General features: G+C 50.2%; 3 protein-coding genes across 3 annotated transcripts; all 3 read left to right on the top strand.

The window, feature by feature from the left end:
• The first annotated feature begins 2,757 nt into the window (after positions 1 to 2,757).
• MYL3 (myosin light chain 3) lies at positions 2,758 to 8,220 on the top strand. Its single transcript, XM_055343905.1, has 7 exons — positions 2,758 to 2,961; positions 5,207 to 5,234; positions 5,387 to 5,536; positions 6,321 to 6,494; positions 7,576 to 7,653; positions 7,768 to 7,810; positions 8,004 to 8,220. Exons 1-6 carry the CDS (start codon positions 2,821 to 2,823, stop codon positions 7,794 to 7,796), a joined length of 600 nt encoding a protein of 199 aa, XP_055199880.1. The 5' UTR covers positions 2,758 to 2,820; the 3' UTR covers positions 7,797 to 7,810; positions 8,004 to 8,220.
• A 7,570-nt stretch (positions 8,221 to 15,790) lies between these two features.
• On the top strand, positions 15,791 to 36,092 carry LOC129522140 (serine protease 42-like). Its single transcript, XM_055344292.1, has 8 exons — positions 15,791 to 15,852; positions 18,148 to 18,265; positions 19,138 to 19,512; positions 19,568 to 19,772; positions 31,615 to 31,771; positions 32,278 to 32,540; positions 33,449 to 33,609; positions 35,028 to 36,092. The coding sequence occupies exons 1-8, from the start codon at positions 15,791 to 15,793 to the stop codon at positions 35,262 to 35,264; spliced, it is 1,578 nt and encodes a 525-aa protein (XP_055200267.1). The 3' UTR covers positions 35,265 to 36,092.
• Positions 36,093 to 52,028: 15,936 nt separating this feature from the next.
• LOC129522141 (serine protease 44-like) lies at positions 52,029 to 57,214 on the top strand. The gene is made up of 5 exons (XM_055344293.1): positions 52,029 to 52,323; positions 53,755 to 53,911; positions 54,494 to 54,759; positions 55,514 to 55,677; positions 56,279 to 57,214. Exons 1-5 carry the CDS (start codon positions 52,029 to 52,031, stop codon positions 56,510 to 56,512), a joined length of 1,116 nt encoding a protein of 371 aa, XP_055200268.1. The 3' UTR covers positions 56,513 to 57,214.
• The last annotated feature ends 11,390 nt before the right edge of the window (positions 57,215 to 68,604 follow it).

Below are 68,604 nucleotides of genomic sequence, written 5' to 3' on the forward strand. Positions count from 1 at the left end.
GGTATTGGGGCTGGAAATAACCTAGAGGGAGGCTAGTGTGGCCCGGAGTCTTCTGCTTCTATCCATGGGCACCTCAGAAGTCAGGGCTCACATCTTCCCCAGCATCCCCCTTGGCTGGAGAGAGAGGGGGCTCTGGAATGTAGTACTTGTGAGTCTGCATTAGATGGGGTCACACTCAGACAGTGGAGCTGGAGGAACCAAAGGGGTAGGATCCAGACCCCCCAGGCCCTGCCTGGATCTTGCCTGTGGCTGTCATTCCTGGGGGGCACAGAGTTCAGGCCGGGACCCGGGAGAGGGAGAGAGCCACGCCTTACTGTGGCCGGACCTTACCGCCCACTGCCTGCCCACCTGCCCACCCCCGCCTTGCTTCTGGCCTCAACAGCCTGTCCTGTTGGCAGGAGAGGCGGCCGGTCTCTGCAGAGCCCCTGCTGGGGGCCGGGCTTTAGTTCTAGGTTGAGAGTGGTCCCACAGGGTGAGCCCTGGGGCCCTGTTGCTGCCAGGAGCCATTGCTCAGCCTCCATCTGAGCCCTGGGGAAGGGGTAGAGGGTGGCTCTGTGCACAGTGTCCCCGCTGCAGGACCACATCTCCCCCGTGCATGAGGGAAGGGGACTGAGGTGCCCCCGCCCCGCTCCCCCAGACAGAGGAGGTGGCGCGGTGTGCTCCCACGGGCTGCCTAAGCCTGGCCACCCTGTAGCACGGACCTGGCGGCTGAGGCTCCGGAGGCCCATGTCCCTCACCTACCCCTGTTCAAGATGGTGATGGGTGGTTGCTGAGGCACGGCAGTTATGTGTGCATGAAAGAAATGAGATCGGGAGTCTGGGTGCCAGAGTGTGGCCTCTGCCCTGGGCCTCGGTTTCACCCGTGATGGATGAAGGGGATTGGGTAGTGTCTTGGCTGGAGGGTGGCTGGAGTCCCCATGGGACATCCAGAGTCAGTTGTCCTGAGGGCCAGTGGGCCTGGGCGACGGGGCTGCCTGGAGGCCTCCCTCACTCTGTGTGTCCCCCTCTGGCTGTGTTCTCTTGTGGTATTTCTGGCTCGTCTCTGCGGACCCTCCCCCCACCCCTTTTTTCCCTCAATACTCTTGCCAAACATCTGGAAGGAAAGTGAAAAACTTGCCTCCCCCCTCCCCACCCCAGCACCGGATGTTGTCAGATTTCCAGATGTGGGGTGATCTGCCCTCCAGATGAGGGGAGGAATGTCCTGTGCTCCAGTTAGGAGGGGGCCAGGCCCCATCCCTCCACCGTGTCCCCCTCTCCAGGAGGATGAGTGATAGGGCTCAGCTGCAAGACTGCTAGGGGGCTCCAGGTAGAGGCCCCCCAGTCCTGCCCTCAGGCTGAGGCCCCAGGCCCTCTCCACACCCAGGAATCCCCCTCCCTCCGGGCCTGGAGGGGGGAGGGGCATTGCCTCTGAAGTTTCTATCAAAGGCTCCAGGCACTTAAAAATAACAAGGAGCACCTCCTTCCCACCCCCGGCACAGAGGAAGGGAGCCCAATGTGCTCACAAGATGTCCTTACTCTCAGGGTTCTGCGCCCAGAGGGGCCTCATGCCACCTCAGCCCTCCCACCTCTCCCACTTAGCCGAACAGTGGCCCAGCCTGGCCACCCTCAGGCCCGGGCCTGCCGTCTGTCTGCTGAGGGCTGGGCCTGGGGGGTGAGCACCAGGGGGCAAACCTGGCTTAGCTTCCCGAGGCCCCTCAGAGATGCAGACCTGCTCCCAGGGCCCCCACCCAAGGGTCAGCCCAGGGAAGTATGGGGCGGTGGTGGCAAGAGGTGGGGGGGTGGGGGGGCACAGACAAGGATCCTCCTGGGAGAGGGGGTGGTGGCCCGGAGTGCGCCAAGTGGAGGAAGGGCGCGCTGCAGAGGGTGCAGTGGGTCCCAGGGTTTGGTGAGGAACAGCCCTGAGCTCTGTGGCTAAAGTGGGCCACAGGCCAGTGGGGGGAAGAGGGGATGGGAAGTGGGGTGAACAGAGAAGCAAGCCACTGGGCCAGCTGGGTGCTGGTGAAGGGGGCCGCGGAGACCACTGGGCTGCTGGACTGGGGCTGAGTGGCTGCCCTCGGGGGTGGGGTGGGGGAGTGGCACCCATGCTATTGCCACTTGAGGTGTTCCTGGGGACCCTCCGGATGGGGCTGCAGCTGCCTGCGAACCATGACCAGACACTCACACACGGATATATATAAACACCAGACACAAACACACGGAAGCAACACTCACAGACACACTCACGCAGATACACACAGACACGTGCACACGTATAAACACCCAGAGGCAGACCCACTGAGCCAACATGGATTCAGGCACAGGCCGTCACCCACAGAGACACACAGACTCCCCCCCCCCCCCAACACACACGTGGGAATTGGATGCACAGCTGGGAAGTTTAACTCAAGAGGTGCCCCTAGGTAATCATGGTCCTGCCCCCACCACAACACACACTTGGGCCGGCCTCGTGGTCCTGTTCAATTTGTTGACCTGCTGAGGGTTGTCGTGCCCATGTGTGCGTGTGCATTCGAGGGTGAGTGTGTGGTGAGCAGTGGCCTCTGTCCTCTGCTCCCCCTCCCTCTCCCTAACAGGTGATTGGGAGGAATGGAGAGCCCTCCCTCTCCTCTACCCATTCCTGAGCCTGAACAATGCCCTCCCCAGGCCCCAAAATAGCCCCTGAGCTTAGCCAATGTCCTTTTATGGCTCTGTCCCTATTGTGCACGGCGGGGGTGGGGCTGGGGTCAGGAGGTGTCCAGACAGGATAAAGGCCAGGCCCAGGAGCCTCACCTACCCTGCTCTCTGCTTCCTTCTCTCCACGTCCCTCTTTGTATTTACAGCTTCCATGGCCCCCAAGAAGCCAGACCCCAAGAAGGACGAGGCCAAGGCAGGCCAGAAGGCAGCTCCTGCTCCTGCTCCAGCGCCTGCCCCTGCACCCGAACCCGAGCGCCCCAAGGAAGCAGAGTTTGATGCCTCCAAAATCAAGGTGGGTATGGGAGCTGGGTTTTGGCAGGAGGGACAGGGCAGGTAAGTGGATCCCAGAGTGGACCTACCCAGTGGCAGGCCAGACTCCAAAAAGTGGGCACTGAGCTAAAGCTGGAAGCTTCTGTGCCGAGGTCAGACAAGCCCCGAGGCGCTTTAGGCATCAGGATGGCTGTAGTGAGAGGGATGGTGGTCAGACATCAGGCAGGACTCCCCCAGTGCTGCTGAAGGGACATTTTGGGTGGTTTTGGAAACTGCCCCTTGCCCTCGTCCGTGGACCTCACTACCCGTGGGGAATCCTGGAGCTGCCCAGACCCCAACCCCGGCAGCCAGCTGGATCCTCCTTGTTCAGCCGGGGTGTCATGTCCATGCCAAGTCCCCCAGGGTGGCCAGAGTGCAGAGCATGGGGAAGTGAGGTCCCTGCCCAGCCTGGGTCATGCTCACCCCTACCAGGGTGGCCTAACCTCAGAGCTGGGTGGGCCTCAGTTTTTAGGTGGGGAAACTGAGGCAAAGGCTGGGTAGGTCACTCGGGAAATTGGTCTTGGGGCTGTGACCAGTGCACCCAGAGCCCTTCCCCAGTTAGGAAGTCTTTCTCAGAGTCTAAACTGGGAGGAAGAGCCATGACTCCCACCGATGGCATTTGCATAGTGGCACGCACCCCGTGTCCTGCCTGTTCCCTGTTCTTGGCTGGCCACCGGTCACGGCTGCCCTGGCTACTGGCTGAGGGGCCTGCCCGGCTCCGCGCGGCTCCTCGTGTCCAGCCAGCCCTGCAGCCCGACTGCACAGAACTATTTTCCGTTTGTGATCCCTTCCTGGGGTGCCTACATTGTCCCTCAAGACATGGGTTCAGATCCCAGCCTGGCTCCATCCTGTTCACTGCTCTGAGGCATGGCTTCCTCAGATGTGACAAGGGACAATAAGCCCTCCTCGAAGGTTATTGGGAACTGTTCCTGGAAAGTGCCTCCTGGAGCTGGCTCCCTGAGCGCCAACCACCCCCAAGGGCTAAGCTTGTGTCCCGCAGGCAGTCTGACTACCCCGAGCCGTGGTGGCATGGTCTGGTCTCACGGCATCTGAGGCTGGCACAGACTCCCCTCTGGGAGGAGGGCATAGAGAAGCCCCTGTGTGTCCGCCTGGCTCTCCCCCCACACCCGGGCTGGCCAGGAAAGGGCAGGGGCTTTGCCAGGATGCTCAGGAGCCTAACTTCAACAGGCTTCCTGGTGGGCCGGGAACAGCTGAGTTGAGTCAGAGGGCTGGAAGGGACAAGCACGGGCGAGGTGGCAGAGGTGTGCCATGGAGGTGGGTGGGGCTCCCAGGGAGGTGCCAGCCATGCCCCCTCCCCCAAGCTCCCTCCTGTGACCTTGACCTTGAGGCGAGTGACTCAGTGATAAAAATAGATCTGGTATCCGATGAGGAGGGGGAAACCGGGTCCCCGGAGGCTTCCTGACCTCAGGTGGCTCTCTGATGTGGCCTCCGAAACACTCAACACCGCCACCATGCCCCCATGCTGTGCTGCGGTGGGGGCTGCCCCGGGTGGACAGGGTGGACGCATGGGCTGCGGAAGGCCCAGGTGTAGGCGGGGCTGTGAGTGGCAGCACCCAGCCTTGAGGTCTCTGTGAGGGGCACTTGCAGACACACACAGGTGTGAATGCACACACGTACATCACACACATACATGCACGCACTCCTGTGGATATGCTCTCATGCTGAAAGAAACCCTCTGGCCTGTACCCTCACCCTTGTTCCTCCTGCCACCCCCCTCCCACTGACGATGAGATGAGCCATATGAGCCATCATATGAGCCTCATATGAGGGGTTCTCACTCATATGAACAGTCCTGCCCACTGAGCCCCAGACCTGCTGGGGGGCGGCAAAGCCAGTCTGGTTGGATCATCTGGCTTCAGACACACCCGTCCAGGGCCAGGGGCATCAGGTAAGGCCTACCCTGGGCTGAGGACTCAGGGCACCAGGCCAGCCTTCTCACCCTCTCCCGGATGCAGCCCACCAGCCATCAGGGTCTGGGCACCTGCGGACCTGAGGCCCTCCAGCTCAAACAGGTCAGGAGGAGTGAGGAGGCAGGAAGGTGCTAAGGTAGACAGCAGGAGCTCGTGGGTGGCAGAAGCTGGAATAAGGACAGGCTGGGGCAGCCAAGAGGTTGAGGCCTGGGCTGTGCCTGAGGAGTACTCGAGTGGGCAAAGGCCTGGCCCCACCCTCTGAGCCAGGCACTCAGAATCTTTGGGGTCTCCTTTCAGATCGAGTTTACACCGGAGCAGATTGAAGGTAAGCAAAGGTCTTGAGCCCAGGGGCTATAGGGCTGGACCTGGGGTCCCCAGTCTGAGAGCCCTGCCAGTGTGGGGTGAGTCCTGCCACTGTGGGGTGTGTAGGGTGGGCTGACTTTGGGAGGACCCATGGTTCGCACCCTCTCCCGGCAGAGTTCAAGGAAGCCTTCATGCTGTTTGACCGCACGCCCAAGTGTGAGATGAAGATCACGTACGGGCAGTGCGGGGATGTTCTGCGGGCGCTGGGCCAGAACCCTACACAGGCCGAGGTGCTCCGTGTCCTAGGGAGACCAAAGCAGGAAGGTTGGTATGCATTCGTGCCAGGCCCCTGGGAGACGACTGGGGTTGCCCTCTGGATGGCACAGTTACCTCCCTGCTCTGTGCTCTCCTGGCATCTTCCTTCCCATCATCTGGATGAGGAACCGAGGAATGGCTCAGGCGATGCTGAAAAGTAACAAGCAATGAGGTTGCTGGGCCATCCTGCCCCATGCTACTGGTCACAGGAAACTGATAGTGCAGAGTAGCCTCAGTGTTGGTGTGAGGGCGGTCAGGGGCCCCCAGCCTCGGCTGCCCTACGTCCAGTGGCCCCTCCTCGTTTCCACGGCATCTCCCTGGGCCTCAGGGCCAGATTCCCTCACCACTCCTGCCAGAGAGGGCTGCCTGCTTTGCCTCACAGAGGAGTGAGGCCCAAGCACCCTCTGCAGATTCCAAAGTCCCAGAGAAGGTCTCGGGTGGGGCCCATGGCTCCTGACCAAGCACAAGGAGTGTGTGTGTTGGGGAGGGCGCCTATAAGAAAATGACACTATCTCGGATAGTTTCCCAAAAGGAGAGCAGAGGTGCTAGACAGGGCCCGGGGGGTGCCACTGCAGCAAACTGTCCCTGTGGACAGCAAAGGATTCTGTGAACAGTGCACTTCTGGGCTGGCTATAAAGTGCCTAGTGATGGCGAAGTGACTTGTAAATGGCTAACTGGAGCAGAGTGCTCTGGGACTGACTGTGTGAGGGCGACAGCTCTTTGCTACATGGCCCAGGGGAAGGGGGTGCCCACCCTGCCCCTCAGAGCATGGGACTCGCCCATGTCTCCACAGAGCTTAACACCAAGATGATGGACTTCGACACCTTCCTGCCCATGCTCCAGCACATCTCCAAGAACAAGGACACAGGCACCTATGAGGACTTCGTGGAGGGGCTGCGGGTCTTCGACAAGGAAGGCAATGGCACCGTCATGGGCGCCGAGCTCCGCCACGTGCTGGCCACTCTGGGTGAGGGCCGCCTCCTCTGCACTCCCACCCCTCCTCTGGGGGGCATCCCTGGGGAAAACCAATCCATCACCAGCCCAGCCTGTGTCTCACCTGTGAAATGGAGAGAATGACACAGTCAAGGTGCCTCCGTGCCAGGCGACAGAAATGTGGAGGATCTAGAAATCTAGGGAGGGTAAAGGAAGGTGTGTGGGTACAGCCCACGGAACCGAAAGGGGTTGAGGACAGCTCTGGGGACAGGGTCGGGGCAGGGGGCAGTGTAGGGCATTCCACAGGACCAATCCAGTCATGGGGTCCAACTGTCTCAAGGTCAGTTTGCAGGGACACAGCAACTAAGAGGCGCAGTAGGTAAGGTGCCTGCCTCTCGGACATCCTGACCCCCATCGTCTGGCTGGCAGGGGCACCTCCTTCTCAAAGAAGCTTTTTGTACAGAAAATGTTTATAAAGCACTTGCTCAGTATGTCTGCTCAAAGTATGTTTCCCTGCATCAGATATTTACTGAACTCCTACTGTGTGCTTGGCCCTGGGCTGGTCTCTGGGGTTGTGTGTGTGGCTGGGGGTAGGAGGTTACCCCCCATCCCAGTGTGGGGAGCAGCACAGCACACAAAACCCAGGAGCAGGAAAGTGGCAGACTTGTCTGGAGAGCAGAGATGCTGTCTCCTTGTCTCCTCCACCCAGTCCCCCAGGGCCCTCAGCTCCACCCCATGGGCCCTTCTTCTAGCCTCAAAAGGGACAGCTTCCAGGGATCTGATGGGGGGAGCAGCCTCCTCTTGGTGGAAGGAGCCCCCAGCAGCCTGTTGAAAAGACTGTGTGTGCTGGTGACTTGAACACCAGGCTGGCCATGTTATGGGCAGAGCCCAGGCTTGGAGGGTGCACCAGCACTCTAGGTCCCTCCTGCTGTTTTGACTTGTCACTGATATTCCTGGTCTCGGAAACAGGGGTGATGGCTAAGACCTTGTGAGCCAGGACGGTTGTGCCAAAGTGGGGATACTGGGGAAGCAGACCCACCATCCAGAGGGGCTCCGTGGGCCCTCCATGCCTCGCACCTTTCAGGGGTGCTTACTCAGCCTCCCTCCCTGGCCAGGTGAGAGGCTAACGGAAGATGAGGTGGAGAAACTGATGGCGGGGCAGGAAGACTCCAATGGCTGCATCAACTATGAAGGTGTGCTCAGCAGGAGGGGGTCTGGTGGTGGTGGTGAGGGCACTGGGACCCTAGGCTCCTGCCCGAGGCCACCCAGCGCTCAACCCCTGCCACTCGCTCTGCCCTTCTTTGCAGCATTTGTGAAGCACATCATGGCCAGTTGAACCCCTCATCCCAGGTGAGACCTCCACTCCTTTCCAAACCTGCTGCCACCCCTGCCCCCCTCTGCCCATCTCAGCATGGTTGTCCTCTCCCATCTCAGCATCCAAATCCCATGTTGCCACCTCCCCATCTCTAACTCTGGCTCTCAGGTGACACCTGGCTGCCTCGCTCCGCCCCTTCCGCTGTAACCTGTGACCCTTTACTCTCAGGGAGCCCAGGAGGTCATGCTGGGGACAGCTCATCTCCCACTCATGGTGCGAACACCAGTGACCTGGGATTCGGGGAGAAGGGGAGCACATCCAGAATGCTACGGCAGCCCCTCTGCCGGCCCTGCAGACCTGTGTGCCTGGCATCTCTCCCTACCAGCTGTGCATCTCTGTCCTCACCCCATGGGCCTCATGAATAAATGACATCTTTCCTTCCTTTTTCCTTCTTTCTTTCGTTCCTTCCTTCCTTTCTTCCTCCTCTCTCTCTCCTTCCTTCTTTCCTGTCTGTGGCCTTTGATTGACTTCTATAAAATCTATGAGTCCCACATGGTGAGCCCTGGACAAAATGAGGGGAGTCACGCTGAAATCCTGCCTCCTTGCTCCCCTTCAAAAATATCCTACCTGCTGTGCCCAACCCTCAGAGCTTGCCTACCAGGACACTGGGGCAGGAGCAGGGCTGAGCTGGAAGAGGCCTGGGTGCCCCTCCCTCACTCTTGTCCTCCCCTTCTCTCTTTAAGAAGTGGCAGCTCTGTTGTGGCCCCTCACGCAGGGGCGCCAGTGGGATATCTGAATTGTCTCACACCACCACCAGCAATCAGGGAACCGTGGGGCATTGGCCCAGGGCTGCCCATGTCACAGATGGAGAAACTGAGACCCGGAACAGCGCATGACCTTAACCTGAGTCACCCTGGGAATGAATGGCCGGGCAGGAGCTAACTTTGTCCCCAGGCTGTCAGAATTGAAGGGGCCTCAGATCCCTGACTGCATCAGATGGAGAGACCAAGGAACTCTGCCTGTGGTGTGGTGGTAGGCCAGAGGAGGAGTCCTTACTGGGGTAGTATCTGGGGTCCCCATTGGGTTCCCTAGCCCTGGGCTTCTCAGCAGAAGATAAGTATGCAGTCCCTGCAATGACAGGAGGAGGTACAGACACCTGCTGCAAACCTAGACCCCATTATCTACACCCTGCTCAGGAGCCAGGGCCCCTCCCCTCCCCTTGGAGCCCAGCAGGGAGAGTGAGAGGAAGCTTCCCGGAGCAGGTGATCTACTGATCAGGACTGAGAGCAATGCCCTGCAGAGAGCCTGGGGGCCCTTGGAACAGGGGGTATGGGGGAGATTGAGGGCTTAGAGTGGGGAGTGGGCCACACAGGGTAGGGAACAGTCCATCAGCCAGGAGGATCCAGGAGGTCAGGGCAGCTCCATCAGGGTGCATTTCAGTGTCTCTTGTGCACGCCAGTGTGTCTGCATAGAGGTGAGCCTGTGCATGTGTGAGCGAGTCTGAAGATGAGCACAGATTAGGCTGCCTGTAGGCATTGGTGTGATGTGGGGACATTCCTGCAAGTATGTCGGGATTGTGAGCGTGAGAGTGTGTGGGGGGAGTGTGCCAGCAGTGTACGTGAGACCATGAGTGAGGGGTGTGAGTGTCTATGCAGGAGTCTGTCTCATCTTCATTCTCTCAGAGTTTATAGAGCACCGACTGTTCCCAGGCTCCGTCCTAGGCCCTGGGAACACGGTAGGGGAGAAAGCAGTCAAAACCTCTGCCCTCATGGAGCTCACAAAGACCTGACAAATCACCACCCATAAAATGTGTCAACAGGCGATAAAGGCTGAGAAGGGACCCAAAGTCGGGTAGAGGCTGTGAGTGTGTGTGTATGTGCCTGTGTGTGTAAGAGCTGAGAGGGGGTTGACATGTTAAGTCGTGAGGCCAGTGATGATCAGAGAAGGTAATGGTTGGGCGAAAAAGAGAAGATAATACCCAGAATATATAAAGGACTCCTACAAGTCAACAGCAAAATAATAGACAACCCAATTTGAAAATGGGCAAAAGACTCGAATAGACATTTCTTCAAAGAGGATCTACAAATGGCCGATTAGCATGTGAATAGATGTTCATGTGAATAGATGTTCAACACCACTAATTAGGAAAATGCAAATCCAAACCACCATGAGATACCACTTCACACCCAATTAGGATGGCTCTTGTCCAAGAACCAAGAAACAGAGCATAACAAGTATTGTGAGAATGTGGAGAAATTGGAGCCCGCCAGTGGGAACGTAAATGGTGCAGCCGCTCTGGAAAACGCTATGGAGGGTGGTCACTAAAATAAAAACATATTCCCATAGGATCCAGCAATTCCATTTCTTTTTTTTTTTTTCAGCAATTCCATTTCTAAGCACCTACCCAAAAGAGTTGAAAGAAAGGACAGAGAGATACTCATACCCTCATGTTCATAGAGACATTATTCATAGGAACCCAATAGGTAGAAACAGCTCATCGACAGGTGCGTGGATAAACAAAATGTGGTATAGCTACGTGATGGCTCGGTATTCAGCCCTGAAAAAGGAAGGACGGGGTGCCACTTGCTACACCATGGATGAATTTTGAGGATACTAAGCTAAGTGAAATAGGCCAGGCCCAAACAATACTATGTGATTCCACTTAAATGAGAAAACTTGAGCCATCGAATTCAAAGAGGGAGAAAGTAGAATGGTGATTGTAGGGGACTGGGCGGGAAGGGGACAGTGGGGAGTTGTCAAAGCAGAGAAGCAATCAAGAGAGGAGAGGAGTATCTTAGCTGCGCTTCCCCAGAAGCAGAGCTGAGATGAGAACAGGAATGCAGGTCGGCTCCCCAGGAGGTGACCCCCGGGGGCATGGGAGAGCAGCTGGAAGGGAAGGAAGTCTCTCCAGGGTGCACGGGAGTGGAGTGTACTGTGGACAGTGAGGGCCCAGCCTCCAAGAGACGGCCCAGACTCTCCAGTTACTCCTGTCCACACTGGCTAGGGCAGGATCTCCGAGGCAGGCTGGAACATTTGTGTGGGGCACTTGGGCATCGGCTCCAGGCTGCCCCGTGGGCCTCGAGGGAAGCCGTTTCTGCAGAGAGCACGAGTGCCCTGAGATGAGAGCAGACAGCGCCATGCGGACGTGGTGGTGGTGGTGGGGGGGGGGGCGAGGCAGAGAGGTGACCAAGGGTCTGCACAGGCTTTGGTGTGTGCTCCAGGTGGGGGATGGGGGTGATGCTTTATCAGCATCACTCTGACTGCCAGCAGAGGCAGGGTGACAAGGTATGAGGGTCTGGGAGAGAGAAGCAGATGCACACTTGGCCCAGTGGAGATGAAAAGCGATCAGAGCCACTTTGAAACCAGTCTCAGCAACATCTTAGGCAGATTTTGAGGCTTTCTGGTTCCTTTTCTTGTCTCGGCACAATGCACTCCAGCCCCAGATCCCGTTCCGGGGGGCAGGTGAGGGATGGTGGTCGGCTCTTTCATGGTGCAGAGTCTGGCTGGCTGGTGGGGCCAGGAATGGAGGCACATGTGGCCTTGCTGCGGTGGCCTCTGTTACTGGGGGTGTCTCCTGTGTACGTGTGGACTTGCTGGACTCTGGTTGGCCTCCCTGGACAACTGGTGGCTGGGGACCCCACAGGAAAGCAGGGCCTCTCTTTGGTCCCAATCAGGGCTCCGGGTGGGGAGCTACGTGACTGAGGCTGATGCCCTTCTGGGCGGCCCCCAGCTCCTGCCTGCCCCGGCCACTTCATTCCTGCACAGCAAGCCCAGGAATTGCTGAGCCACCTTTCAAAAGTCTCCAGAGGACCCGGGATCGAATCCCACATCGGGCTCCCGGTGCATGGAGCCTGCTTCTCCCTCTGCCTGTGTCTCTGCCTCTCTCTCTCACTGTGTGCCTATCATAAATTAAAAAAAAAAAAAAAGTCTCCAGAGGCCACCAAGGACTGGGAGATCCCAGCCTTTTCTTTCTGGGGATGCCCACCCTGGGCTGGAGTCCAGCAGGCAGGGAATCGCACCTGTTCTGTCATCCCCAGGCACGGCGATATGTACTCTCAAGAATGCCTGTCCCTTCTCTGGTTTTCGGGATGGTCCTGCAGTGCTCGCATGCTCCCTTGGCTCCCAGGAGGTACCACCCTCCTCAGCTTGGTGTGGCAGCAGAAGGGAGCATCCCACACATCTCCCCAAGACACTCTGCAGCCCAGACCCATCAGTCTTCCTGTGTGGATGAGGAGGGATAGGCTGGTTGGAGGTGGCTGGTAGGGGGTACAGTGGGGGCTGTTGTGGCTGACAAGCTGGGGCTGGGGTGGTTTGATCCTAGTTATTGGGGCTCCACTCTGCTTGGAATGTGTCTCTGTCCCAGCCATGGTCACATTGCCACTCTGGGGCCTTTTGCCTGTTGTACGTGGCTGTGCTGATCACAGGTGGGCTGTCATTCCTGGGCTCAGCTCACTGGCTGTAGGTACAAGTGTCAGAGTGGATGGGTGGAGGGACCTAGAGGGTGCCACTCAGCTGCGGGGGGTGCGGGGTGAGAATTTTCCTCACTCGGCTTCCCTCCTCCCCACCTTAGTTGGAATGTTTATTTCTGTCTGTCCCACTGTGATTGTGTGTGCATGTGCCCACCCGCATGCCCGTGTGTCTGTGTCTGTACCTGTGGGTGCCTGAGATGCCCATGTGTACACCTGTATATGTGTGTGATGTTTGTGCATATGCACACCTGTGTGTGCCTCTGTGCATGTGCACGTCTGCCTGTTTGCATGCATGTCTAAGCGTGTACGTGCTGGGGGGCTCTGCTGAGTCAGTGCTGGTGCTGGGCAGGCAGCACTGCCAGCCAGGCTGTGGCCTGCCCACAGTTGCATAAACACTGTCCCCGCTCCCCCCTCAAGCAGGGTGGTCCAGCCTGTGGCCCTGCGGCCGGTGGAAAGGGATCAGAGGGCGCAGAGACTTTGTCCCCCTGTTAGCCTAGTCCCCTCCATGCCTCAAGTGCCAGGTCCCATGTTCTGTGAGATGGGGTCTAATCTGGGGTCTCTATATGCCTCACTTCCCCCATTTGGCTTGAGGCCTTATCTCTGAGGTCTTTCTAAGGTGGCAGGAATATTCACCTCTGGTTTCAGTCCTGGTTCAGGCTGATCCAGGGGATCGGTGGAGCAGCCTGAGGAGACTGGGGGCCAGGGGCAGACAGAGTTCAGCCTCAGGACCCCAGAACCACCGTCCTTCTGCTCTGACATTCCCACATGGCTGCTTCTGGCTTTCAGCAGCCTGCTACACCCTGCAGCTTCTTTCTAGACTCCGTCCTTGGGGTTCCAGGGGTCACCACTGGGACATGGAATACATAGCACTAAGTAGGGGGCCTAGAAGGCCAGAACTCAGGCCGAGGTAGAATGGAGTCAGGCAGGGTATTGGAGGAAAATCTTACCAGGTCACGAGAAGGCAGGAAAGCATATGGCAGGTATGAGGAACTGGACACTAGGGCCCAAAGCGCTTTGCACCAGAGGGGCCGACAGAAAGCTGATGACCTTAAGAGAAATCGAGGGTGGATTGTATGAAGTCAGAGGCAGGCTGGGGCGGCCTGCGGAGGACGTGGGAGGAGAGGCAAAAGAAATCAGGCCGCGGCAGATGTCAAGGCAGCCCCTGTGCTGTGGACGTGGGTGCTTGGGGGACGCCTGGCCGGAGCGCTGCCCTGTTGGTCCTGAGGGCCTGGGTGGTGGGAAGGGTGGAGGGGAGGGGGCCCGGATGAGCCTGGCTGGGTGCAGGGCCACCCTCACTCCAGGACTGCTGACCCTGTGGCCTCAGAGGACAGCAGGAAAACCCCAGACCTTGAACCCAGTGACCTGGCACAGAAGTGGCTCCCTGGGAGTCCTCTCAGGTCCCTTCTGCCCAGCCCCAGGCCTGCCCTCACCCAAGTTTGGGGGTTATTTGTTCCCGCTTTCCCAAAGCCACACAATCCTGGTTTGCCTAAACGCTGACAGAGCACAGCTGGAATGTGGAGTGTGTGTGAGTGTGTGTACGCGAGGCTCCCCAGGGCCGACCGCCCAAAGTGCCCCCTCTGGTCTCAGCAGCCAGGGCCCAGGGCCCCTTGGAGAGGGGAGGGCCTTGAAGGTCAAGGCTGGGAAGGGCCCCAGCCTGCCCCCTCCTCCCCGGACTGCCTACGGATGCCTGCAGCCTGTGTTCCCTTCTCTGGCCTATGGCTCTGGGTACTTACCTATCCAGTGGGGGCTCAGAGAGAATGAGGACACCAGAGCCTTTCTGGAGGGCCAGGGCATGGAGTGAGGCAGCTGGAAGACTCTGGAACTCCAGAGACGAGGAGACAGTGCCCTTTGGGAAGTCTCAAGTCTTGGCCAACTTTCTGTTTTTTTTTTTAATATTTTGGTCCAGCTGAATATGAGCTCCCCTTTCCCCCCACCATTCCCATGCCCTGGGTCTGGAAGTTGCTGTATTCCCTCCTCCCCTGGGCACCTCTTCCATCTCACTTGCCATGTGGTCCCTTCCCTCCCTCCCACAGTAGGCTTGGAAGCCACTTAGAGGTGCTCCAGAATGACATCCCCCAGCTCTGGAGCTAACTGGGAGAGGTAGTGAGCACCTTGTCCCAAGAGGTGTGCAGGCAGAGGAACACCGATTCTAGTCAGGAAGGCTACAAAAAGGGTTCTGGTCCTGGTAGAGCTTGGAAGCATATGGATGTCCCCAAGCCCCAGGGCCCAGTTTTGTGACAATATCCAAGAAAGTTTTCACGAGAGAAAGTAAGGCCCATGTTGGTGGCCCACGGTGTCTCTATGAAGCTTATGCATTTTCAAGGTCTGCCTGTCTTTCTTCCAAGATCCCATGAGGCTGGCTTTTTTTTTTTTTGTCTTGAGACTGTCCTTTATTTACAAAACAATGGCAATGGTAGCTGGTGGCTGTTGTTTTCATGTCTTTGGTTGGCAAAATAAGATCTTACAAGTCAATTTTTTTTTATTTTGTTTTTATTTTTTTTTTTATTTTATTTTTTTTTTTACAAGTCAATTTTTAAGTTTTGAGAAAATCTCACAGTTTGTTGCAATCAACATCTTCCCAAGCCCCTGGATAGAGACCCCTGAATGGGGCCCATCCTTTTCAGGCCCGAGGCTCATTTGAACTGACTCATTCATTCATTCACTCATTCATCCATGCATCCTGGAATTATCAGATGCCAGTGATGACAGAGGCCTGGCCCTGCCAGCTGGGAAGGAGCGGGGAGTGGAGACTGGGGAGGGCCAATGCAGATGAGCCTTTGAGAGAGGCGGGCACTGATGAGGTCAGGGTTGGGGGGGGGTTGGAGGGGTGATCCTCCTCTTCCTTCATGGCAGTATCTGGGATCCTGTGATTCCAAGTGTCTCTAAGCCTCTGGGTGCCTATACCTGTTCCCATCTGCCGCCAGAGGTGCGAAGCCAGTGGCAGTAGCTGCTTGTGTCTAGCTGCAGCACAGCGGTGGGGTGGCGGCTGGCGAGGCAGGAAAGGCATAAATACTTAATGATTTCTAGCCCCGGGAGGAGAAACAGTGCTCAGGGCTGAGGGATGGTTAAAGGTGGAAGCTGGGCACAGCCCAGGAGCTTCAGCAGCTCCCTCTGTATGGCCTGGTCTGAGTGAAGGAGCCCAGGGCTGGGAACCCCCAAGAGACAGACATACCCAGATTCCACAGCTCTGGACCTACTGGCACCTGCTTCCTCCCTCAGGAGCTTGGGCTCTGGGCAGCCCATTCCCCAGACGGTAACACTTCAGGCCACATGACGGAGTGACTCCTACCCTCTTGGGCACCTGAGGATCCAGCCATCAAGCCCCACACACAGGGTAGACCTGCTTGGCTGTAGGGTCTTCAGGGGCAAAATGATATCAGGAGTGACTCCAAACTCAGTCCTCAGCTCTCTCAGCTTGCCTGCCCCACCTGGGCTCCCATCCCAGCTCCCCCTGTGCTCAGAGTGCCTCCTGGAGGCGGAGGCCCGGATCTCTGCGGGCTCTGGGAGGAGGGCCTGGTCAGACCCCATTTCATTCATTGGTACACGATGGTGGAGTATCTGCTGCGTGCCCAGCTTTTCCCCAGGCCCCAGGACACTGTAGTGAGCAGGTGGGTCCTGCTCGAGCTTTGCTCCGGCTCCCAGGTCTCCTGTTGCTTCCAGACCTGCCTTGCCATCCCCAAATGAGTGAGAAGGGACCCCTAATTCCATTCATCTAGAGTGGGGACCTTCTCTGCTAGCCCCAGATTCTGACCTCAAAGTTGGGTGGGAAGGGGCCCCAGACATCTGGGCCAAACTCTTCTCCAGGGCAAGTCTGATGAGCTGTTATTTGCTTGACCATCCCAGCAACAGGGAGCTCATCTCCTGTTGAGGCAGCTCTGCCAGGTGGGCAGCTCTCTGATGTGAGGCAAACATTTGTCCACGGCCTCCTTAGTTCTCCAAAACTGGGTCCTTAGAACTGTTGCTCCCGGTCTAGCTTCTAGGTGACTGTCTCGGCTGACCCCAGCCCTGCCGTCCTCTGGATTGATCCCTTGATCCAGGAAGGGCCTTGCCCTCTGTCAGGCTGCTGACCCAGCCAGAGCTCATTCTGTTAAGGCCCTGAACAGGGCAGGGACCCTGAGAACTGTCCTAGCAGCACCTGCTCCAGGTGGGGGACACCGGGGCTGGCTCTGCAATGGAGAGGGGGCCCCTGAGGTCACCAGTGTGAAAAGTGGTCCAGAGCCAGTGAATAGAGGCAGGGAACACAATGTTACAGGATGGTGGCAGGGCAGTGGGGGTAGGGATCACCTAGGAGGATCCAAGCTTGGGGGTAGGTAAGTTCAGGTGCAGGCTGTTGGGGGAGGTCCCTTCAGGTTGCCCTGGGGGTCTACCTCTGAGCCACAGTTTCTCTCCTGTGCTGGGCTGGAGGTGTGGAAGCCTCTGCTGTTCAGAGCCCTGGAGAGGCCCCTTCTGGACTCTGAGCTTCGGGCTGGGGGCGGTTGGGGGAGGCGACAGCTGCTTTGAAATGTGGAGAATAATAAAGCAAGGAATGTCTGAGCTCAGGGGAAAAAAATAACCCCCGCCCTGCTGGGCCTCCCACCCTGCCCAGTGTAATGAATTAAGTACAGGGAGGCACGTTTCGTGTGGGGGCTCAGGCTGGGGGAGGCTAGAAGGCCCCTAATGAGAAACAGGGTCCTGGGTGAGGCCACCTGACCTGAACTCTGGGAGTGCCCTCACTCCCCAAAAGCTTCCTGGTCAATCTCCCTCTACCTGAACTTGTGTTGGGAGGGGGGCAACATCCTGGCCCATCCTGGTGCTGACCTCTGACCCCAGGCTTCACCCTAGTGCTGGCTTTTAAAGTCAGAGACCCTGAGGGATCATCTCACTCACACTCTTCCTGAAGCGTTTACTGGCTAGGACCCCGAGGGTGCATCAGTAGCCCAGGATGATGGGGTCAACGCTGCCCCCTGCTGGACCAACCAAACCTGCAGCCGGGCCCAGCAGCCTCTGCCCAGCAGCCTCTGCCCAGCAAGGCCCAGGTCCCCCGCTCCAGGTTCCCTCCTGCTTCCAGTTCCCACATGCCTTCCCTTTCTTCTGCAAATCCCTCTCTCTGCCCAAGGTAGCCTTACCCTCCCTTCCACCCCTATATCCGTGGCCCCAGCTCGACCCCCTCCCCTTACTTAGCTCCCTGGGGCTTGGACCTCCGCATCTCCTGGTCCAGCTCTACCCTTCCAGTCCACCGGTCTGGGGAATCTGGATTTTTCAGGGTCACCTTCCTCCACCTCTGCTCTCTCTTTCCCCAGTGAACTTAATATTCTCTTCAAATAAGGCCCACACTCTTGCGTCTTCACTCATGCTGTCCCCGGTCTCTTATCTGGTGCCCCTTACCTGCAAAACTGCTTTCTAAAAGACCATCCCTTCCCAGGGAGCCCAGGGAACAGTTGGGTAAATGAGTAATGAGACTGTCAGCAAAAGGGTGAATTCTCAGCGAGGGAAGTGGAGAGCTGTGGAGGCAGGTAGGGCTGTGCTTAGGGCTTCCCAAGGAGCCTGCCTGGCCTCCCAGTTTCTGCTGGCTTGGGGCAAAGCTCCCATTTTATTTTTAAGAAATCTGGCCCGGACTTGGAGCTCCTTGAAATATTCTCCCCCATGTCCCTTCTCTCCCCCACCCACTTTAATTAAAACCATTGTTTTGCAAGCACATGTTAATTAAAAAGCAAACATGTTTTGCTAAGTAATTTGGAAGCTCTGGTTCTACAAACCAGAGTCATTCCGGTTAAAAAAAAAAAAACAACAAAACCCTCACCCAGCTTGTTCCAGTGTCTTGGGAGCCGAGGACCCTGTGGCTGCCATAGACGCATATCCCTTTAGATGCAGAGCCACCTCCTGTGGAGGCCTACCCAGGACAGGGTTTCCTTTCTGTCCCACAGGTGGGGGGATGTGGAGGCAACTCAGAGGCCTAGAGCTCTGGGCCAGCCCTCTGCAAAAGTGTGCTTTGAGCACTATCTGGTGAGGAAGGGTGAAGGGCTCATGTGCCCTGTCCTGCAGGTAGGGTCCTTATCTCAGAGCCACTGCCCAGCTAGCTATTGGGCCAAGCGAGGAGGATAAGGGGGCATGACAGAGCCGCAAGCCCAGCCAGGAAGGCTGGCAAGCACTGGGTAGCCAGTGCCAGCTCCCTGAGGTCTCTAGCACAGCTGAGGCTACAGTTACCCAGGGCTGGGACAGTTGATCCCTTAAGTGAGGGCCCGAGGCAAGAACCAGCCTGATGGGTCAGGGGAGCCCTGGATGCTCAGAGGCATTTGTCAAGCCCCAGCTCCCCACTATGTCTGGTGATGGGCACAGTGCCATGTCCCCACCCTGCCTCCTGGCCCTGGGAGTCCTGGGGCCTCTGAGGCCCTTCATACCCTGTGCAGTAACCTCAGAGCCCATTGCGGGGGGGGGGGTGTGTCAAAGGACCTTAGAGGTGGGATTCAGTGACCACCAGCCCCTTTGGCTCCCCACCCCTGGCAGCGATGGGCCTATCTCACCAAGGGGCCTCTCCAAGACTTGCCACCACCTTGCAACCTGCCTGTTGGTTCTCCCAGCCTGCTGATAGGAAGGTGTTTCTTATAGGAATGTTGGGTGTGTGTCGCCCCGTGTGGTCTCTGCCACGGTTAGCCATGACCCTGGAGCAAAGGGGTATCTCCTTCCCTCCTGAAGGAGGGGCGTGCAGGGGGAGGGGGCAAGACCAGGAAGAGTCTGTCTGTGTCTGGGCAGTGGGCAGAGGGGAGGTGGGCCACGGTGTGCGCGCGCGCGTGTGTGGGTATGCGCGTGCACAGGCACAGGGACACGGGCTCAGGGCCAGGAACCGGGAGCCCCAGCTTCGTGCAGCCCCGTGCACTTGGTAGAACGGGAGTATGCGCTGGGAGGTGTGTAACTAGCGAGCACACGCGCGCGCACACGCACCCCGTCGCCAGCCCCGACACGCGGTGACACCCGCTCCGCTGGCGGCCGGCCCCGGGGCTCGGCCCTCCCTCGGCGGCGCGCCAGCCACACACACGCCGCCGCCGCCGCCGCGCTCGCGGCCACATTCCGGGCGGAGTCACGCTCCCGCCGCGCGGCCCCGAGCGGCCCCGAGCGGCCCCGAGCGGCCCGCGGCGCTTCTGCTCCGTTCGCTTCCAGCGCCGGGACCGCAGCGGGCGGGCCGGGATGAGCTCAGCCGCCGCCGCCCGCCGGCCTCCGCGCCTAACTCGCTCCAGATGCCCGGGCCCGGCCTGCAGCGCGACCCGCGGGCGCCCCCTGCAGGAGGCGGGCGGGCGGGCGGGGGCGCGGGGCGGGGGCGCCAGGGAGGGGAGGGCCTCGCGCCCCCAGCCCGCCGGCCCCGCGGCCCTGCTCCTGTGTGGGGCCCCCCGCCTGCCCCCCCACCCCGCGTGCTTTCCGGGTCGCCGGCCCACGCCCCCTCCTCCTGGTCGGCCCCGCTTTCCTGCGCCCGCCTGCCCGCCTGCCCTTGCTCAGACCTCGGGTGAGCCCCTCCCCCCGCTCCCCGGTGCCCCCCGGGGCGCCGACCCTCCGCCAGGTAGGTGCTGCGGCTCAGGCATTCCGCCCGCGTCCCTGGCCAGGCCCTGCCCACTCTTGTTCCTCTCGGAACAAACACCCCGGTTTCTACTGGGAAAGCAGCAGGGGCCTGACCACCGCCTGGTTTCAATAAGGAGCTGGTATTTCCCCGAAATCGCGGGCCGGTGGCTGACCTCACGGGGATGACGGCTGGCGCGGGGCCAGGGGGCGGGAGCGGCTCCCGGGTGAGCCCCTGACGCCCGGCCTGGCGGAGAAGTTGGGCGGAGAGGAGGGGCCCCGGAGTCCCAGCTCAGCTGCGGCTCACCCAAAAATCTGTCCATCTTTCTGCCTGCTGCCGTGTACCCTGGGCCAGTCCTGCCAAAACCCCTGCCCGGCGCCCCGCTTCCCCCTGCCTCCTCCAGCGACCTGGCAAAGTGCGCAGCCCCTCACCTGGCATTTCCTCCAGTGTAGGATGCGGCTGCTGTGGGCTTGGGCGGGCGACCCGCGGGGGAGGGCCGGGTGGACCCCAGCAACTAGGAATTTTCAGAGGGCAGGGGCAGGGGGCTCTCGGAAGCCGGTGGGGGGCGGTCAGGGATCAGGCCTGAGCTTCCTGGAGGTAGGGGTAGGGCCTGGGGGAATCTTCAGTCTGGGGTACCTAGGGATGGCTCAGGTGTCCTGCAGAATGATAGTGCTCAGTGAGGGGTCAGCCTAGGGGCCGGGGGAGGGTGTTAGGGAAGGCTTTCCAGAGCAGAGACACCTGAGCTGAGATGCAGTTAGTCAGGTGGAGACATGGGGGGGGGCAGGATCTTTAGGCACTGAGGGGGTGCCGTGCGTGGGGGCAGAATGGAGGAGGGCAGAGCTAAGGCATCTCACATGGTGGTGCTGAGGCCTCTGCCTGAGGCCCTGCACCAGGGAGGAGCCCTGGGAGCTGGTCCTGAAGACTCATCTGTAAATGAGGGACAAAGACTGAGAGAGGCAGAGGGGGACACACAGTCCAGTGAGGGGGCGTGGTGGGCAGAGACCAGGAGCGACAGGGGGAGCAGAGAGACAGAGGAGATTCAGCAGGCAGGTCCGAGGAGGTGAAGGTGTCTGGTGGCTGGAAGATTTTGTTTGCTCTGGGGCCTGCACTTTCCAGAAGCAGGGCCCCTCCTAAAATAACGGTGACTAATACTTAAGCACAGCATGTGCGGGCCACTGCTCTAAGCACGTGGGGTATCAACACATCCTCGCTTCACTATGATTCTGTTCGTTCATTTATTCAGCAGATGTTTATCGAGTGACTACCATGTGCCAGACATGTTGCAGGTACTCGGAATACAGCAGCGGCAGGACAAACTCTGCCTACGTAAAGTTTACAGATGGAAGGGAAGGACAGTAAATGGATATGTGAGCAAAATAATAGTGCAGCGTAGATCAGAGGAGAAGAGGGAAGATCGGAGGGGGTGGGGTGGGGGCGCAATCTTTTTTTTTTAAGATTTTTTTATTCATTTGCAAGAGAGAGAATGAGTGTGTGTGTGGGGGTGGGAGGACAGAGAGAGAAGGAGACTCCCCACTGAGCAGGGTGCCCAACGTGGGACTCCATTCAAAGACCCCAGGATCATGACCTGAGCCGAGGCAGATGCTTAACCATTTGAGCCACCCAGATGCCTCGGGGTACAACTTTTAAAAGAGTGTCCTGGGAAAGCCTCACCGAGGGGGTGACGTTTGAGTACAGATCAAATCTGGCCCATCACATCTTTGCTGAGAAGGGTTCTTACAGAAGAGCATTTGCAATCTGTTCCATGCTTGGAAATGCTTGACTTTGACAGTATCCCCCTAAAAGAATTCCATTTTTCGGGATCCCTGGGTGGCGCAGCGGTTTGGCGCCTGCCTTTGGCCCAGGGCGCGATCTGGAGACTCCGGATCGAAGCCCACGTCAGGCTCCCGGTGCATGGAGCCTGCTTCTCCCTCTGCCTATGTCTCTGCCCCCCCCCCCCTCTCTCTCTGTGTGACTGTCATAAAAAAAAAAAATAAAAAAAAAAGAATTCCATTTTTCTCCTTCGTAAACGTCTATTACCAAAAAGTAAAAACAAAAAACCAGGACTCAGGTGTCATTATATTTTGAATTTCATCAATAAGTATTTTTGTGGAAGTTTGTCTTCTCTGTTTCTCTGTAAGTATATGCTTAATATTCTTGATTTTGTCTCTTGGCCCACAATGTCTAAGATATTTATTATCTGGCCCTTTATTGAAAAAGTTTGCAAGCCCTGGTATAGACCCAGGAGGGGAGGAAATGAACTATCCGGATGTCTGGGGGCAGAGGGAACAGCCAGTATGGCACATCCAGGAGGCCTGTGTGGCTGGAGCCCCATTAGTGGGGAGGGAGGGCTGAAAAAGGGTCAGAGGAGCCTGGGCCAATGGTGAAACTGCCAATTCTTAGGTATTTTTAAAAGTATGTGTTGCTATAATTAATGGAATATCTTATTTTATGTTTTTTAATTCTTTATTGCTGCAGGATAGAAAGGTATTGATTTTTTATATTGATTTTTCCCCCCAGCCCTCTTAGTCTATATTTTCTTACAGTTTTATTAATTTTTCTGCTGGTTCATTTGGGTTTTTTTTTTCACATTTCTGTCTTCCACAAGGTATGCATTTTGTATCTTCCTATGTATATATAACTCACTTTCTTATTTTCTTTGCCTCCCTCCACCTCCCTTCTCCTGGCCTCTTATGTTCTCATCTGTTTAATTTTTTTTTAAAGATTCCACCTATTTATTCATGAGAGACACACAGAGAAAGGCAGAGACATAGGCAGAGGGAGAAGCAGGATCCCCATGGAGGGAGCCCGATGCAGGACCTGATCTCAGGACCCCAGGATCATGCCCTGAGCTGAAGGCAGATGCTCAACCACTGAGCCACCCAGGAGTCCCTCTCATCTCTTTCCTTTCCCTCTTACCTTTCCTCCTCTCTGCTCCTCTCCCTACTCTTCCCTTCTAGTTTCCTCCTACCCCTGTGGCTTCTTTCCCCCGCCACTTTCCCACCCTCCCCTCATAAAAATGAGAATTTAAATTTTCAAAAAAGCCTCCATGAGAGGTATCTCCATCAGGTACTTCTGATGGCCTCCCCGGGGTCGCGGCAGAAGGCTTTGTCTCCCCACTGGGCCTGGATGTGGACATGGGGACCAGGAGGGTCATCCACAGACTCCAAAAGGGGAAGTCAAGTGAATGCCTCTGCCAATCACAAGATGCTCTGTGGTAAGGAACACAACACTGATGTCAAGTGGCTCTGAGTATAGAGGAGATTAGTGGATGGCTATTCCTCAGGAGTCCAGAGGGAGGTGGCTTCAGTGGGCACACCCAGGAAATGTATTTCACTCTTCTGTGCTGTGCCATCCTCAGGATCAGAAAATGTGAGTCTTTCAACTTTGTTCTCTGTTTCAAGATTGTTTTGGCTATTTGGGGTTCTTGAGATTCCATATGAATTTTAGAAAGGGTTTCTGCAAAAAAAGTCATTGAGATTTTGATAGGGATTTCATTAAATCTGCAGATTGCTTTGCATAATATTATCATTTAAAAAATATTTTCTTTATTTATTCCTGAGGGACACAGAGAGAGAGAGGAGAGACACAGGCAGAGGGAAAAGCAGGCTCCCTGCAGGGAGCCCAGTATGGGACTCCATCCCAGGACCCTGAGATTATGAGCTGAGCCAAAGGCAGATGCTCCACCACTGAGCCACCCAGGCACCCCTATTATTTTTTAAATAAAGATTTTATTTATTTGAGAGAGACCGAGAGAGAGAGAGAGAGAGAGAGAGAGAGAGAGAACGCAAGCTGAGGTGGGGGAGGGGCTGTGGGAGAGGGAGAAGCAGAGTCTCCACTGAGCAGGGAGCCAGATGCAGGGCTCAATGTGGGGCTGATGCAGGGCTCAACCCCAGGATCCTAGGATCATGACCTGAGCCAAAGGCAGACACTTAACTAACCGAGCCGCCCAGGCATCCCGGATAATATCATTTTAACAAGAGTGCATAAGTCCTCCAATCCATGAATATAGGATGTCTTTCTTTTTACTTAAAGTCTTTAATTTCCTTAAGCAATATTTTATAGTTTCAGTGTACAGTTTTTTCACCTCCTTGCTTAAGTTTATTTATTCCTAAGTATTTTATTCTTTTTGATGCTATTGTAAATAGGATTGTTTTTCTCATTTCCTTTTTGATCGTTCAGTGTCGGTGTATATACTAGATAATGCAATACATATTTGTGTGTTGATTTTGTATCCTGCATCTTTTCTGACTTTATCATTGCTGACAGATTTTTATTTTTTGTGAAATCTTTGTGGTTTTCTCTATAACAGATCATGTCATCGAGACGCCTGGGTAGCCGGCTCAGTGGTTGAGTGTCTGCCTTTGGCTCAGGTTGTGATCCCAGGATCCTGGAATCGAGTCCCGCATCAGGCTCCCTGCAGGGAGTCTGCTTCTCCCTCTGCCTATGTCTCTGCCTCTCTTGGTGTCTCTCATGAATAAATACATAAAATCTTAAAAAAAAAGATCATGTCATCTGTGAACAGAGATAAGTTTACTTCTTTCTTTAATTTGGGTACCTTTATTTCTTTTTCTTACCTAACTGCTGTGGCTAGGACTTTCAGTATTACATTGAGTAGTGGTGAAAGTGGGCATCTTTGTCTTGTTCCTGATCTTAGGGAAAAACTTTTGGTCTTTTACCATTAGTATGATGTTCACTCTGGGGCTTTCATATATGGCCTTTATCACATTGAGGAAGTTTCTCTGTTCCTAGTTTACTGAATGTTTTTTATCATGAAAAGTGTTGCATTTTGCTTTCTTGCATCAATTGAAATAGAAGACTGTCCCCTTAAGGAGAGGGTTTTTTTTTGTTTTTGTTTTTGTTTTTTATTCATGAGAGATACAGAGAGAGGCAGAGACATAGGCAGAGGAAGAAGCAGGCTCCCTGCAAGAGGGTCTGATGTAGGACTCGATCCTGGGACCCCAAGATCACAACCTGAGCAGAAGGCAGATGCTCAACCACTGAGCCACGCAGGTGCCCCAAGGAGAGTTTTTTTTTATTATCCGCCACTTTTCCTATGTATTTCTTGTTTCTTTGCACGTCCTGCAATGTTGTCATTGAAAGGCAGACAACACGTAATATACTGTAGCAAATCTGGACACTGGATCTGTGTCCCCCTACCCCACCCTGGACGCATGGTGGTGGTGTTTATTTGGCCATTTGTTTATTTGCTTAGTGACTTGGGTAAGATGATTCTGTGAAGTCTACTTCCCTCTGATATCCCTCCTCAGATTCCCCCCCCCCTTATTTCCCTGGATCAGCATAAGCCACTCAATAGTAAATGGTTGTGTGTAAGCTCCTTTGGTCAGTTTTATTTTCACTATTTACCGTTGGATATGTGTGTGTATCTTGGAGACGGCTTTCACAGCTTAGGGAATTTACTTTTCCCCTACATGTTCAGCCAGGGACTAGTAGCTTGGAAGTTCCTTATCCATTCACTCCTGAGAATGCAGTCTTGTGCACAGTCTTTTTGGCTCTCCCTTTCACTAGTTTTCTCTATTAGACTTCCAGACATTTTTGCCACTAGTATTATGGAGCTATCAACTCTCTCTTAATTGCTCATCAGGAAGATCTCCTTTTTAAAACCAACTCCCTTAGGGATGAATTTCTCTACCGTCTGTTCCAAATAAATTCAGCTATTTCAGGCAGAGCTGCAGAGCACACTCCTTTCAGGCTGCTTCTCCTCCTGAGCAGAATGTTTGTATTGCTGCACCAGAGCTGAGGATGGGGATTGCAGCACGCTTCTCCTGGAGTGAAAGTGCTGTTCTCTGAGAGGGCACTGGGGAGAGGGAACACTTGCCCTTCCCAAGGTGGAACCTCTGCTCTGTGAGTGAACTGGGATGGGGCAAATGAAGCTCCAGAATTCTCAGTCGGCTGTGCCTGGGGTAGAGCTTCTGCCCTAAGAATGGGAGCAAAGTGTGGGAAGGGAGCTCTATCCTGTGCTCTTGGGCATGTCTGTTGGAACAGGGCTTCTGCAGAGGGACTTGGGAGAATGAGTGACACCAGCTACCTTCTTCTTCTGAGGTGAAGTCTTAGCTAGGAGAGAAGGAGATCCCATTGTCTTGGCCACTTGCCCAGAGTAGAGTTCCATAATATGGAGCCAAGGAGGGGGGATGAGAGCTGGTCATGGCTCAAATGCCACAGATTCTTGCTGTTCTTACCAAGTTTGTAGATTTTCTTGTATAAATATTTCTCAATGTTTTGTATGCCCATAGGACAATTTCCAGAGACCTGGAATAGTTGTGTTTTTTAAAAAAATAATGTTCACCAGTTGAACAGCTTTTGCTCTAGGGAGAGAATCAACCAAATTCCTCACAAAGCCATTCTGGAAGTCCAAAATCAAAATTAAAAAAAAAATTTTTTAACTCTCTCTTGATCCCTCTGTCTCAAATAAATAAAAATAAAAAAAAATAGAGGGTGCATGGGTGGCTCAGTTGGTTAAATGTCTGCATTTGGCTCATAATCCCAGTACCTGGGATTGAGCCCCAAGTTGGGCTCTCTGCTCAGCAGAGAGTCTGCTTCTCCCTCTCCCCTGTGTGCTCTCTCTCTCAAATAAATAAAATCTTTTAAAAATAAATAAAAAATTTTGAAAAATTTGATAATTTTCAAGATTTAAGAAAAAAAGATTTTATTTATTTATTCATGAGAGACACACAGAGAGAGGCAGAGACATAGGCAGAGTCAGAAACAGGCTCCCTCCTGGGAGCCTGACGTGGGACTAGATTCCAGGACCGCGGGATCATGACCTGAGCCAAAGGCAGATGCTCAACTGCTAAGCCACCTGGCATTCCCTTTTCTTTCTTTTTTTTTTTTTTTGGTGGGCTGTCCACACTGGTCTTGAATTTACAACCCTGAGATCAAGACATGAGCTGAGATCAAGAGTCAGATGCTTAACTGACTGAGCCTCTCAGGTGGCCCTCAAGATATTTTTGTTATTGGTTTCTAATCTCTGTTATGATCTGAGAATAAATTTTGTAGTTTCAGTTCTTTAAATTTATTACCATTTGTTTAAGGGCCCATAATATGCTCATTCTTGGGATGAACATATTTGAATACAGCGTATTCTGCTGTTGCTAGGATAGATTATTCTATAAATGTCCATTAAGTCTAATTTATGGATAGCGTTTTGCAGATCTTATGTACACTTACTAGTTCTCTGTGTACTTGTTCTATCAATTATTAAGAAAGACATATTGAAGTTCCAAATTCTAATTTTGGTTGGATTGTCTTTTTTCTCGCTGCTCTATAAATTTTGAAGCTCTATTGTTAGATGTATTTAAGTGCATACACATTTAAAATTTTATCATTCTGTAATTAATGTCTCTGTTTATCCCTGATAATATTCTTTTTCCTGAGGTTGGCTTTGCCTGATAGTAATACAACCGCTCCTTCTTCTAGTTAGTGTTTGCATTGTATATCATATTCCATCCCATATAACCTATTTATGTTTTGATATTTAAGGTGGGCATATAGATGAGTTGTGTTTTTAAAAAAATCCAGTCTGACAATCTATTTTAATTCATGTAATAGAAGCTTTAATTCATTTAATAGAACATTTACCTTTAATATAAGTATTGATATTGTTGGATTAAAATCTACCCCCATGCCAATTGCTCTCTATTTGTACCATCCTTTTTTTTCCTGTTTCTGCTTTCTTTGAAATTGATGGAGTAATTTTTATGGTTCTATTTTATCTTTGCTATTTTCTTATTTATAGTTAACATTTCCCCTTGGTTTCCCTTGCATTACAGTGTTTATCTTTAATCAATCTTAATCAATTGACCTCTTCTTTCTAGTAATAGTATCTGCTTTTTTTTAAATTTTTTTTTTTAATTTACTTATGATAGTCACAGAGAGAGAGAGAGAGAGGCAGAGACACAGGCAGAGGGAGAAGCAGGCTCCATGCACCGGGAGCCCGACGTGGGACTCGATCCCGGGTCTCCAGGATCGCACCCTGGGCCAAAGGCAGGCACCAAACCGCTGCGCCACCCAGGGATCCCTGCTTTTTTAAATAGTGCAAGGACCTATAACAGTATCCTCTCTATTCTTTTTTCTCATCCTGTATTAGTTTTCCATTGCTTTTTACACTATAGTAAAATCATTTTGATGATAGGCAAGGTTTTTTGAATCAGAAGTTATGTCAAGCTGTTTTAAACAGTTCTTGTGCTGTCAAAAGTTAAAACAAGCAAAATATGCATTCCAACCAAAATTTGCAGTAAATATATTTCCTGAGCTTTCTGCCACAACTCCAGAAGCAGTTTTTGGAATTGTGTAAGCACTGCAAAGGAAATTTACATATTTCAAAATCTGTCTAACTGCAGTTGAGGAGCTTCCACTTAAACTTCAGTGAAGTGATTAATTTGCAATGTAATGACACAATAAAAGGCAAATATCAAGAGAAAAACCTAAAATAACTCAGTAAATGCCTTCCAAGTGAAGAATATGCTCAAAGCTATATGATTACAGATTAATATCAGCATTTGGCAGCACTTAACTGCATGAAAAGACATTTTAAAAGATTAAATGCATAAAATATCATTATAGATCACCATTATCAGAAAATTTGCAATTGATTTTGATGATGGAGAACACTAATTTTGAATCCAATTAAGCAAAATGTTATTCTCCCAAAAAAGAATTCCATTCATCTCATTAGTAGATTTGTATTACAAAATATTATATCCAGTTACTATTATTATTATATTTTGGTGGAAATTTTTCCTTCTTTTTTGTATGGAAACTTAAACATAATACTCTCACTTGTACCTCAAAATCCTAAAATATTGCTGTCTGGCCTTTCACAGAAAACATTTACTGATGTCTGAACTAGAGCCTTCAAATATGTTCATCATAATATTTATTTATTTATTTATTTATTTATTCATTCATTCATTCATTCATTCATTCTAGGCAAAGAACTTTATTAACCTTGTTTCAACCTTTATTTACAGGCCTCTTCAGTTTAATTAGCTGCAAAGAATGAATTGCGTCTAAGCAAAAACCAAAAAGAGCTGCAGTGTCCAACAGGCTCAGGCTTGAGAATAGTGTAGAGACCTAGGTTTTGTCAGGTCCATGAACAAAATTTTAAAAAGCAGTAATTATAACTATCAAATAGCAACTCCTGGTAACTTCTTCAAGTTTTATCTTCTTTAGAAGCTAAATTTTAGAACCAAAACTCTTTACAAGATCTGAAACTTCAGGGTGCCCAGGTGGCTCAGTGGTTGACCATCTGCCTTTGGCTCAGGGTGTGATCCTGGGGTCCTGGGATTGAGTCCTGCTTCTGACTCTGCCTATGTCTCTGCCTCTCTCTGTGTGTCTCTCATGAATTAATGAATAAAATCTTAAAAAAAAAAAAAGATCTGAAACTTCATCATCATCATCTTCATCAGTAGCAAGTGATACTTTTCCATCCACAGATTGGGTGGGCAGGGCTTTAGCCTATCTTCTTAAACTAGCCAGACTGTCCGCACCAGGTTGGTTTAAGATCCCAAGTAGTGTCTGGGAAATGAACAAAGTGTAGTGGAAAGGGAGGTGGGTGGGGGGTTGGGGTGACTGGGTGATGGGAACTGAGGAGGATGAGCAGGGATGATATGCTGACGGGATGAGCAGTGGGTGATATGGTATATGTTGGCAAATTGAACTCCAATTAAAAAAAAAAAAATCCCGGGTAGCATTTCTGTCGGCTGCTTTGCCTCAGCACAGCCTGTGATGGTGAAAGTGTTTGCTGCCGAGGATGCCTGCACTTTAAGGGTTGTTAAGTTGGATCACTGTTCCTTGGTTTGTGAACATAGTCACTTCTTCAATACCAGAGATATTGTTACCCCTAACTTCATTAAGGAGAACTGAAGTTTTTTTATCAACTGCTGTAGCTGTTCTATGAAGCACCTTCTTCTTTCAGTGACTGTAAGAATTTGCTCATCTACATTGGAAAAAATCAGAGGTGTATGATAGGATTGGATTCTGAGAACTCTTGCTTGGTTGGGGAGGCCTGGGGCCACATTTATCAGGATTACACTTACCAGAAATTCTAAATTCAGTTTGCTGGTTCAGGCAGGGTGAGCATGATTCTACATGTTGTAGATTCTACATACTGGCTGTTTTCCACTCAATGGTGGACCACACTAAAGGAACTTGATATGCCAGAAATTCCTTGGTTTAACATAGAGAAAGGAATGCAAAGAGTTAGAGAGTGAAGAATATTAGAATGGATTCATGATGTATGACCTACTCCCTTACTTCTCTGACCTCCAAGAAGGCCTTAGAGAATAATCCCTTCACCAGGATGTTGACAAATAAATTGCGAGGGGAGTATCCACAATCCTGAAAAACACTGTGACTGGCTGTCCTGTTTTTGGCCAGGGAAAAGTGGGAAGTGCTGCAATTCAGAAGCTAGGATTGCTGTTTTCTCCTCGACCTCAACAGGGATGCTGAAGCCCAGAGAGGAAGAGGCCTAGCAGAAGGCGTTCAGGCCACAAAGACCAAGGAGGCGCCACCAGGACGAATGCCAGGGACCAAGTACTAAGAAGAATGGACTGACTTGTGGGTATCTTTGGTGGTGGCTAATATATTAAGGTGCCACTGCCACTGAGAACAGCAGCCTACTCCTTTGTCTCAACTACTTAATCTGTATAGCACCCCCCACCCCAAAACCTTGGTCTGGTGAATGAAGCCCATAGCTGATGAACCATCATGGAGAATTAAGGCTCCTTGCGGGGTGCGGTAGGGGTGGGGGGTATGGGGGCCATATATTTGTGTGTGTGTGTGTGTGTGTGTTTTTCACAAGTCTTTAATTTAAAAACCCAAAAATATATAATCAAGCATTTTACGTAATGCATACATTCTTAATATTTGCAGGTAAGATAAACAACAGAAGGCGAGGGCGGACGTACTGTATTGCTTCTCTTTGGCAAAGGGGTCCCTGGAACTGGAAGGTCCCTATCAAGGGCGGTTGTCCTCAGAAGCACCCCGACCCCTCCGGCCCGCGCGGAGTTCGGTGGGACTCGCGGTGGAGACGGACCCAGGGGGAAGCCGGGGCTCGGGGTTTCGCACTCGGGCCCGGGGGCGGGGAGCGCGCCGTTTCCACCGCTCACGCGCCTGCGCGGATCGTGGGGCTGCGGCGGCGAGGGGCGGGCAGAGGCGAGGCGCGGGCGGCCCATGGCGTCCCCGGGCGGCCGCTCGCTGGGCCTCCTGCTCTGGCTGCTGCTCCTCCCGCCTCCGCTCGGGGCGTCCTCCCCGCCGTCCTCCCCGCCGTCCGCCCCGCCGTCCTCCCCGCCGTCCGCCCAGCCGTCCTCCCCGCCGTCCTCCCCGCCGTCCGCCCCGCCGTCCTCCCCGCCGTCCGCCCCGCCGTCCGCCCCGCCGTCCTCCCCGCCGTCCTCCCCGTCGTCCCCGGGGGGGGGGGGGGGCGGCCCTGAGGGCCCGGGCGCCAGCGTGTGGAGGGCTGCGGGGCCGCCGGCGACCTCCAGGCCGCGCGAGGCTGCCATACTGTCCCAGCTGGTGGAGTTGGTCCCAGGTGACTTGGCGTTGGGAGCCCGGAGCGGGGCTGAGGCCGGGGAGACTGGGGGAGCCAGGGGCCCTCTCCCGCCCGCCCCGTCCTGCCCCCCGCCCCGGGGCTCTGAGGAACGGGTCCACGCGGCCTTCGGGGTCTGCGGGTACAGGGCCTGGGGACTTGGCAGCGCTGCCCCGGAGTCTGAGAGGCCGTGGCCTTCCCGGCTGCCCGAGGAGCAGCTGGTGCTTTCCCGGGGGAGCCCGGGCTCTCGGGAGCAGGCCCTGTTTCTTTGAGGTCCTTCCTCCCATGCTGTTCTCACCCCAGGGTGTGGCCAAGTCACTGCGAAAATCTTGGGAGGAGAGGCGGCCGAAGAAGGGAAGTGGCCCTGGCAGGTGAGCCTAAGGATCAACCAGAAACACGTGTGTGGAGGCTCCCTCATCACACAGCAGTGGGTGCTGACTGCCGGCCACTGTATTTTAAGGTGAGGGTGATGAGTGGATACAGAGTTCTGAAGCCAGCTCTGCTCTCCTCAAATACCCATTAGGTTCTGTTGCCCTGGCAACTTGATAAAACCCAAACCCAGCCCAACCCAACCCAACCCAACCAACTAACTAACCCAGCCTAATCCAACCCCACCTAACCCAACCAACTCAGCCCAATCCAACCCCAACTAACCCAACCCAACCCAATCTACCCAACCAACCAACCAACCAACCTAGTCCAGCCAAAGCCCACACACTAAAAAACAGGAGTTTGCACTGGTGGTCTCCTTACTAGGAATACTAATTTGGTGAACCAAACCAATTGTATGGGTGAGCGAACAAGTTTAGTTTTGAGAGGTGTGAAGCAAGGATTTTTGGAGATGGGGTGGTAGAAAGAGAGATGAGGGAGGTCAGGGCCAGATTGGTAAGCATCTGCAATGTGTGTAAAAAGGCATGAGGGTTGCTTCTCAAGGTCTCCATGAAGGGCATGTCTTCTCTCCCACAGCCATTTTAGCTACACTGTCAAGATGGGAGACCGAAGTATCTATGAAGAAAACACAAGTGTGGTGGTCCCTATCCGAAACGTCATTGTCCACCCTCAGCTCTCAGTAATTGGATCCATTCAGAAGGACCTTGCCCTTCTGCAGCTCCTCTACCCTGTAAACTTCAGCATGACCATACAGCCTATATGCATTCCTCAGAAGACTTTCCAGGTGGAAGCTGGGACCACATGCTGGGTGACTGGATGGGGCAGACAAGAAGAATATGGTGAGACTGTGAGGCAGGTCGCACGCTCAGGAAGTGGGAGGCAGCCCTATCCCTGAAACAAAAAGGCTAAAGAGAGGGACAGGAGGTGGATGGACTGCCTGGCAGAGGGGGAATGGGGCCACAGGTTGGTAACAGAGTAATGGCTCCTGGTTGGCGTGAGCCTAGAAATTGGTTGAGGTCTTTTGTTGTAACAGAAACATTTCACAGTAGGTGTTTAGGAAAGGCATGGGTTTCCTGGGAACTGCAATTGCTCTCGGGAGGAGAAGAAATACCTGGCTGAAAGTCTTTCTGCAGATTTGTGTGGCACCGTGCCTGGCTGGCTTAGGGATATTTTTAGGTTCCCTGGGGACAGAGCCAAAGGCTTTGGAGTTCTCTCCAAGGTGGGGTTCTGCTCAGTAAGTGACGAATTGTCTTCCAGTCAGAAGTGTTCCTCTCTGAAAGTACTGGCCTTGGTTGTCAGGGAGCTTTGTGTCCCTTTGGGTACAGGCAGAGCCAGATGATCCCTGTAGGGGATCCCTGTAGGGCCTTCTATTTCTGGGCAGAGACTGGATTGGTAACTTTGGGGCACTACCCATTCCAGAGTCTGTGGTCCTGCTCTAAAGTAAAGATAGGTTACTGACGCACGGGATCCCTGTCACTATTACTATTGATACAGGGTAACAGAGGCTTGATTATTATTTCTCAGGCTGATAAGGCCTTGCCTTCTTCCCATCTAGACTGGTTCGTCTTCATCCTGTCTTAGTTCCTACCACCTTTCCTCCCCATGTCAACTTTGGGTCTCAGTTTCCTCCAGTGTCAAATGGGGACAGTCCCCACTCCCCTGTCTTTTTCAAAGGGGATTCTAGGTGTGTAGGGGCTTCCTGTCCACTGGTGCAGAACCACCCACTGCTGAGCCTCTTTACTTGCAGGCAGCAAACTTGTTGCACATATTCTCCAAGAGGTCGATCAAGACATCATCCACCACAAGAGGTGTAACGAGATGATTCAGAAAGCCATGACAACAAATAAGAGTGTAGTACTGGAAGGCATGATTTGTGGCTATAAAGCAGCAGGCAAGGATTCTTGTCAGGTAACTTCACAGACCCCTTTCTACCTCCACATTGAGGATGTCCCCTCAAAGTCTCCTCATTCCTGAGTGCCAGGGCCTGGTTCATCTGTCACCTCCTCTCACTCGTGAGGGGAACCACTCATTGCTCCCCTGAGCTGGTCTGCCCTGTTCCTTCAAAAGAGAGCAGCCCTTGCTGCCTGGGGACACTGCCAAAGTGGGGGGAAGTCAGGGAGTGGGTAATGCTAACACTCTGAGTTCCTTTCATTGGGTTCCTCCCATGTCACACTCCCATGTGACCAGTGGGAGCGTCTGTCCCCATTAGCTCTGTTAACCCCCCAGTCATAACCCCGCCACACAGACATCATACCCGTCATACATGAGGTGAGGTCTGAAGGTGTTCGCTCAGGGTCCCCCTGTGCGTGCCTGCAGGACTCCTGCACTGAGTGCTTTCTGGAGGAGGGGGCATTTGAGCTGGGTCTCAGAGGATGAGTATTTGGATTTCTTGGAAAGAGAAGAGCCTTATAGGGAGAGGGAGCCACATGTACAGCAGCTCCGAGGTGCGAGAGAACCTGTCACGTTTAGGGCACATCTTCCAGGTCTGGAGCAGTGAGGTGGTCAACAGGGCCAGGGAAGAGGCCTGGAGTGGGAGTATGTGTGGCCTAGAGCGCTGGGCTGAGCTTCTTGATGCTGCCCAGGCAGGACTGCAGGCTAGGTGTTTGTTTCCATCGTCTAGGCAATGCTGCTGAGTTCTGAGTAGGACCTGGGGTGGTTAGGGGGTAAAGAGGGTGTACCTGAGGTTGAGTCACTGACTGCTGGGAGGGTGGGGGTGAGGGGCAGGTCAGGAGGGCTCTCTGTTTCTGTCTGAGTTGGGTGGTGCAGAGTGGGGGCACCAGAGCAGATCTGGGAGAGGACATGCAATGTTCTGCATGAGATGGGGTGTGTATGGGATGTCTGGGAGTGGAGTGTCAAATATGGAGGGAACTGGCTATATGAGTTAAGAGTTCTAGAGAAACTTTAAGCTAGATGTATGGATTTTGGGGGTTCTCATGCAGGGGTGGTATTCAAAATGTTTAACAGCCTCTATGGTTTGGGAAATGACCAGTCATTCATAATATTGTCCTGAGGATGTTAAAGTTTTCCCATTAACTTTTCTTTCTTTTTTTTTTACCATTTTATTTTTAAGTAATCTCTACACTCAGTGTTGGGCTCAAACTTACAACTTCGAGATCAGGAGTTGTATGCTCTACCTAATGAGCCATCCAGGCACCCCTGGCCATTAACTTTTCAATTCTCAGTTCTCCGTATTCACAGAAGGGTGGGCCTGGTAGGTCCCTGGGGAAGGTCCCTGTGCCTGACTGCCCAGTGCCTTACGGTGTAGTCAGCTTGCTCTCACGTGGATGGTCTTCCATTCCTGCGTTTGTTTCTTTCTCTTTCTCCAGGGAGATTCTGGGGGCCCTCTGGTCTGTAAATTTCAGGACACATGGGTCCAGGTGGGAATCGTGAGCTGGGGCTTTGGCTGTGGTCATAGAAATGTGCCTGGAGTTTATATGGACATTGCTTCCTATGCTGAGTGGATAGTTAACGTGATGAACCAGGCTGCCTCTTTGTATTCAGTGGTGTTACTCATCCCACTTCTGTGCCTGGTGCTGCCGCTGGGCATCCTGATGGCCCCGTGATCACCCTCACCCACTCCCCTGTTTCTGAGTCTCAGACCGGGCCTGGCCTCTCCTCTGACCTCCTGCTCCTACTCAAATGCCCTTTCCTGAGCCTGGGTGGATCAGTGGTTGAGCATCTGCCTTTGGCTCAGGGCATGAGCCCGGGGTCCCGGGATTGAGTCCTGCATGAGTCTCCCTGCAGGGAACCTGCTTCTCCCTCTGCCTATGTATCTGCCTCTCTCACTGTGTCTCTCATGAACAAATAAAATCTTAAAAAAAAAAAAAAGCCCCTTCCTGCAATTCTGGTTGGCATCCACTGACCCTGTAGAGGACCACACAGTAGAAGATGGCAGCAAGACTGGAGCCCAGAAAGTGCCCCAGCCTGATGCCCCAATCACCTGCCTCGGCCACACCCACACCTTGGCTGTGCTCTGCCTGCCTGGAAGGAGGGAGTGCAAGCATGCCAGCCTGAGAGCCAGCCAGCCTGCAAGGCAGACCCCGGTGCGTCCTTGCCATCTTGGAGAGCCCCGACCACAGAAGAGACCTCAGGAGCAGTGAGACAGCACCGGAGCTGGGTGTGGGCTCAGGCTGTCACCTGAGACTCTGTCAGAGCAGTCAGCTTGCTGGTGGTGCAGAGAGAGAGGTGTCACCATGTCCCTGCTGAGGTGGGAGGCCTGGGGTTTCCACATCTGCCTCGGGTGTGTCTGGGGCTGCGAGGAGTTCCCCTGTACCCAGCAAGGATCTCCCTGTGCATGGTCAGCCTGTGGCACATGGGCCCTCTGTGATGGCAGCCCCGTGATGGGGGCCCCCTTCCTCAGTAGCTAGTGGCCACATCCAGGCTCACCCCAAGTTGTGTGGAGGCAGTGATGGAGTGTGGAGATCTTAGATGCCAACTAATAAATGTTTGGATTGTCACCTGTGTGTTCTGTATCTCTCCTGACCAGGGGTGGGGGACACTGATAATTTTTCTCACATTTAACTTAGGAATGTGTTCGTGATGCTTTTTAAACTCTAGAGTGAGAGGGGAGGCCCTCATCTACTCTGATGTGAGTTGGACAGATGGTCTTAGCACTTAGATCCTGCTGCTATGCCCCCCATGGCCACCAGCATCTCTGCAGGGAGCTTTGTACCCGAGTTCCCGTTCCCCTTCGTAGACATTGCATCTGGGGAGGAGGAAGTGAGAGAGAGTGGAACGAGAGGGAGGTCAGGGCATTGCCTCCAAACTGCAAGCCTTACTTCCTGCCTGAGTTATGTGGAGCCTTGTGCGCCAGACTGCCTTGACCTGACCATGAAGAACACCAGGCTGAGGCTCAGGGAGAGGACAGGTTGAGTGCTTACCCTGTCTGTGCTGGCTCATTTCTCTCATTACCCTGTTGTCACAGAGTAGCCGTCTATTACCATGTGGAGCACTCACTTCACTGCTCCCGATTTCCTTCTCTGTTCTTGAAACTTTGAGGTTATTTTCTTTTAGGAGAGGATTAGTGCATTTTACACGTGAGAAGTAAGTGCCCATGAATATTTGGGTGAATAAAGAAATGGACTGGGGTAAAGATCTAAAACTACACTTCTGACATTTTTCATCCCTTTTCTTCTGAGCATATAGCTGATCAGAATAAAGACTGTATTTCCAAGTCCTGCACATCTAAGTATGGCACTAAGTTCTGGCCAATAAAAACTGAAATGTTGAGTGTGAATTTGGGGAAATGTCCTTAATGGAGGACAAAGTCTTCTTCAGATCTCTTTCTTCTCTCCTGGCTGAAATGTGTACACAGTGACCAGAGCTTGAGCAGCAATCTCAAGACACAAGGAACATGCTGAGGGTGCGGAGCAGGAATTTTGAAGGAACTTGGCTCCTTGGAATTTGTAGGACTGTTATCACAGCTCATTACATGCAGCAGAGAAAGAAATACTTTTTTTTTTTTTTTAAAGCCATTGTTGTATCAGGTCTCAGTTACTCATAGAAAAACCTCATTCTACCCAATGCAGTGGGTATCATGTGGAACTTTGTTTCTGGATTCTTATGAATGTAAGTTTTAAAAGTCATTTATTTAGACTAAATTTTTTTTTTCTTTTTAGAGAGGGAAGAAGTAGAGGGGCAGAGGGAGAGGGAGAGGGGGAGGGAGAGAATCTTAAGCAGATTTCCCACTGAGTATAGAAGCTGATGCTTGGCTTGATCTCTTGACCCTGAGGTAATAACCGGAGTGGAAATCAAGAGTTGGATGCTTACTGACAGCCACCCAGGCACCCCTTATTGAACCTCATATTAATGGAATATAGTAAGTGCTTTTTTGTGTCTGGCTTACCTTCTACATGTTTTAGAGGTTCATCCATGTTGCTATGTGTTATGTGTTATTAGTAGTTCGTTCCTTTAAATTTTTTTTACTATTTTATTTATTTGAGAGAGAGAGAGAATGAGAATGAGCAGGGAGATGGGCAGAGGAAGAGGGAGAAGTAGACTCCCTGCTGAGCAAGGAGCCTGATATGGGGCTTAATCCCAGGATCCTGAGATCATGACCTGAGCCAAAGGCAGGTGCTTAACTGATTGAGCCACCCAGGTGCCCCTAGTTCATTCCTTTTTATTGGTAAATAGTAATATTCTTGTATGAATATTCCAGCTGGTTTATTCTCCTATTGATGGACATTTGGGTTGTTTACAGTTTGGGGCTTCATTAGGAATGAAGCTGGTAATAAACATCTTAGTATAAGACTTCTTTGTGGGATCCCTGGGTGGTGCAGCGGTTTGGCGCCTGCCTTTGGCCCAGGGCGCGATCCTGGAGACCCGGGATCGAATCCCACGTCAGGCTCCCGGTGCATGGAGCCTGCTTCTCCCTCTGCCTGTGTCTTTGCCTCTCTCTCCCTCTCTGTGTGACTATCATAAATAAAAAAAAAAAAAAAAAAAAAGACTTCTTTGTATCTATATAGTTTCACTTCTTTTGGGAATAAACCTAGGAACAGAACTGCTGGCTCATGAAATTGACGTATGGTTAACGTTATCAGAAATTTCCAGAGTTTTCTAGATTATTTGTACTGTTTTTTGCTATTCCCAACAATAAATGAGAGTTCCAGTTGATCCACATCCTCATCAGTCCTCAGGCTTTTTTTGTCCAATTCTAATAGGTATGAAATGGTACCTCATTGGGGTTTTAATTTGTGTTTCCCTGTAACTAATGATATTGAGGACATTTTTATGTGCTATTGGTCATAAGCATATCTTCTATGAAGTATGTTTTCTGGTCTTTTGTGTATCATTAATTAGGATGCTTATTTTTTTATTGCTGACTTCTAAGTAGTCTTGTATTCTGAGTAGAATCCTAAGTTTGTGACCTACTTTATTCACTTTTTAGCTGGGGGCTATGAAAAATTTTCTTCTATTTTTTTCTCCAGAAGCTTTATAACTTTAGCTTTTACATTTAGGTCTATGGTCTGCAAATTAATTTGGGGGCATGGTATGAGATCTAGGGACCAAAGTATATTTTTCCATATCTTTAATGTTATCCAGTTCTTGGGCCATTTATTGAAAATACATTTATTTTCACATTGATTTGCATTGGTACTTCATCAAAAATTGACAGCATATTACATGCATCTATTTATGGATTCTCTGTTCAGTTCCTTATCTATTTGTCCTTTTTTCCCTAAAGATTTATTTATTTATTTGAGAGAGAGGGAGGGAGAGAGAGAGAGAGAGATAGAGAGCGTGCACTGAGTGGGGGGAGCAGCAGAGGGAGAGGGAGAAGCAGACTCCACTGAGCAGGGAGCCCGATGTGGGGCTTGATCCCAGGACCTGAGCTGAAGGCAGACACTTAAACCACTGAGCCACCCAGGCACACCAGTTTATCTGTATATTCTTATGCAAAGTTTACAGTGTTATAGTACTGTAGCTTTTATAGTTAGTCTTGAAATTCAATAACATTACACCTCCCATTTTTTTCATGTTTTTCAAGGTGGAACTTTGTGTAGAGATTGACAAGCTGATTCTAAAATGTACGCAGAAAAGCAAAGGATGTAGAATAACCAAAAGAAAGAACTACTGTACTTCAAGACTTACCATAAAAGGGTAGTAATCAATAACCTTATGGTATTGGCGTAAGGGCAGACATATAGATCAGTGGTATAAGATAAAGAGTCTAGAAATAGATCCACACATATATGGCCCATTGTTTTCAACAAAGGTGCCAAGGCAATTCAATGTAAAAAAGGATAGTCTTTTAAATAAATGATACTGGAACAATGGGATATTCTTATGCAAAATCAAACCAAGCCATACCCCTCAATCTTTGCATTATATGTAAAAATTAACTTAAAGTGGATTTTAGAACTAAATGTAAAACCTACATCTAGAAAACTCCTAGAAAAAAGGGGAAAAGTCTCTGTGACCCTTGAGTTGGCAAAGATTCTTTATATAGGACACAAACAGCATGAACTATACAAGAAAATAAATGATTGGGAGGAGAGGGGCAAGATGGCGGAAGAGCAGGGTCCCCAAATCACCTGTCCCCACCAAATTACCTAGATAACCTTCAAACCATCCTGAAAATTTACGAATTCGGCCTGAGATGTAAAGAGAGACCAGCTGGAACGCTACAGTGAGAAGAGTCCGCGCTTCTATCAAGGTAGGAAGACGGGGAAAAAGAAATAAAGAAACAAAAGGCCTCGGAGGGGGAGGGGCCCCGCGAGGAGCCGGGCTGAGGCCGGGGCGAGTGTCCCCAGGACAGGAGAGCCCCGTCCCGGAGGAGCAGGAGCTGCACCAACCTTCCCGGGCGGGCGGAAAGGGGCTCGCAGGGAGTTGGAGCAGGACCCAGGAGGGCGGGGATGCCCTCGGGCTCCCGGGGACACTAACAGACACCTGCGAGCGCAGGGGAGTGCTCCGAGCTCCCTAAGGGCTGCAGCGCGCACGGCGGGACCGACCGGAGCAGCTCGGAGGGGCTCGGGAGCGGCTCCAGGGAGGGAGCTGCGGGGCGGGAGCGCGAATCCAACAGCGCAGGCCCCGGAGCACAGGGCGCCGGGACACAGCCCAGGATCCCGCCTCCCCCTGGGACAGGCAGAGGCCGGGAGGGCCCAGGACAGCGAGGACGCTCCTGCCCCGAGCTGAGCAGATCAGCGGCCCCGCCCCGGAGCCTCCAGGCCCTGCAGACGGAGAACCGAGAGCCCCGAGCCCCGTTGTTCCTGCGGAGGCTGAATCCAGGCTTCCAGAGTTGCCATAGCAACTGCGGCTGATCCTCCCGGGGCCCCACGGGGTGAACAACCCCCGCTGAGCCCTGCAGCAGGCAGGGGCAGAGCAGCTCCCCCAAGTGCTAACACCTGAGAATCAGCACAGCAGGCCCCTCCCCCAGAAGACCAGCTAGACGGACCAGTGATACTCCCCCGTGTTCCAATACAACTTGTTTTTGGCCACTCTGCACTGAGCAAAATGACTAGAAGGAAAACCTCACCTCAAAAGAAAGAATCAGAAACAGCCCTCTCTCCCACAGAGTTACAGAATCTGGATTACACTTCAATGTCAGAAAGCCAATTCAGAAGCACCATTATACAGCTACTGGTGGCTCTAGAAAAAAGCATTAAGGCCTCACGAGACTTCATGACTGCAGAATTTAGATCCAATCAGGCAGAAATTAAAAATCAATTGAATGAGATGCAATCCAAACTAGAAGTCCTAACGACGAGGGTTAACGAGGTGGAAGAACGAGTGAGTGACATAGAAGACAAGTTGATGGCAAGGAGGGAAACTGAGGAAAAAAGAGATAAACAATTAAAGAACCATGAAGACAGATTAAGGCAAATAAATGACACTCTAAGGAGGAAAAACCTACGTTTAATTGGGGTTCCCGAGGGCGCCGAAAGGGACAGAGGGCCAGAATATGTATTTGAACAAATCCTAGCTGAAAACTTTCCCAATCTGGGAAGGGAAACTGGCATTCAGATCCAGGAAATAGAGAGATCCCCCCCTAAAATCAATAAAAACCGTTCAACACCTCGACATCTAATAGTGAAGCTTGCAAATTCCAAAGATAAAGAGAAGATCCTTAAAGCAGCAAGAGACAAGAAGTCCCTGACTTTCATGGGGAGGAATATTAGGGTAACAGCAGACCTCTCCACAGAGACCTGGCAGGCCAGAAAGGGCTGGCAGGATATATTCAGGGTCCTAAATGAGAAGAACATGCAACCAAGAATACTTTATCCAGCAAGGCTCTCATTCAAAATGGAAGGAGAGATAAAGAGCTTCCAAGACAGGCAGGAACTGAAAGAATATGTGACCTCCAAACCAGCTCTGCAAGAAATTTTAAGGGGGACTCTTAAAACTCCCCTTTAAGAAGAAGTTCAGTGGAACAATCCACAAAAACAAGGACTAAATAGATATCATGATGACACTAAACTCATATCTGTCAATAGTAACTCTGAACGTGAATGGGCTTAATGACCCCATCAAAAGGCGCAGGGTTTCAGACTGGATAAAAAAGCAGGACCCATCTATTTGCTGTCTACAAGAGACTCATTTTAGACAGAAGGACACCTACAACCTGAAAATAAAAGGTTAGAGAACCATTTACCATTCAAATGGTTCTCAAAAAATACCCTAAAAACTATAGAACACTTCTGAAAGAAATTGAGGAAGACACAAAGAGATGGAAAAATATTCCATGCTCATGGATTGGCAGAATTAATATTGTGAAAATGTCAATGTTACCCAGGGCAATTTACACGTATAATGCAATCCCTATCAAAATACCATGGACTTTCTTCAGAGACTTAGAACAAATTATTTTAAGATTTGTGTGGAATCAGAAAAAACCCCAAACAGCCAGGGGAATTTTAAAAAAGAAAACCGTATCTGGGGGCATCACAATGCCAGATTTCAGGTTGTACTACAAAGCTGTGTTCATCAAGACAGTGTGGTACTGGCACAAAAACAGACACATAGATCAATGGAACAGAATAGAGAACCCAGAAGTGGACCCTGAACTTTATGGTCAACTAATATACGATAAAGGAGGAAAGACGATCCACTGGAAGAAAGACAGTCTCTTCAATAAATGGTGCTGGGAAAATTGGACATCCACATGCAGAAGAATGAAACTGGACCACTCTCTTGCACCATACACAAAGATAAACTCAAAATAGATGAAAGATCTAAATGTGAGACAAGATTCCATCAAAATCCCAGAGGAGAACTCAGGCAACACCCTTTTTGAACTTGGCCACAGTAACCGGAGAAGGACAAACAGTGTATGTTCTCATTCATTTGGGGAATATGAATAATAGTGAAAGGGAATATAAGGGAAGGGAGAAGAAATGTGTGAGAAATATCAGAAAGGGAGACAGAACATAAAGACTTCTAACTCTGGGAAATGAACTAGGGGTGGTGGAGGGGAGGAGGGAGGGAGGGGGGTGGGGGTGAATGGGTGACGGGCACTGAGGGGGACACTTGACGGGATGAGCACTGGGTGTTATTCTGTATGTTGGTAAATTGAACACCAATAAAAATTAATTTATAAAAAAAAAAAAAGAAAATAAATGATTGGATTTCGTCAAAATGAAAATATTCTGCTCTTTTTAAGATTTTATTTATTTATTCATGGGAGATAGACACACACACACACACACACACACACACACAGGCAGTGGGAGAAGCAGGCTCCATGCAGGGAGCCATATGGGACTCCATCCCAGGACTCCAGGATCATGCCCTGAACTGAAGGCAGACACTCAACCACTGAGCTACCCAGGCATCCCTATATTCTGCTCTTTGAAAGACACTGTTAAGAAAGGGAAAATCAAAACTACAGACTGGAGGTAAATAGCAGAAGTGTCCACTCAAAGGCTTACATATGGTGTTCATGGCATCTTTATTCATAATAGCCAGAATCTGGAAACAACTCAAGTGACTGTCAACAGATAAAATGAAAATACTACTTGGCAACAAAAAGAATAAACTACTAATAGACATAAGAACGTGGGTAGAAATTCAAAAACATTATGTTGAGTGAAAGAAGTCAGACACAAAGAGTACAGATTTCTGATCCCATTTATATGAAGACCAAACAGGCACAATAGGTAATCAGTGGTTGCTTATGACGGATTTGAAGAGGACACAAAGGCACTTTCTGGGGTTTTGAAATGGTTTATAGCTTGATTGAAGTGGTGGTTATGTGGATCTATATATTTACTAAAACATTAGATTGTGCACTTAAGGTCTATATATTTAACTGTTTGCAAATTTTTCCTGTTAAAAAAATAGGTTAATGTGACACAATCTAGTTTGGCCCCAATGTCCATTCTCTTCTTCTTGCATAATACATGTCTTATGCAATGACCTGATATCTTAGGTCATTCTAATGTTGTGCCAGCAGATATTTAGCAAGCAGCTCTGCAAGGGGGAAAAAGCCCTAATTATTAACATTTTCAGATTTCTATGGTGTAAACACTTCCACCATGGATTATTTCAAGCTCCCAACATGACATTACTGAATCTGGAGTTGGGAAGAGATGTATACTATTAGATAGAAGTTTTGCCATATAGCTATAGTATATGGCTCTTGATCCAGCCTCATGAGCACAGGTAATCAGAAAATTCAGGAAAATAACTAGGAAGTAATGAATTTTGAATGTTTATTACCTTTGTTTTTAGTGTACTTTAATTATAGGCTTTATAATTTAAAATTTAATAATGACTATGTTTAACAGCCAGCTCATAAAATTCCTGACAATTAATAGTTGGCTTTCATGAGCTAGGACAGGCCAGCTCTAGCATTTACTGGGTTATTTCTCTACCAGCAAATCTCAGGACAGGGATTCATGTTCAAGTAACCTATTAAGAGAGTCATTTTCAGGAAAAACCTGTATGGATGTGAGGGAAGCAGGATAGGAAAGGTAAGAAGTTTAATAAGAATGTGATTATAGGTGAAGTCTAGGCTCAGCACGATCCTGGAGTCTACGTTACAAAATTCATCCAGACTTAAGCCAAGGGAGCTGAGTTTTGTGCCCTGCACCAGTATGTCGTCATTTGCTATAGGCTGACTGGAAGGATGGGAAGTAAGAATGCAACTCCTAGTCACCTTCTGTAATGTCACTCCATGTGCTCACGGGTAAGCCTCCTAAAAAGGATGCAGGTATGAATTCCTAGTAGCAATATCCAGAGTAGCTGGGAGAGAGGTACACCAGACAGGTAAAATGGATCCCAGGTGATCTGGGTGGCTACCTACTTAAGAACTATCTTTCTCAGCTTCCCTTCGAGCTCAGTGTGACCATGTCTTTAACTTATGTTCAATTAGATGTAAGTAGCAGTAGTGTGCTGTTGCAGCAATGCCCTTGAAAGGGACATAAATATGCTTTTTGGTCCTATCCCCTTTCTAAAGGGGAAGAAGATGAGAAAGATGGAGGAGCCATCTTGGATGCAGAGATGTGTGCCCATGTTAAGGGTGGCAGAACTGGACTTGGCCACTTACATTTGGACTGCTAAGTAAGAGAGAAATAAACTCTCTTTTTTAACCACTGTATTTTGGGATATCTCTGTTACCATACTTTAGCCTGTACCCTAACGAATATAGTGAGTAAAGAAACAAGTAATAACAAATATCTAAAATCATGACTGTATAAAACAATAATAATTTCTAATTTGTAGGTTTTTCTTTAAAAAAAAGACTAACCCCAACAGAATGAGAGAACTTATCAAGAAGAACAAGAACACTATAGAAAAGACATAATTATTTGTACATGATCTGGTTGTTTCAATATAGAAAACTCTAAAGAATCTACAAATGATCAAAATTGATAAAATAATTTGATAAGATTGTGAAATAGAAGAATAATGTAAAATTGCATTTTTTAGAAGATTTTATTTATTCATTCATGAGAGACACAGAGAAAGAGTGAGAGAGAGAGAGAGAGGGAGAGAGAGAGAGGCAGAGACATAGGCAGAGGGAGAAGCAGGCTCCATGTAGGGAGCCTGACATGGGACTCGATCCCGGGTCTCCAGGATCACATCCTGGGCCGAAGGCAGCGCTAAACTGCTGAGCCACCTGGCCTTCCCCTAAAATTGCGTTTTTGAGAGATGTGCATGACTTTGTGGGAAAATTTATAAAATTTTATTGAAGGATGGGAAGGAAGACCTAAATAAAGATATACCAAATTCATGAATAAGAAGGCTCAATACCACACAGATAGCAATTCTCCACAAAAATGATCTTTAGATTTAATGCATATTGAATAGAATTTTCAACAGTTTAAACAAAAATTTGGCAAACTTATCCTGAGGTCTATAGAGAGTACCAAGAATAGCCAAAAGCTTAATGAAGAAGTCAAGGTAGGAGAATGCATTCTATCACATACTGATGATCAGAATCTTTAGTAATCAAGAATATGTCAACCAGACTTTAATAAAAAAAATAATAGGGGTCCCTAGGTGGCTCAGCTGGTTAAGCGTCTACCTTCTGCTCAGGTCATGATCTCAGGGTCCTGGGATAGAGCCCCACATCAGGCTCTCTGCTCAACAGGGTGTCTGTACCTCCCTCTCCTTCTGCCCCTCCCCACCACTCGTGGGGGAGAGAGAACACCACTCGTGTTCTCTCTCTCTCTCTCTCGCTCACTTTCTCTCATAAATAAATAAAATATTTAATAATAATGGGCCATTCAGTACATGGTCCTGAGATAAATGATTAAATGGAAAATAAATGAAACTGAATTCCTATCTCATGATAAACAAAAAATAGGTGGATAAAAGACAAAACATGAAAAACAAAACTCTAAAACTTTTAGGAGAAAATACAGGGCCATATCTTGAAGACTCAGGATAGGGAAGGCTTTTTAAAAGCAGACACAAAAAGTAAAAATGAGAAAGAAAAAGACTGCTATTTCTGACTATGTTGAAACTAAGAACTTTTATTCATCAAAATATGTAATAAAGTGAAAAAACAAATCATGATTGCGAAATGATATTTGGAGCACACATTACCAACAAAGGATTAGCATGAATTAAAAAAAACACATCTCAATAAGAAATACTTCAAAAGCAATCCAAATATAAAATTGGGCAGATGTTACAAACATTTTATAGAAAAAGAGCACAAATGGCCATGAAAGATTTGAAAATATACTCCAGGGAAATGCAAATTAAAGCCATACCAAGATACAATTTTATGCCCACCATGTGGGAAAAAACAGAACTGTGGCAATAAGTGTTGGGAAGACTAGAGATTAATAGAAAGACTCATATAATGATGGTGGGAGTGCAGTTTGGTAAAATTAGTTTGAAAACTGGCATTATGAATTAAATAAAAATGAATACATTTACACATGAATGATTGACATCCAAGGTCATAACTCTTGCAGATGACACAGGTAATTCGAACGACACACAATGAAGCAGAGTTACTCATAATCAAAAGTGAAAATACATCAACAGTATACATAGAAAACAGTTGTTCTGCTTTTTTGGAAAATTAGAGTTGTTAAGAGTTGGCATTGTATGACAATGTAGGACTATGACCGTAGAGAGAAGAGGAACAAGTGAGATGAACCCTATAATTGTCCTGACTTCCCAAGTGGAGGCAATTTTCATATGGCAGAGAGAGGGAAACCCAAACAGAACACAGTGATATTACTAAACTAAGACAGATTGGGGCTCAGGACATCTGGAGTTTGCAGGTCAGACTATTGTAGAGAAGGGGTTACCATTGTTTTGTGGGCCAATTCCAGATATAGCCTATTTTTGAACAGGACTAAGACTGATTTACACATTTTTAAAGAGTTGCTTTTAAAAAAAGAATATATGGCAGAATCCATGTGTGGCCTGCAAAGCTTAAAATATTTACTGTCTGTCTTTTACAGAGAAAGTTTTTGATCCCTGCTGTATAGGATGGAGATGCAGAGAAATAACTCCAGAAATCTGCAGAACACTCCCTTTGGTCTTTGGCTGAATGCTAATCCACACACACATAGGTTAAATTTCCAGGAGGCTAGGCAAAGAACAATTGCCAGGAACAATTGCCAGGGTGCTATAAGATGGACAACTCACGAGCTCACACAGTACTGGGAGATTCAAGTCTTATTCATCCAGAGAGGAAGGACTTCACTGAATACTCAGGCATTCAGTAGAGACCCCACAAGGCTCACACCTTAGTATTGAGGTGATCTTAATAAAGGCCATTCTAGACTCATCCTAACAAAGCTTAAAAACCAACTTTGAGGGCAGCCTGGGTGGCTCAGCGATTTAGTGCCTCCTTTGGCCAGGGGCCTGATCCTAGAGACCCGGGATCAAGTCCGCGTGGGGCTCCCTGCACAGGGCCTGCTTCTCCGTCTGCCTGTGTCTCTGCCTCTCTCTTTCTCTCTCTCTTCTCTGTGTCTCTCATGAATGAATAAAATCTTAAAAAAAAAAAAAACCAAAAAAACAAAAACAAACAAACAAAAAAACTTTGAACAGACCAGGGTGAACTGCAAGTAATTTAGCTGCCTGCCAGATTTCCACACTCCTTAAAAACAGGAAATACAATTCAAATAGTCAACAGTGTAACATTAATAGCGTTCAGCATTCATTAAAAATTATTAGGCCTATAACTGAGAGTAAGCCAGTCAATAGAAACAGATACAGAAATAGACAAGAATTTTAAAACACCTGTTATTGGGACGCCTGCATAGCTCATTCAGTTAAACGTCCAACTCTTGGTTTCTGGTGAGGTCCTAATCTCAGGGTCATGGGATGGAGCCACAGGGTGGACTCCAGGCTCAGTGTGAAGTCTGTTTGAGATTCTCTCCTTCCCCCTCTGCTCTTCCCCCTGCTCATGTGTGTATGCACTCTCTCTGTCAAATAAATAAATAAATAAATAAATAAATAAATAAATAAATAAATAAATAAATAAATAAATAAAATCTTAGAAAAATAAAACACCTGCTATTAATACTGTAAATTTGCTCAAGGATTTCAAAGAAAACGTGAATGTGACTAGAAGAGAAGATAAAGAGAGCTAAATGGAAGTGTTAGAGCTCGAAAATACAGCACCTGCAGTGAAAAATTCACTGGATGGTTTAACTAGTGAATTTAACCAGATTAGGTACTGCAGAGGAAAATATCAGTGAAACCAAAGGCACAGCAATATAAACTACCCAAACTGAAGCACAGACAAATATTGAAAAAAGTTACTAGACCCTGATGATTTGACCTATGGGAACAATATCAAATGGTTCTATGTGAGAAATTGGAGTACAGAAGGCTGGAAGCAAATGGAGCAAAAATATCGGAAGAAATAATATTCTTCAAAAACTTTTCAAATAATTCAAATAATTACTGAAAAAATTTCCAAGTTTGATGAAAAACTAAAAATCACAGGTTTTAGTTTAGTTGAGCACAGTGTTCCCCAAGGAAACACAAAGAACCACACTGCAGAACATAATTGAATTGTCATTCAAAACCAGTGATGGAGTTTAAAAGCAGCTGGAAAGGGCAGCCCCAGTGGCTCAGTGGTTTAGCGCCGCCTTTGGCCAGGGGCGTGATCCTGGAGACCCAGGATCAAGTCCCATGTCGGGCTCCCTGCATGGAGCCTGCTTCTCCCTCTGCCTGTGTCTCTTCCTCTCTCTCTCTGTGTCTCTCATGAATAAATAAATAAAATCTTAAAAAAAAAAAAGCAGCTGAAAAAAAGACATATACAGAGGAACAAAGATAAGAATTATAGGGGTGCCTGGCCAGCTAGGTTAGTAGAGAAGGCGACTCTTGATCTTGGGGTTGTGGGTTTGAGCCCCACATTAGTTGTAGAGATGACTTAATCATAAAAAAAAATCTGAAAACAAAAAAACACACATAAAACAAAAAAAACTAAGATAGGAACAATTGCAGACTTCTCTCCAGACACAATGCAAGTTGGAGGATAGTAGAGAGAGGATCATTTTCAAGTATTAAAAGAAATAAAGAGGGATCGCTGGGTGGCACAGCGGTTTGGCGCCTGCCTTTGGCCCAGGGTGCGATCCTGGAGACCCGGGATCGAGTCCCACGTCCGGCTCCCGGTGCATGGGGCCTGCTTCTCCCTCTGCCTGTGTCTCTGCCTCTCTCTCTCTCTCTCTGTGACTATCATAAATAAAATTTAAAAAAGTAAAAAAAAATTAAAAGAAATAAAGCAAGTCAGCATAAAATTCTACCTCAAATGAAAATATCTTTCAAATATGAAATTGAAGTAAAGACTTTTAAAAACCAAAGCTGAGAGAATTCCTTCCTGGACTTCAAGAGATTCTGAAGTTCTTCACATTGAAGGAAAATGGTATCAGATGGAAACAAGTCTGTACAAAAACATGAGGTGGGCCAGAAATTCTAGTGTTGTTAGGAAATATTAAAGATTTCCTGTTTTAAAATTTCTTGCAATGTAGAATAGTAACCTTTTTGAACTTTTTGCACTCATTCCATTAAAATCTATTGGTCCTTCATTTTGAATGGATCATTTAGCCATACATAATTTTGTAAAATCTTTGGAAAACATTGGCCTACTTAGTTATGTGGGTTTCCAAATGTTGACATGTTTCATTATACAACATTAAAAAAATCACATTTACTTATATCACTGCTGTTGTCACAAAAGTATTTAATTTGGAAAGTTGGAAAGTATTGTCTGCCTATAATGCCTTTGCCAGCATGGAGTGTCTGATTTGTCATCATGGGATCCTACATAACATAGTACTACAGAGTACTGAAATGCATTAATCCCAGTAAGCATGAACTGTTAGCCTTGCAGGGTGGAAAGAAGTTGATATAACAATCTTGCCACCAAATAGCTGGTTGGTTTCCTTCAGGGATGTAGCATTTCAGAGAGTTGGCATTGACCTTGGATGCTGACAGATTGGACATTCAGCAGCAGTAGTAGCTATATCAGCTTTGGTAAGAGGAAGCCTATGTTGCTTTATTGGGTGAATGAATGGCCTCCAATCCTGCCAACACAAATACTCTGTGGACACACTGCAAGAATGGAGGTTGACAAGGACAAGTGTTAGCTGATCCCTAGAGGAGGAGTCATCTTATCCACTTGGTTGTTGAGTGCCTCCTCTGTAGTGGCTACTCATTGGTGGGCACTGGCATGGAATAGAAAAGGCTACACACTTTGTTTCTGCTCCCATAGGTCCATTCTTGTGCTTCTTCCCTAGATTGTGGGGTTTTGCTTTTTCTAAGCCCCTGACCAACCAGACACGCCACTTATCACTGGTTAGGGGTCCATGTATACTCTTATTCAGGCAACTTCTCCTTTAACACCAAGTTCATGACCAGGTGTACTGTTTGAAGCTCTATGCAGAGGATTTCTCCTCATCACTGCCTTTCAGGGCCACCCCTGAGGGAGTCTCTGGTGCAAAAGCAGATTGTTCTCAGACAGTACCAAGATTTTGAGGCCATCTGTGAACCTATATTTTTCCCTCTTTCATCAGCTGGTCCTAGGACAGTCCTTATAAGGCCATGGGTACGAACTAGGGAGAAACTTTGATTCAATATAAGCAGGTGATAAGTAGGTCAAGGCCAATATTTTTGTGCAATTTACTTGTGTCTTCAAGACCTGTCATAACAATCCAATTCCAAATGTCCATTGAACGATGAATGGCTTTGTCCAGCAGAGTTTATGACTTGGTGAGTCTGGCTGAGTATCTCCTTTACGATAGGAGGCATGGGACTCTCAGTTACTTGATGTCCCTTGGTCCAGCACTTAGTGTCTTTCTGGGGTGCAGTAGCGTGCTAGGAGCTGCTTTCCAAATACTGTACAATTTCTTCGCTGCAGACAGTGTGGTCTTGCTTCAGTCCTGGAGGAGTCTATACTGTGACTCACTAATTAGGGCATAGCAGAGACTCCTTACAGCATTTTCATTTTGCCACAGCAAACTCTAGCACCATGAGCTTGGCTGGGTCATACAGCCCGGGTGATGGGCTGCTTGTACCACAGCCTGACTTCATTTCTTGGTAGGAGGAACTGCAAAGCGTTGTGGCCGCTTTTATGTGTGTGTACTCCAGGATAATGTCTCCGCTCAAGGCTTTTCATTTATTCACATACCTTTTGCCCTGTAAGGTAACATATTCACAGGTTCCGGGGATTGGAATACAGACATCTTTGGGATGCCAGTATTCTACTACAGGGCTGCTTCCAGATGTTGGCTATTAAGAATAAAGATACAAAAAAAAAAAAAAAAAAAAAGGAATAAAGCTGCTAAAAACATTCCTACGGGTGTGTGTGCGTGTGTGTATACATAAAGCTTTATGTCTCTGGGGTAAACTCCCAGTATTGCAATGACTGGGTCGTATGGTAATTGTATATTTTGTTTTTATAAGAAACTGCCAAAAAAAAAAAAAAAAAAGAAGAAGAAGAAAGAAGAAAAACTGCCAGCCTGTGTTCCGGAGGGGCTGTGCTATTTTATTTTCCTGCCCCAGCGTCTGAGCTGTCGAGCACCCCTGCCTCCGCGTCCGTCCTATTCGGGGGTTGTCACGATCCATCGTTTATTTTCGTCGGTGTGTGCGGTGTGTCGTGATAGCTCAGGGTGGTTTCCATTTGCCCTTGGCTGCGGGCTCCGTCCCAGCGGAGGGGTGAGCGTCCCGTCTAAGGCCGCCCGGGGGCTCGAGTGCCCCCATTTACCGCCCCCCCCGCAGCGCCCCGGCCGACCCGACACCCGGGAGGCGCGCTGCACGCCGGGCCAGGCGCTGGGGCGGGACGGAACGCCTCCTGGGGGGTGACTCCGCGGTCCGCAGCGGGCGCGCGGGGACCGCAGTTCCCGCCAACGCGAGGGCAGGGCCGCGGGCCGCCGCGAGGGGGCGCGGCAGAGGCGAGGCGCCGGCGGTCCATGGCGTCCCCGGGCGGCCGCTCGCTGGGCCTCCTGCTCTGGCTCCTGCTCCTCCCGCCTCCGCTCGGGGCGTCCTCCCCGCCGTCCTCCCCGCCGTCCTCCCCGTCGTCCCCGGGGGGCGGCCCTGAGGGCCCGGGCGCCAGCGTGTGGAGGGCTGCGGGGCCGCCGGCGACCTCCAGGCCGCACGAGGCCGCCACACCCCCGCAAGTGGTGCCGGTCACCCCACGTGCCTCTGGCTCCTATGGGGCTGTGACCGAGGCACAGCCAACGCGAACGAAGCCGCTGCTCACTACAGGTGATGCTTCTGGGCCCGGCCCTGCGGTAGAGCCCTGGCCGGGGTGACGGGGGTGGGGGTGGAGGTGAGGTGGTCTTGTGGGGAGATGGTTTCTCCCAGGGGAGAGGATGGGGGAGAGGTGAGGGGGTCTTGTGGGGAGATGGTTTTTCCCAGGGGAGTGGAGGGGAGGGGGGGAGAGGTGGGGGGCTCTTGTGAGGAGATGGTTTTTCCCAGGGGAGTGGAGGGGAGGGGGGGAGAGGTGGGGGGCTCTTGTGAGGAGATGGTTTTTCCCAGGGGAGTGGAGGGGAGGGGGGGAGAGGTGGGGGGCTCTTGTGAGGAGATGGTTTTTCCCAGGGGAGTGGAGGGGAGGGGGGGAGAGGTGGGGGGCTCTTGTGAGGAGATGGTTTTTCCCAGGGGAGTGGAGGGGAGGGGGGGAGAGTTGGGGGGGTCTTGTGAGGAGATGGTTTTTCCGAGGGGAGTGGAGGGGAGCGTGGGGAGAGGTGGAGGGGTCTTGTGGGGAGATGGTTTTTCCCAGGGGAGTGGAGGGGAGGGGGGGAGAGGTGGGGGGCTCTTGTGAGGAGATGGTTTTTCCCAGGGGAGTGGAGGGGAGGGGGGGAGAGGTGGGGGGCTCTTGTGAGGAGATGGTTTTTCCCAGGGGAGTGGAGGGGAGGGGGGGAGAGGTGGGGGGCTCTTGTGAGGAGATGGTTTTTCCCAGGGGAGTGGAGGGGAGGGGGGAGAGGTGGGGGGCTCTTGTGAGGAGATGGTTTTTCCCAGGGGAGTGGAGGGGAGGGGGGGGAGAGGTGGGGGGTCTTGTGAGGAGATGGTTTTTCCCAGGGGAGTGGAGGGGAGGGGGGGAGAGGTGGGGGGTCTTGTGAGGAGATGGTTTTTCCCAGGGGAGTGGAGGGGAGGGGGGGAGAGGTGGGGGGTCTTGTGAGGAGATGGTTTTTCCCAGGGGAGTGGAGGGGAGCGGGGGGAGAGGTGGAGGGGTCTTGTGGGGAGATGGTTTTTCCCAGGGGAGTGGAGGGAAGGGGGGGAGAGGTGGGGGGCTCTTGTGAGGAGATGGTTTTTCCCAGGGGAGTGGAGGGGAGGGGGGGGAGAGGTGGGGGGGTCTTGTGAGGAGATGGTTTTTCCCAGGGGAGTGGAGGGGAGGGGGGGAGAGGTGGGGGGCTCTTGTGAGGAGATGGTTTTTCCCAGGGGAGTGGAGGGGAGGGGGGAGAGGTGGGGGGGTCTTGTGAGGAGATGGTTTTTCCCAGGGGTGGGGGGAAGTGGCCCCAACCCTGCGCTTGAGCTCAGAGGGGACGTGGCCATTCTCTGAGGAGCCTTCAGGGGGTACAGAGCTGCTCTGGGTGGGAGGGGCCGTCTGAGGGGACATGGCCTTGTCATCCCGCTCTGCTGCTGCTGGTGCTGTCAGTGGCTTTCCTTTCATGTCCCCTCCCTTCACTGACGCTCCAGGATGCGGCCACAGGTCTATGAGGATAATTGGTGGATTGCCCGCTCCAGAGCGAAAGTGGCCCTGGCAGGTGAGCCTACAGATCAATGAAAAACACATGTGCGGAGCCTCCCTCATTGCCAGCCGGTGGGTGCTGACCGCAGCCCACTGCATATTTGGGTGAGTGCCCGGGGCTCTGTGACCTGGGGCCGGTCCTGTCCCCTTCCTGAGCTTCCTCTTCCTCATCTGAAAAAGAGGGTCATAGACCCTGCTCTGACCCTGCAGTCAGAGGTAGGTGATGGTAGGGCCCTTGGTAGCCTGAAAAGTCAAGACCCCAAATCATGTTTGAGGCTTGTGCAGATTAACCTTCAAGCCAAGCAGCAAGAAATGGGAGGGATGCCAGTCGAGATGCATTCTTTATGAAGAGCGGAGTGTAGTGGACCAACGTGGCTAGATCAGTGGTCTTCAACTTTAATAAGCCTGGAAAGATCCGCAGAGAGCTCGTTAAAACACAGATTGCCTGTCCCCGACCCCCAGCATTTCTGATGCAGGAGTGGGATCTGAGCATCTGCATCTCTAACAAGTTCCCATGATCCTGCTCACCAGGGAACTAGACCTGGAGCACCACTAGACAGATTGGCCAAGGGTCCGGAGATAAGATGTGGTTTGGAGGGAGGGAAGTGGTTGGTGGAGGTAGGCCCGGGCTGGGAAGGCCCAGAAGAGGTGGAGGGGGAGTGGAGAGCCTCTAGGATCTCTCTGCAGCTACGTGGAATACACGGTGAAGATGGGAGACATCTACATGAGGCATACCTCCGATATGGCAGTCAAGATCCCCGTCAAGGACATCGTTATTCACAAAGATTACAATCCTCTTGGATTAATTGAGAATGATATTGCCCTCGTTCTGCTTGAGTTCCCTGTGAATTTTTCCACCCACATCCATCCCGTGTGCCTCCCTGAAAAGGCATTCTTGGTGCAAGCTGGTACAGAGTGCTGGGTGACTGGATGGGGAAAGCTTAGCGAAAAAGGTAAGACTGAAGGAAGACTCTGAGCTCAGGCCAGACAAGAGGCTGCCGAGTGCCTAGCCCTACAAGCTAAAAGAGGAGGCAGGGAGGCCATTTTGTAGCAAGCGGATAAGGGAGGAGGGTGCAGAAGATGCTGGTAGGCAGTAATTGGATAGTGTTACAAATTTCAGTTAGAATTTCAGGACCTGGCAAAGTGGGTTCTCTCTAGGGTGGATTTTAGCCCAGGGGGTGTTGGTATTCATCTGTCTGCTAACGGGAGCTGTCCCAAACTGGAAGTCCTTGCCTTGGTAGATGGGGAGCTTCCTGTGAGTGAAAAGAGCCCAGAGAACTCCTCTTGGTGAGGTTGTTGGGCCTCCTATCCCTGGGGAGAGGTTGGAATTTGGTATCTTTGCGAACACTACTTGTCCAAGTTTATGATCTTGCTCAAAAGTAAAGTCACTTCACTGATGTCACGATTACTAAGGATACTCAGAGAGATAGAGAGTTGGTTGAGATTTCTCAGGGCTGGTAAGGCCTCACCTCTCTTCCTGTCCTGATCTGTGCTTCCTTCTCCTGCTTTGGTTTTTGATTCCTACCTCCTCCCCTCCCCACATAAACTTCCGGGCCTCATTTCTTCCAGTGTCAAACGGGAACAATATTCCCTGTCCTCAGGGGGTGTCTGTATGTGAACACACTGTATTGAGACCCTGAGTGGGTACCAGGGGCTCCTGTTCTCTTCCATTAGGCAGATCCACGTATTCCCAAATTATTTCTACAGATTCATCTCAAGAAACTACAGAGGAACTTCAGGAGGCCGAGCTAAACATTATCCGTTATGAGAGATGTAATGAGATACTCCAAACACAGTTGGAAACTAGTAGTGACGTAGTCAAGAAAGGGATGCTGTGTGGTTATAATGTCCAAGGAAAGGATGCCTGCCAGGTCAGTTCACGGGCCCTTGGCTGTCTTGCTGCTTTGTTGTTCTCTCACAATGTCCTCATTCACAGACAGCGTGGCTTATGTTATCCACCAGCCATTCTGTTCACCCTTAATTTACATCAAGGGGACTCAAGGGGACAAGCCGCCAAGGCCCAGCCGGGCTGGCCTGCCTGGCTCCTTCAGTGGGAGGATCTGGTGCTCCCTGGAGGGGGGTTGGGTGAGGAGGGGAGATTCAGGCAGAAAATATCAAAACTGCAAGTCACCACTTTTGAGCCCCTTCTCTGTGACAGGCAGTGTACTCAGGTATAGACTGGATTCATTATGATTAGCTCAGAGGACATACATTTTTGTTGCTTATATTCAATTATTCAATTTTTTGTACACAATTGTTTTGCATATGGCTATGAATTTTGTTTGCTAAAGCTTTCAACCCTTAAGTCTGATATGCCCAGAAACCTAGGGCTGGTGGGTGCCTGGGGAGGGGGAAGGTCCTGAGGAAGCCCCATGCTTGCCTATTTCCCCAAGCCTTCAAGTGCAATCAGCTAGCTCTGATGCTAATTCTCTTTCATTCTTGTGTTTGCTTTTTTTTTCTCTCTTTCTCCAGGGAGATTCTGGGGGGCCCCTGGCCTGTGAATTTAATGAAACATGGGTCCAGGTGGGGATTGTGAGCTGGGGCATTGGCTGTGGTCGTAAAAATTATCCTGGAATTTATACAGAAGTTAGTTTGTACAGGGACTGGGTCATTGATCACTTGAGTCAGGCTTGCTCTTGGGACTCAGCAGGCTTCTTCCCACTTCTGTGCCTGGTGCTGCCGCTGGGCATCCTGGTGGCCCCGTGATCACCCTGGCCCACTCCCCTCCTGTTTCTGAATCTCTCACTGGGCCTCCTTGACCTCCCACTCCTACTCAAATGCCCCTTCCTGCAATTCTGGTTGGCATCCACTGACCCTGTGGAGGACCACACAGTAGAAGATGGCAGCAAGACTGGAGCCCAGAAAGTGCCCCAGCCTGATGCCCCAATCACCTGCCTCGGCCACACCCACACCTTGGCTGTGCTCTGCCTGCCTGGAAGGAGGGAGTGCAAGCATGCCAGCCTGACAGCCAGCCAGCCTGCGAGGCGGACCCCGGTGCGTCCTTGCCATCTTGGAGAGCCCCGACCACAGAAGAGACCTCAGGAGCAGTGAGACAGCACCGGAGCTGGGTGTGGGCTCAGGCTGTCACCTAAGACTCTGTCAGAGCAGTCAGCTTGCTGGTGGTGCAAGAGAGAGGGGAGGAGGCATCACCATGTCCCTGCTGAGGTGGGAGGCCTGGGGTTTCCACATCTGCCTCAGGTGTGTGGGGCTGGGAGGAGTTCCCCTGTACCCAGCAAGGATCTCCCTGTGCGTGGCCAGCCTGTGGCACACGGGCCCTCTGTGATGGCAGCCCCGTGATGGGGGCCCCCTTCCTCAGTAGCTAGTGGCCACATCCAGGCTCACCCCAAGTTGTGTGGAGGCAGTGATGGAGTGTGGAGATCTTAGATGTTAACTAATAAATGTTTGGAATGTGTTCTTATTTGTTCTGAAGCTCTGGTCTCCTGAAAATTGTGGGGTTGCATATAACATACTCTGTAGAGAACTAGTTTTCAATGTAGCTTAGAAAACACTTCATGGTGTCCAGTAAACTCTAGAAGAGTCAGAGGTGAGGAGCTTGTCTGCCTTGATGGAAGTCTGATGGATGGTTTTAGCCAGTGGATCCTGCTGCCTGCCCTCCTATTAGAGCCAACAACACCTCTATGGCTGGACGTGCTGTAGCTGAGTTTGGCAGCCTCTGTAGTCAGGAGCAGGGGGAGCAAGAGGACAGAGACTGGGGTGTGGCATACTCACATGCCCTCCTGCCTCTCCTTGCTGCCCTGTAACACATGCCTTAAGGGTATACCATGGGCTGGGTGTCAAGACACCTTGAGCCCAAAGAGCTCCCCACAAAGGGAGGGTAGGTGGGAGGGCCTGGCTCTATGTGTGTCTATACAGTTTCTTTTTTCCCAATGACCAGATCTAGTGTCCCATAGTCAGTGGTACTGGCTGCTGATCTTCCCCCAGCCTCTATCTCTTGCCCACCCAACCTTCCATGGTCAGTGCTAGGCTCCCAGTTATCAAAGACGTCAGCGAGCAGTCTGGGATAGTTCCACCTGCTGTTTGAAGGAGGCCCCCCCCCCCCCCAAGGGGACACTTGGCTTTGCAAACTCCAGCTGGTTACAGCTAAACTCGGTGAATGCTAGCCAGTACTATCCTTTTACAGAAATGTGCACTTGGGCTGACTTGGAGCTTCAAGTCCTACTGCATCCCACTCTTACCTGTCCCTTTCTTTCAAACCAACTGGTTCTTTCCTGTGAGGTTCCCCACTGGGAATGTGGGTGTGGCTTCATTTCCTTGTCTCTTCTTCTTCCTTGGTTAAGACCAATACAGGCATTCAATCCTCCCCAGAGCGTCCCCTAGGCTGTGACATGTACTCTAGGCTCCTCGTGGTCTTGCGTCGGTTCCTTACTCTTGCTTCCTCTGGGTGACATTTAGTTCCTCAAGGTCAGGGGACTCTGACTACTCATTCTCTGCCTTCCACCCTCCAGCTCCAGGCTTGGAACAGAGCAAGACTTGAGGAAATATTTGGCAAATGAATGAAACAGCAGATACGTGAATCCTCCAGTCTCTTCTATCCCCTTACTCCTCTCTCCCAGTGCCCTCCCGGCATTGTTCTGTCCCTCTTTTCATTTCCAGGATGACTGGGCAAAGAGGGAATCCCACAACTGGATAGCCAGGAGTCACAGTCCTGGCTGGAGGAACAGGGGGCAGCTCTGGGCAGTGTAGGGTCCAGATGGGATGCCCTGTGGCATGCTGATATTAGAATGTGTTTCTTGCTGCAGGCAGGGGCGGAGACAGGAATTTAGTTGAGCGGTTTTACTTACTGAGGATCAGCCTCTGGCTACCAGAAAGGCTAGGCAAAGCCTCTCAGCAAGCAGGACACCAACTGCCAAGTGAGTGGTAAGCACTTTTAGTCTTCACAACTAATATTCATGGAATACCTTTTGTGAGTCAGGCACCGGGCTTTGCCACAAATGAGATGAGGGCCGGTTGATAGGGTGACCCTCAGGTCAGGAGCGTGTGGCTGGGCAGAAGCACCCTCTGAAAGAAATATTCATGAGAGACAGAGAGAGAGAGAGAGGCAGAGACACAGGCAGAGGGAGAAGCAGGCTCCATGCAGGGAGCCCGACGTGGGACTCGATCCCCGGTCTCCAAGATCACACCCTGGCTGAAGGCGGCACCAAACCGCTGAACCACCCAGGCTGCCCCCTCTGAAAGAAATAGACGACACAGGCAGAGGAGGAGGTTGAGGGGCAGGCAGTGAGTTCTCCTAAATATATTAGACTTTAAAGAGAAACAAACAAAAAAAGCGCTGGGGGTTTCTAGTCATAAGAAGCAAGCGACACGTAGCAGCAAGTATTCCTAGGGCCCAGATGGCAGTCGTGAAATACAATTTCCCACCAAAAGAAATCAGGGCCTCTTGGGAAAACTGTTTGAGAAATATCCAGCTGTGGAACAGGAAATGTGTCAGATTAGACAAAAATGTCATGTCGTACTAGGTAGCAAGGAAGGCATCCAAATGGCCAGGATCATGTCAGAAGGGCTCAGGAGCCAACCGGAAGGGGTACCCTGGAGGGACATGTGGTGTTGCCACCAAATCCCCCTGGCAGGGTAATCACATCATTCCCTAGCTCCTGGAAATACCGCCTCAGTGGCAACCCTCACAAAAGCTGCATGTAATCACAGGAACTAATGCACTGCTCGGGATTCCATCATTTTATAGGATGTAGCGCTTGGCAGATGCTTGGCACACAGGGATAGAAAGGTCCAGCCTTCTTCCCTTACTTGGGGACAACTTGGAAGGGGTTCTTGGAGGATCAGCTGAGACCTCAGTGGCACATGCACTGTAGCTTCTCCCATTGGCCAATTCTGCTTTACTTGCTCCTGTACAGGCGGATCTGCAGGGAGCACTCCTCCACGGAGCCTCGCATACGGTTCTGGCTCAGGAGCTGCTTCCGGGGAACCCCAGCTGACCTACTTGGCCTGGCCAACATGGGACAATTTGAGTTTCTTTTAAAGATTTTACTTATTTATTTATTTGGAAGAGAGCATGAGTGGAAGGGGAGGGGCAGAGCGAGAGGGCAAAGCAGATCCAGGACTCTGGAATCATGACCCAAGCTGAAGATAGATGCTTAACCAACTTAGCCACCCAGGCGCCTCATAATTTGAGTTTCAATAAGTGTTTCAGTTCTCTACTCCAATCATCCCAAACCCAGTTGCTAAATATAACACAGGTTTTTGTTGTTGTCATTGTTGTTGTTTGTTTTGTGGTTTTTATGTTCTCTGAAGTAGCCATGAGCACTGAATTAGCAAATACTGAACAACTGCTTCTCAGAGAAATACAGGAGTAGATTCCTGGGAATCTCACATAACAAAATGCTCAACATCAGGGAAATACAAATCAAAACCACAATGAGATACCACCTCACACCAGTCAGAACGGCTAAAATGAACAAGTAAAGAAACAACAGATGTTGGTGAGAATTCGGAGAAAGAAGAACCCTCTTACACTGTTGGTTTGGAATGCAAGCTGGTGCAGCCACTGAGGAACAGTAGAGTTTCCTCAAAAAGTTAAAAATAGAGCTATCTTATGACCCAGCAATTGCACTACTAGTATTACCCGTAAAGATACAAATGTAGTGATCCAAAGGGGCACCTGCACCCCAATGTTTGTAGCAGCAATGTCCACAATAACCAAACTACGGAAAGAGCCTAGATGTCCATTGATGATCCTAGATGAATGGATAAAGAAGATGTGGTATATACACAACGGACCACTACTCAGCCATCAAACCAACAAAAAAAATGAAGTCTTGCCATTTGCAACGACGTGTATGGAACTAGAGGATATTATGCTAAGTGAAATAAGTCACACAGAGAAAGACGGTTATCATGTGATCTCACTCATATGTAGAATTTAAGAAACAGGGATGCCTGGGTGGCTCAGTGGTTGAGTGTCTGCCTTCGGCTCAGGGCGTGATCTTGGGTGGCAGGGATCGAGTCCCACATCAGGCTCCCTGCATGGAGCCTATTTCTCCTTCTGCCTATGTCTCTGCCTCTCTCTGTGTGTCTCTCATGAATAAATTGAATCTTAAAAAAAAAAAGAATTTAAGAAACAAAACAGAGGATCATATGGGAAGGGAGGGAAAAATAAAACAAAGATGAAATCATAGAGGGAGATAAACCATAAGAGACTCTTAACCACAAGAAACAAACAGGGTTTCTGGGGGGATGGGGTAACTGGAATGACAGGCATTCAGGAGGGCACATGATGTGCTGAGCACTTTTTTTTTTTTAAGATTTTATTTATTTAATCATGAAAGACACACAGAGAGAGGCAGAGGCACAGGCAGAGGGAGAAGCAGGCTCCCTGCGGGAACCTTGATGCCAGACTCAATCCCAGGACCTCAGGATCACCACTGAGCCACCCAGGTGTCCCAGCACTGGATGTTATATACAACTGATGAATCATTTAACTCTTTCAGAAACTAATAATACACTATATGTTAATTTATTGAATTTAAATTTAAAAAATGATTTCTGGGAGTCTCACTGCACATTTTCATGGGGTGGTCAATATATAACTTTATTTTCTGTTTGTTTCTGGCTTAAAGACATTTAATACACTCTGTTGATTTATTATCATTGAACTCAGGGCCAGCAGAAGTATAATTCATGCCTGTACAAAGCTCACCTAACACGTATTTTCTCTGCGATGCATATTACAGCCCAGGGTCCTTAGCAACACGAGACAGCCACTCAGTAAATATGCTTGGGGGTCATTTTAAACAGCAAAATCAGCAGCAAAAAAAGCACAAAAATGGAAAAATATGGGACATGATAGCCTGGGAATGGGACATGACAGCTGAAAATGGAAGGCATGGTGTCATCTTATCAACGTCAGCTGAGAATGGTGCTCGCATTGTTTCTGATGAGGCACCTACTGTCACCCTTCCTTTTGTTCCTCTCACATCATCATTGGTTCTGAGCCATTTGATTAGGTTGTGCCTCAGTCTAGTTTCATTTGCTTGGGGTTCATTGAGCTGATGGGATCTCTGGGGTGATTGTTTTTATTAAATTTGGAAAAGTGGCCATTATTTCTTTAAATACTTTTGTCTCTCCTGCACAGCATCTCTCCTTGTGAAAGTGCCAGCACACATGTCTTCAGCCACAGCCCATGGTGTTCTGTTTTTTTTTTTTTATAATTCCTTTTCCCTCTGTTTCATTCTGGTAATTTTTTTTTATTGTCACGTCTTTAAGTTCACTCATCCTTCCTTCTGCCATGTTTAATGTACTGTCACTCTCATCAGTCACTGTATTTTTTCATCTCACACATGGTAGTTTTTATATCTGGAAGTTTGACTTAGGTCTTTTTATATCTTCCATATCTCTACTTAACTTTTGAATATATATGTTTAGCTTACAGTTATAATAGTTGTTTTAATATTCTTGCCAGTGGTTTTAACATTTGTGTCATTTCTGGGTTGCTCTGGATTGATTATTCTCCTCATTACGCATGGTACCTTCATGCTCCTTGAGTGTTGGGTATTCTTTGTTAGGACACCAAATATTTTGACTTTTACCTGGGTTTTTGATATTTTCCTCGAAATATTCTTTTTTTTTTTTTTTAATTTTGATAGTCACAGAGAGAGAGAGAGAGAGGCAGAGACACAGGCAGAGGGAGAAGCAGGCTCCATGCACCAGGAGCCCGACGTGGGACTCCATCCCGGATCTCCAGGATCGCGCCCGGGGCAAAGGCAGGCGCCAAACCGCTGCGCCACCCAGGGATCCCTCCTCGAAATATTCTTGAGCTTTATTTAGGATGCAGTAAAATTGCTTAGAAACGGATACTTTCAGGGCTCACTTTGAAGATTTGAAGGACGGGGGCACTTCTCATTCTAGAGACTGTTATTTCCTGTTGCCAAGGCAAGTCTTTCTTTCTTTCTTTCTTTCTTTCTTTCTTTCTTTCTTTCTTTCTTTCTTCTCTTTCTTTCTTTCTCTTTCTTTTCTTTCTTTCTTCTTTCTTTCTTCTCTTTCTCTTTCTTTTCTTTCTTTCTTCTTTCTTTCTTTCTTTCTTTCTTTTTCTTTCTTTCTTTCTTTCTTTCTTTCTTTCTTTCTTTCTTGATTTTATTTGAGAGAGAGAGAGAGAGAGAGAGAGAGCACATGAGCAGGGGGGAGGGGCAGAGGAGAAGGAGAATTCCTGCTGAGTGGGGAGCCTGAGGCAGGCATGGTCCTAGAGTCCCATGACCTAAGCCGATGGCAGTCACTTAATCGACTGAGCCAGCCATGCATATGGAGACAAGACCTTTTTGAACATGCTGCCCAGTGCCCCAAGAATCTTCAGTTTTTCCAGTCTGCCTGCTGGGAGCAGGCACTATTCCTGGCCCCAGGTGAGCACTAGGCATTGTTATTTTTAATCTTTTCAAGTGGTTATTTCTCAAGCTTCAGGCAGGTTCTCCCCACCACCACTCACTAATCAATATTCTGGGGGACACTTGAGGGGGAGTCTCTGCAGAATCTGAGAGTTCTCCCCCCATCCCCAGTGTTCTCTGTATAGTTGTCTTGGGGTCTGCTGCCTCTCAGCTTCACTCGCTCACTTCAGGGAGATCTGTGGGGTTCTGCCTAGGTTCCCCTTCTTTGAACTGTGGCCTGGAAACTCTGAAGGCCTCAAGCAGAGGCCATGATAGGACTCACCCCATTCAGTTTCCATCTATCAATGGTCCAGCCCTTTGTAATCTGGTGTCCAGGGTCCTGAAAACTACTGTTTTATATATATATATATATATATATATATATATATATATATATATAAAAGATTTTATTTATTTATTCATGAAAGACCCAGAGAGAGAGGGAGAGACAGAGACACAGGCAGAGGGAGAGGCAGGCTCCCTGCAGGGAGCCCAATGTGGGACTTGATCCCAGGACCCCAGAATTACACCCTGAGCCAAAGGCAGATGCTCAACCACTGAACCACCGAGTTTCCCTTGTTTCATATTTTGCCCGTCTTGGTTGTTTGGGTGGGAAGGGCAATCCCTATTAGTCTATCTTGGCCAGAAGGACAAGTGAGCACATGCATTTAATAATATTCTTCTATGATTAAAATAAAATATGTTATATCTTTAAATTGCTGCCGTTTATTTATTCTGTATTTTTCTTTTATTCCATCTTCCTAGAATGTTGTCTCTTAGTAAGCTTTTCGGAGAACAAAATTCTGATTGTATTCATCTTCATAATTTTGTCTCCATTGATTTCTGCTGCTCTTTCCCGCTATTCCTTTTTTTCCTCCCAAGCCCTGTCTTTCTGAGACATCACTTTCTGAGCTGCATATTTAGCCCATTTGTTATCAGTTTTGTTTATTTTCTGATATGGTCAAAGCTCTAAATTACTTTCTAGGACTACTATAGCTGCATCACATGTGATATTTCATATGTAGTGCTTTCATTGGTAGTAACCTTTAAATCGTCATTATTTTTCTGATTTTTAAAAAATTATTATATTAAATAATTTTTAAGTTATTTCCTATATTTAATTTAATTAAAATTAAATAAATTGGGATCCCTGGGTGGCGCAGCGGTTTGGCGCCTGCCTTTGGCCCAGGGCGCGATCCTGGAGACCCAGGATCGAATCCCACATCGGGCTCCCGGTGCATGGAGCCTGCTTCTCCCTCTGCCTGTGTCTCTGCCTCTCTCTCTCTCTGTGACTATCATAAAATAAAAATAAAATTTTAAAAAAAATGCTAACTACAGTTTAAAAAAAAATTAAATAATTTACTAAAATAATTATTAGATTATTTAAAATTATTTTTAAGTAAGCTCTACACCCACCATGGGGCTTGAACTCAGGACCCTGAGATCAAGTGTCTCATACTCTACTAACTGAGCCAGCTGAGTGCTCGTCTCATGATTTCCTTTTTTTTTTTTTTTTTTAAGATTTTATTTATTTATAGAGTGAGTGAACAGGGGGAGGGGCAGAGGGACAGAGAATTTCCAGTAAACTCTGTGCTGAGCATGGAGCCTGACACAGGGCTCAATCCTGTGACACTGAGATCGTGATCTTAGCTAAAATCAGGAATTGGTGGTCATAGAAAAATATCCTATAATTTTTGCTTAATTTTGCCTCCATAAGCAATGGGCTTCTTAAGAGGAATATTTCAAAAATTCTGTTTTCTCATGAAGTTGGTCACCTGTTGTTTTACATATTAAGGGCTCCTCATTGCATCTTTTCAATTATTTCTTATTTTTATTGTATATAAATCTCTCTGTCCCTTCTGTAATCTAAGTAATTAATTTTTGGAGAGAGTGCATGGAGCCGGGGGAGCGGAGCATGGGGGCAGAAGGAGAGGGAGAGAGAATCTCAAGTTGATCTCTCGCTGAGTGTGGAGCCCATGCAGGGCTCTCAGAACCCGAAGGTCATGAGCTGAGCTGAAATCCAGTCTGATGCTTATCTGACTGAGCCAATCAGGCACCCCCCTCCCCTTATGTAATCTTCACCTTTGATTTTATGATCTGATAGAAAATTGCTATCCCACCTTTCTTTTGCATCAGATTTGTCTGGTATTTCCTTCCTGTCCCTTTATTTCCAATGTATCTGCCTCTCTTTTTAAAAATATCTAGTGTCTTCAGGGATCCCTGGATGGCTCAGTGGTTTAGCACCTGCCTTTGGCCCAGGGCCTGATCCTGGAGACCCGGGATCGAGTCCCACATTGGGCTCCCTGCATGGAGCCTGCTTCTCCCCTCTGCCTGTGTCTTTACCTCTCTCTTTCTCTCTGTGTCTCTCATGAATAAATAAATAAATAAAATCTTTAAAAAAAATATCTAGTATTTTCAGATAGTGTATTTCTGGACCTTATCTTTTTTTTAACCAATGTGAAAATTCTTGTTTGTTTAGTATGTCCAACCTGTTAACACTTAATTGCAAATGCTATCATATTAGGATTCAATACTGCTCTTTGGTTTGGTATTTTCTATGTATCCTACTTTCCTTTTGTTTTTCCATTGGGTAGAATGCATTTCCTTGTCTTTTTAAGGGCTCCAGGGATCAGATCACTCTGGGGTGTATAACCCAGAAGATCTCTATTTTACCCTTGATAAAAGCAATGGCATTTTCAGGCGCCTCAGGAGCCTTATGGATTGTTTTCTGTCGGATAACCGGGAGGTGGGAATCCTGGAGGTGCAGCTGGCTGGGAAGGGTGCCGGACAGAGCACCTCGTCCGGCCGAAGCGACGGCAGGGCCAAGAGCCGCCGCGAGGGGGCGTCCCCACAGGGCTGCGGCGCACGCGGGCCCATGGCGTCCCGGGGCGGCCCCCTGGGCCTCCTGCTCTGGCTCCTGCTCCTCCAGCCCCGGCTTGGTGGGACCCCGTGGGCGGGGAGGGGGCGAGGGCAGGCTGGGCTGCACGGGGAGTGGGTGGAGGAAGGGTGATGGAGGAGGGGTGCTGGAGGAAGGGGCAGGCGAGGGGGTGCCCTCGGGCCAGCTCCCGCCTCACCGTCTTCCCCAGGTGAGGGGTGCGACCCCAGCGAGGACTCTGCAATGACCCCGGCAAGCTCAGAGGCGCCCTCGCCACCAGGGCACCAGGAGTCCCCACGGATGCCAATACCCACTGCAGCCCCACGGCTTCTAGCGCTCGCAGTGGGAGAGGCCTCGGAGTCCCATCAGACCACTGAGTATGAACCACTGTCTCCACAAGGTACTGCCTCTGGACAGGTGTGGACTGCCTGGGAGGCCACAGGGGAAGCTGCTTGGCTGGGCAGATAGAAGAAGGGTCAGACTCTGTCTTGAAGGGTTGGAGAGGAAACCTGGCTCTGTCCTGGTGGCCGACCAGGGGCTGTGGGGGGGAGGGAGATGGTAGCTTCACCTCCAGCAACTTCTCTTTAGTGAGTCAGCTAGAATGTGGCCCCAAGTCTACGAAGAGAGCCTGTTCAGTGCCCGCCTCAGACAAGAAGTGGCCCTGGCAGGTGAGCCTGCAGGCCCGGGATAAACATGTATGTGGAGGCTCCCTCATTGCCCATCAGTGGGTGCTGACCGCCGCCAACTGCATAATTGGGTGAGTGTTTGTGGCTCCAGCTTGGGCTCTGTGACATGGTGCCAGTCCTACTCCCTTCCCTGAGCTTCCTCTTCCTCCTCCTCTGAAAAGGAGTCATGGCCCCCTGAGTTTTATTCAGTCTTGAGTGAGACTTGAGAATTTGCATGTCTACCCAGTTCCCGGCTGCTGCTTTGGTAGCCTTGGGATCTCACTCGGATGACCGCTGGCTAGAGTGGTTAGGGTCTGGGCATGGGATATGGTTTGCAGGCAGGCAGGGGCCTGTGCTGGCTTAGGAGACAGGAGCAGGCTGGGAAGAGCCTGGAAAGTGTGGAAGGGGTGTGTAGAGACGCTCCGGGATCTCTGTGAAGGGTGCGTCCTCTTCCCACAGCCACGAGGAATATACAGTGAGGCTGGGAGACAACTTGTTACAACCTCATTCCGAAACGGCACTGGTGGTTCCAGTTGAAGACATCGTTTGCCATCGCTTTTTTGATGATAAAACTTTGAGACATGACATCGCCCTTGTTTTCCTGGCCTCCTCTGTGAATTACTCTTCATCCATCCGTCCTGTGTCCCTCCCTAGAAGGGTTCTCCAAGTGGAAGCTAGGACAGAGTGCTGGGTGACTGGCTGGGGCCACCTGGAAAAAGGAGGTGAGACCCGTAGTTGGGGAGCCGAGGGGGCAGCCTGGTGCCCTGGCCTTGGCTCCCAAGCTGTTCCACAAGGGACAGGGAAGCTGATTCTTTAGCAGGTGGGCAAGGGAGGAGGATGAGGTACTGCCAGGGAGTAACTGAACCTCATTAAGAATTGTTTAATGAGGGGCACCTGGGTGGCTCAGTCCGTTAAGTGTCTGACTTGGGCTCAGGTCATGATCTCAGGATCTCGGGATCAAGCCTGAGTTGAGCTCCCTGCTCAAAGGGGTGTCTGCTTCTCCCTCTACCTCAGCTCCTCCCCCACTTGTGTGCGCTCTCCCCCCCCACCTCAAAAAACAGAAAATCTTTTAAAAATGAACTGCTGTTGGAATGTTAGCACCTGGGGGCTTGGGTGCCAGGGATGGTGGGTTCTCTCTCGTGTGGCTTTTAGCTCCAGGGTGATGAGGTAGGTGATGGGCTGTCTGCCAGTTACAGCTGTTCCTCCGTGGAGGTACCTGCTGGGTGGGGAGGGAGCTTTTTGTGCCAGGGGGTATAGGCTGAGCCAGAGCAGCCCTGTTGGTGAGGGTTAGGGCCTTCCTAACTCAGGGAAGAGGCTGGATTGGTACCTTTGGAGCATCACCTGTCTGAGAGCCTGTGATTCTGCTCTGCACAGGACACCTGTCACTTACTCTTGGTACTCAGAGTGACACTTGCTTTTCATTGCAGGTTGGTAAGGCCTTGCCTCCTTCTGTCCTGAGGTGTCCCTCCTTCCCCCATCGTGGCTTTTCTTACCCCTTCCTCTTCCTCTTCCTCTCCCCTGACCACTACACATTCATATCCCTCCTGTCAATGGGATGGTATCTACTGCCCTGACTTCCTCTCAGGGGGCAACAGAGCGTGAGTGCAGAGAGGGTTTGGGGACTCCTGTGTTGTCCACTCTCGCAGACCCTGACTTTCTCCTTGTAGCTTCAGCAATGGTACCGGTTCACCTTCAGGAGAGCAAGCAGCTCATTCTTCACTACAGGAAATGCAACCAGATATTGCAGGCACAGTTAGGAACACTTCGCACCCTAGTGAAACAAGGGATGATCTGTGGCTATCAAGAGGAGAAGGGTCCCTGCAAGGTCAGTTCATGGCTCCATGGTGGCCTCCGCATCGAGGATGTCCC

Source organism: Nyctereutes procyonoides, unplaced genomic scaffold (assembly GCF_905146905.1).
Source record: "Nyctereutes procyonoides isolate TBG_1078 unplaced genomic scaffold, NYPRO_anot_genome, whole genome shotgun sequence".
NCBI lineage: Eukaryota > Metazoa > Chordata > Mammalia > Carnivora > Canidae > Nyctereutes > Nyctereutes procyonoides.

What these genes read in the sequence shown, in the direction of transcription:
- LOC129522140 (XM_055344292.1), top strand. Translation starts at nt 15,791, where the DNA reads ATGGTGGAGTATCTGCTGCGTGCCCAGCTTTTCCCCAGGCCCCAGGAC. An exon ending in TCATGTGCCCTGTCCTGCAG is followed by an intron (nt 18,266 to 19,137) that starts GTAGGGTCCTTA and finishes GTGTGTAACTAG; the next exon opens with CGAGCACACGCGCGCGCACA. An exon ending in GGGCGCCGACCCTCCGCCAG is followed by an intron (nt 19,773 to 31,614) that starts GTAGGTGCTGCG and finishes TTCTCACCCCAG; the next exon opens with GGTGTGGCCAAGTCACTGCG.
- LOC129522141 (XM_055344293.1), top strand. Translation starts at nt 52,029, where the DNA reads ATGGCGTCCCCGGGCGGCCGCTCGCTGGGCCTCCTGCTCTGGCTCCTG. An exon ending in GCAGCCCACTGCATATTTGG is followed by an intron (nt 53,912 to 54,493) that starts GTGAGTGCCCGG and finishes ATCTCTCTGCAG; the next exon opens with CTACGTGGAATACACGGTGA. An exon ending in GGGAAAGCTTAGCGAAAAAG is followed by an intron (nt 54,760 to 55,513) that starts GTAAGACTGAAG and finishes TTATTTCTACAG; the next exon opens with ATTCATCTCAAGAAACTACA.
- MYL3 (XM_055343905.1), top strand. Translation starts at nt 2,821, where the DNA reads ATGGCCCCCAAGAAGCCAGACCCCAAGAAGGACGAGGCCAAGGCAGGC. An exon ending in AGGGAGACCAAAGCAGGAAG is followed by an intron (nt 5,537 to 6,320) that starts GTTGGTATGCAT and finishes ATGTCTCCACAG; the next exon opens with AGCTTAACACCAAGATGATG. An exon ending in TGGCTGCATCAACTATGAAG is followed by an intron (nt 7,654 to 7,767) that starts GTGTGCTCAGCA and finishes CCTTCTTTGCAG; the next exon opens with CATTTGTGAAGCACATCATG.